This window comes from Leuciscus leuciscus (genome assembly GCF_965113295.1).
Source record: "Leuciscus leuciscus genome assembly, chromosome: 1".
NCBI classification, from domain to species: Eukaryota; Metazoa; Chordata; class Actinopteri; order Cypriniformes; family Leuciscidae; genus Leuciscus; species Leuciscus leuciscus.
The window spans coordinates 7,320,532-7,392,620 of NC_138725.1; the positions used below are offsets into that span (position 1 = coordinate 7,320,532).

Genomic DNA, 72,089 nt, shown 5'->3' on the forward strand with positions numbered 1-72,089 from the left:
CACAGACAGGGAATATTTAATATTTACAAGTAATTTCTACAAATAATTATTTATTGTTCAACCCGGTTGTCTCAAAAACCTGGTAAGAGCGATTGAAAGTGTGCCAGAAAAAAAAAAAATGTATTTATTAATTTTATAAGGTTTAACGATATGTGTTTAACTTATACACTGCAAAAACTCCAGTGTAAAACTCTCCTGGGATTTTATTTGGCTCCGCACTCAAGAGTGTTAAGAGTGTTAAATGAACACTAAAGCAGTGTTAAAGTTAAAGAGATAATTAAGTGATTAATTGAGTGAAGATTGAGCATTATTGAACACACCTGATGTTAACAAGCAGAATCACTGAAGGAGAAAAAGCACAAATTATAGTGTTTGATTTAATTGGCCTCTTGACCCTTGAACTATTCACATTAGATTTAGTTTGGCTGCTGTAACTGAGTTATGACTGCCAGATGACCAAAGAGAAAATATGATCTGATGGTGTTGGTTGTGTTTCAACATAATAATTGTTTGACCTGAATCACTGAACTCATTTCTAATCTCTGAGTTAGGTTTACTTTATCGATTACAGCAGCACTGTGATTCTACAGCACAAGATCTAGCATTTTCAATATAATCCAAAGGACCTCTTAAGATGTTCTGATTAAAAAATAATAATAATTTAGACACACAGACATCAAGAATCATCCTGTGAATCTCAATTATGGTGAAAATTATAAAGCATGTTGCAGTGCATTCTGGGTGCCACCAATCAAAATTCATCCCCCATCATGCATTTCTGCATGAATAAATTATTATCTTAATCAGTTGAACTGTTTATTCGAAAATGCTGTTTGTCACCGTTGCTGAGATTTACACTTAAGAAATCCTATTGAAAATGCTGGATTTTATGCTATAGAATCACAGTGCTGCTGAAAACAATAAAGAAAACCTAACTTAGAGATTAGACTGTAAATGAGTTCAGTGAACATAAACGACACCACCTGGTCATCTTTTCTCTTTGCTCGTCTGGCAGTTATAACTCCGTTACAGCAGCCAAACTAAATCTAATATTAAAAGTCAAGGGTCAAGAGCCCAACTAAAGAAAACACCGATCACCATACGGGTGACTTAACATTGTGCTTTTTCTCCTTCAGTGATTCTGCTTGTTAACATCAGGTGTCTACGATAATGCTCAATCATCACTCAATCACTTAATTATCTCATTAACTTTGACACTGCTTCAGTGTTCATTTAATCAATGTTAATGTGTCAATGTGAACTGCTTTGAACCAACATCACTTCTGTATGAAGATAAATCAGTAGCAAAACTCGAGAGCACGTAAATGTGAATTTGAGAACTTGTACAATAAATATTTGTACTTGTACATGAACATTTACACTCACAGCTCCAATGTGAAAACCTGTAAAATAAAAATCTGAAGTTGAATGTTGAAATTTGCACTCGCAAACAATAGTCACAAACCTGTATTCTGAATTTGAAGCTGCAGACAAGTAGACACAAATGTGTAAAATGCCATTCACAGAAATACAACGACAGACACAAACTTGTAATATATATTTTGCGTTTAATCTTACGTTCACATTCGCAGTACTTCCTCAATTAGGCACTTACAACTTCTCAAATCTGTCACTGAAATTTCAAATTTCGCGCCTTGACTTTTGCTACTCTTTTCGCGATATATCAGATGCAAAACTAACTTGAGCACTTGAAACTCAGAGGCGGTGAGGGAGAAAGGGGGGCGGGAGGAGGGGGGGTCAAAGGAGTCGTTTTATTGGTTGGCAGCTAGCCAATGAAATGGGACTTCGATGATGTCACGAAACTCGTGTGCACTGAAACGCTAACATGGCTTAATGCATTAGACTGATATTAAAAGAAATAAACGATATTATCAAACTCAGTAAACACAATGCTTATAATACATACTACAGAAAAGCAGATGAGCACAGAATATGACGAAAGAAAGCAAATGTGTGTTCAGTGCAAATAAACTTGTTTTTTATTTATTTTATAACTGTTGGTCCACTAAGCCTTAAGCGTTTTCTTGGTTTTCATACTACAGAAAAGCAGATGAGCACAGAATATGAACACAACGCGTTTAATTGAGACAGTGGTATTAAAAGATCAAACTCAGGAAACACCATACAAATAAAGCAAAGCAATTGAGCTCTGAATATGGATGCAACGAGTTTAATTGTACGTTTTCCTCCCACAGAAAACCAAGAAAACGCTTAATAAGGCTTAATGGACCAACAGTTATAAAAAAAAAAAAAAAAATAAATAAAAAAAAACACATAATTCGTTAAATTGTTAATAAAACACAGGCAGCAATTTTATTTTGCACTGAACACACATTTGCTTTCTTTCGTCATATTCTGTGCTCATCTGCTTTTCTGTAGTATGCATTATAAGCATTGTGTTTACTGAGTTTGATAATATCGTTTATTTCTTTTAATATCAGTCTAATGCATTAAGCCATGTTAACGTTTCAGTGCACACGAGTTTCGTGACATCATCGAAGTCCCATTTCATTGGCTAGCTGCCAACCAATAAAACGACTCCTTTGACCCCCCCTCCTCCCGCCCCCCTTTCTCCCTCACCGCCTCTGAGTTTCAAGTGCACAAGTTAGTTTTGCATCTGATATATCGCGAAAAGAGTAGCAAAAGTCAAGGCGCGAAATTTGAAATTGCAGTGACAGATTTGAGAAGTTGTAAGTGCCTAATTGAGGTAGTACCGCGAATGTGACCGTAAGATTAAACGCAAAATATATATTACAAGTTTGTGTCTGTCGTTGTATTTCTGTGAATGGCATTTTACACATTTGTGTCTACTTGTCTGCAGCTTCAGATTCAGAATACAGGTTTGTGACTATTGTATGCGAGTGCAAATTTCAACATTCAACTTCAGATTTTTATTTTACAGGTTTTCACATTGGAGCTGTGAGTGTAAATGTTCATGTACAAGTACAAATATTTATTGTACAAGTTCTCAAATTCACATTTACGTGCTCTCGAGTTTTGCTACTGATTTACCTTCATTCTTCTGCACCTGCGATTAATGTTGACATTTCTTTTTAATTTCATCCAAAAATCAATGGTAATGGCATTGAATCAATGTTACAATGTGATGTTGGTTCAACATTATGCTTGCACTCTCAGACAATTAAACACAACTATAATAGCCTGAAATCATTTTCCATAAACATCAACATCTAAACCTCTGTTTATTCTCAACAAGAACTTCTGCTGAGATCTTGAGAGATTAAAAGTCTGTTTTTATTTGCAGCTGATTTCAGGCTGTGTGTTGTGTTTTTCTGAGAGTGCAAGCATGATGTTGAACCAACATTAACATTGATTCAATGTCATTACCATTGATTTTGTTATGATTTTTTATTTTTATTTTTTAATTCAACATTAATTGCGGGTGCAAAAGTGATGTTGATTCAGTGCGGTTAACATTGCCACATTAACATTGATTTAACATTGTTTAATCAAACACACCTGAACCAGCTTATCAATGTCTTCAGGATTACTAGAAAGCCTCAGGCAGGAGAGTGTATCAGGGTTAGATCTAAACTCTGCAGGACAGTGGCCCTCGAGGACCGAGTCTGGAGACCCCTGCTCAAGAGTGTGGTCTCCAATACACTCCCAGGAGAGTTAATTTTAACAGCTAATGATACTTTCACTAACAATAACATTAATTACACAGATAAATTATGATTATTGGTGGGTCTTCACTGCAAAACAACAACAACAACAATCCACAGCAATTTCAGTCATTTTGGGCCATAAAAATCATACATTGACAATAGACTTGACATTATATTTACAGTCAGACTCCATATTTTCTGTCTCCTTCAGAGATGTCCGCTGGTCCAGATGATCCAGTGATCCGGGTTCTTCTGATGGACAGGAAGGGTTCTGGGAAAAGCTCATCAGGAAACACTATACTGAGAGAAAAGAGGTTTAACATCCACAAACAGAAAAAGCAGCATGAAGCTGAAGTGTGTGAGGAAGAAACTCAGATCGGAGAGAAGCAGGTGTGTGTGATTGATTCTCCAGATCTGCTGGATCCAGATCTGAATGAAGAGAAGCTGGAGAAGATGAAGGATCAGCTGGTCTCTCGATGTTCATCAGGACTCAGTGCAGTTCTGCTCACCGTTCCTCTAGAGGAACCTGTGGAAAACGAGGAGGAGATCCTGGATTATATCAAAGGTTTATTAGATCCTGAAGTTCTGAAATACATCATGATTCTGTTCACACATGGAGATGTTCTGGATGAGCTGGATCAGACCATTGAGGAATATCTACAAGATCATGAGGATCTCCAGCGACTGGTGACTGAATGTGGAGGAAACTTTCACTGTTTCAATAACAAGAGAGAAACTGATGGTCAGAAACAGGAACTACTGCAGAAGGTTGAAGGAATGATGACGGAGAACGGTGGGAAATATATCATGGAAGAGATGAAGAGGAGAAGCAAGGAGATTGACATAAATTGTAAGTTGTTCCATTGGTGTGAATTATTTCAATAACTCATGATGAGTTGGGCCACACAGGGCTGTATACGTGAACTGTGTTTTTGCACATAGCACTGGTTCTGCAGAGGCTGTAGTTTTGTAGCACAGGCCACAAAAGTCTAAAGTTTTATTATAAAGTATTACATTATTATGAAAAAAATCTGAGACTGTATGTATACAGTCTAAAAAATTTTCATAATAATGTAATACTTTATAATAAAACTTTAGTTAAATTACACTGATTCTGGCTTTAATATAGAAACACATAATGCTGAGTCTGAGAATGTGAACAGCTCCAAGTAGAACCTCACGTGTTGTCATCTTGTAATTACAGTAATACTTACAAGTGACGTGAACACAGCATATGTTCTATACTAGACAGACCTATAATACCTAATGCTTTCAGAGCAGCACATGCTTAATAAAAACAATAATAGTCTGAATTTGCTGTATTTTGAAATGTAATGAGTAACAAAATTGGTTTTAGATATTCAGTAACAGTGATTTTAGGCCGGGAGTCAGGTCCACTCCTCGGGATGGTTTTTGCTACCTTTTTTTCGCTATTATTTGCTATTATCTTAAACCTTGGGCCATCACAAGTTGATAACGACCACCCCCATTCTATCTAGAGGATTACAGCTGGTATTACCAAAGTTCTCCACTGTACCTCAAATCGGAGAAAACAGAACTTTCAAGCATTACCATTCCATATGGGTTTCTCTTTCTTTTCTTTTGGTTTGTTTTGACTTGAGCAAACAAAAGCTGTTCTCACAGCTGGTAAGGTGCGCTTGAGAGTGCTAAAAGGCCGTTTTCACAGCTGGTAAGAGGAGAGAGAGCACACAAAACTGTTGCACATTCCTGTCTGTGTTCGCAGTCCCCTGCGTGCTTCAGCACTAACGAGAGCAGTCCCTAAAAGAGCTTACACAGATAGAACTTGTCTTTATAAAGATGACATTCTATCTGTGTGTTTCTGTGAATGCGGTCGTTACCTGGGATCGCGGGATGGCACCTCTTCGGCGACGCGGTCGAGATCTTCGCCCAGCAGAAGCTGGCTGAAAAGCAGACTGAGGCCATCAAGCACATCCTGCCGCGGCGGTCAGCTGCGGCCTCCACCCCATTGCCCGTGGCCCCTCAGCTCAATTCACTTCATATAGTATAGCAGTACATAAGTAAAGTCTCAACTCTTGTTTAAAGGCAGGGTAGGCAGGATTTTTCTACAAAATGTATTGGTACAAAAAGACAGTTTAAACAAATTTGGGAAAAAGTTTTTAGAAAAATCCTGCCTTTAAGACATTGTTCATATGCAAAAAAATATGCTTAATCTGATATGGAATGGTAATGCTTGAAAGTTCTGTTTTCTCCGATTTGAGGTACAGTGGACAACCTTGGTTGTACCAGCTGTAATTCTCTAGATAGAAAGGTCATCTTGGACTTAAATTGAAGCTTATAAACTTGGGAAGTTTTTCATGTACATTTGAGGCAGTGATATGTATAATAAAATGCTTGAAAATGATCATTTTTGAGGACAATTTGTCAGGCGGACAGACATTTTTAGTCTTTTGGGGTATGTTGAGGGTGATATTTGACAGCAAAAAGGCAGCAATCCCCAGAATCTTTTTCTGCTAGTTTCCCCTATGTGTCAGGATACACCACACTGTAAAAATTAAAGGTGCCTCGAGGAACCTTTTGGGGTTCTTCACTTTGCCACACCGGCGGAACCGTCTGTAGATCCTCTAGGCACCCTTTAAAAAGGGCCAGTTCTCTGAGGAACCACACAGGTTTCCTGAGGAACTCTTATATGAAGCACTGTGTGGAACCACTTTGGGTGCCTCCAGGAACCAAATTTCAATTTTTATTTATTTATTTGGATTAAATTAATTTCACGTTGCTACTACGGTTACCATTAACTTCTATTATAATAAACAAACTGAACCAAATACAAAATAAGAATTGTTTATTACATATTTTAGATCCATTTTAATACATACACTTCAATGCACTTGGGGAAAAAAAGCTAGTAATAGATTAATATCAATGAATACACACAAAAAAAATTGTATAATACATAAGTAACATGAATAATCAGCCATGTGTATACAATAGGCCACACAAGAAAAGACATCTCAACAAAATGCATAGAAAACACATGTTCCATGTAATAAATCAATGTAAAAAAATTAAATTGACTAATTAAAAATGTCCATGTTCACTTAATTTTAAAACGTGTTTCCGTTCGCTTAAGTCTGACGCCACTGTTTCCAAGTCCAAAAGCTCTCTCAGATGCCAAAAACAAACAACAAACAGTGCTAATATGCACTCATTGTTTTGTAATATTCCTGAAAATTATGATCCTAACCTTTATCTCTATTCCAAAATCTCAGATGGTTTAGTTATTCAGCTATTTTGAATTATAAAATGTTGAGGTCTGGGATGCCGTGAGACTGGAGACTGTTATGTACACTATGGCTTTTGAAAAGCTTAAATGTGTGACTTGAATCAACAGTTCCCATAAATGGTTGTTGTGTATTCTCAATATCTAGAAACAAGATAAAGGAAGTAGAAGTAGAGGCTTCGACCCAGAAACAGTATTCCTTATGTCACAACAATCAGAAAACATTTTCCATTTGAACAGAGTTAAGGTGCAGTAAAATTATCTGTTGTTCTGTGAATGTTCACTGGTGAATTCAGTCATTTCAATAAGAATCCACACGATCAGCAATTTTGTGTGGTGCTTCATACATTACATCGCTACACTGCTGACAACGGTCAATGGACCTTTTTGCCTGTGTCATTTCACGAAATTCACAAATGTGACGCACCTTCACTCACTGCAACATAAAATGCAATCAATTATAAAATCTTCACAAGGGACATGTGAGGTACTTAACGAGTTAGAAAAGTGAAAAAGTGCATCAGCTTCATTTTCTGTTTGTTTTTCCTCTTTTCTGGTGGATGGTCCAGGCACTTCAGTGATTTTCAGGTCTACAGGAGGATTTTTATTCTTGTTCAAACTTGTATTTCAGCTTACCGAGATCCCTGCAAAGTACAAAAGTTACTGTTAGTAAGGTTATTAAAGTGATAGTTGTGAAATTTTTATAATTTTCTCAGCCTTGTGACATTCCAAACCTGTTTGACTTTCTCTCTGTGGAACCCAAAAGCAGATCTCAGGCATTATGCAACCCCAGTCACCGTTCGCTTTCACTGCATGAAACACAAGCAGAAAAAAATTGTGTAAATCATTCATGAAACCATTCTTATGTACACTTGTCTAGTTCAATTCAATGCAACAATTTATGTAAAAATGGTTAAGCTCCAAAAATGTCCCAGAAAAGATCCTAAAAATAATCAATGAATTCACAACTCATGTGTTATGGTTTGTGTTGTAAGTCTTATGAAGCCATTTAATAGCTTTTTTCTTTTTTTGTCGAAAAAGACCAAACTTGAAGTTATAATTCAGGGTTCAAATGTCTTATATTCAAATGCATATGATTAAGGTATAGCCTATAAAAAATGCATAGCATTATTAGCTCCAAACCTGTGATATTACATGAATGTAACATGAATGAGATTTGAGAGCATGAGGGAAGAAGATTTTCAGAGAATAACTGATTAAAAAACACAAGTACACAGTCAAACAATACAATTGCACACAGAGAAAGTTCATAGTAATAAAGTACTTGCATGTGGTGCAGGTACTTACTATAATTTAATGTTGCCACTGAAACATTGTACTGGTTGTTCTGGGGAAACAAAATAACAAAGCTGATTATTCACAACAAAATATTTATTGACCACTAAATGGATTCAAAATGGTATTTGAGAGAATGAGGGCACCTGTAGTAAGTAAAGTTAGGCTAAACAAAAACAGACCAAACTATATTAACCTGCTTTTGTTATTCATAACAAACGCCAATGACGACAGCAGGAATCAGCTAAATTAGTTAGGCTGTATATCAGCAATTTGAAGACACAGTTGTACAGAATATGTTGAATTGAATGACTAACTTTAAATCAATCTAAGACAATAAGTCAATAATTTCCATTTGTTCATTAGATCAACGTAGTTAGCATCGCGGCTAAAACCTTCATACCAGATACTGTACAATAAACGAGTGGTAAACACTGTAAAAACGTAGTAATGTATAATCAATTTAGTTTATATATGTGTGTGTTTGAATATATAGTAAGTATTTATATTTCTTTGGCGAGTTTACAAACCTTGTAACGGACAGCCGAACAAACGGCGGAAGATGCGGCAGGCTTTGATGAGGAGAGCCGTTACTTTCAAACTCGATGACGTCGATCAGCTGAGCTTTGTTGCGCGCGAGCAGCGCGAGCAACACTGAAGTGACGACAGCAGAGGAATAGCAGCAGTTTCGTGACTGAATAAAACCTTTATCCTCCTGGTTCTTCTTCTTCAAATAATAATTTATGAAGAAGTAAAAAAATATTATTTTATTACTATTATTTATTCAATAATAATTAATGATTTTTTATTATTAATATTATTATTATTTAGTGTTGTTGTTTAAGGTTTAAATTAATCAATAAAATAGGCCTATACTAAATAAATGTAAGCTACCCTGGTGAAAAAGACGTAGGCTGCTGTTAAATGTATTTAAATGCATCAAAGTAGGTTATATTTGTATTGAAGGCCTACTAAAAACACACTCAAGTACATTTTTAATAGTAGCCTACGTATTTTTCACCTGGGTATACTGAATCAAACTTAAGTAATAATAGGATAATAATAATATCATTCTGGCCTCACTGAACCATTGGGTTCCTCCAGATGCTGGCTTTAACATAAGAGATCTTCCAGGAACCACTTAAATGTTAAAAGATCTTCCAATAACCCTTTTATCACATTCAAGTTCCTCTATTTTCCCCCAAAGCACTTCGAGGTCTCATAGTAATGAAAAGGTGACTCCAGAACCTCTGAACTAAATACAAAGTGCTTAAAGGATCCCATAAGTTCCAGCAAGAACCTCAAATATTGTCAATGCTCCTCCAGTAACCCTACTATAGGAGAAAGAGCTTTGAGGCACTTAAATTACATTTTTAAGTTCCTTGAGTATCCGACAGGATATTTGAGGCTCCTTTAGTTTTTACAGTGCATGCACAATGTTAGGGTTATATGGCCATTTATGTAGCTGCAGTACCTTAATCTTCACAATTACATCATTCCGCCAAAAGCTTTTCCCAAAAAGGGTGTTTCTTGGCCCCTGAGACCACCAGTTGGGGGTGGTCGTTATAAACCTGTGATGGCCCAAGGTATAAGATAATAGGAAATAATAGTGTAAAAAAGGTAGCAAAAACATCCTGAGGAGTGGACCTGGCTCCCGGCCTATTTGGCCCTGACATAAAATGAGTTTGACACCCCTGGGTTAAGCCAACCTATTCATTAAATGTAAGGAAACAATATTTGTTGGGCTCTTATTAGTTAAAGGGGTTATGGATAATAAAAATGTTTTGGGAGGGTTCCACATGTAAAGTGGAAGTTGTTAGCCAATCACAGCAGTGGGCGTTTACACTGAAGCCTCACAGCAGCCAATCACAGCAGTGGGCGATAACAGTCTCACACAGACACGCCCCTTAAAACAGAGCACTCAAATCAGAGGCTAAACTCATGGTATGAAAAATGCCATTTATTTCAATATTATGACAATTTTTGATGTAAAAATCGTACTAGCATTATAAGTGACCCCCAGGGACAATTATAAAACAACTTAAAATGCAGTTCATAACCCGTTTAAGAACATCTGCTACTGCCTGATATGTAAATATCACTGATCTTAAAAGAGAAGAGCTGATAGAGAAGGTTGTATTTAATTAAATTGCACATTGATGTGATTGTTGTGTTGTAGTTTCAGGAGAAGGTTCAGACCGGATCAGACTGGTTCTGCTGGGGAAAACTGGATCTGGGAAAAGTGCCACTGGAAACACCATCATCGGCAGAAACGTGTTTTACTCCTCCGTCAGCTCGGACTCTCAGACGAAACAGTGTCAGGCAGAAACTAGAGAGAGGTTTGGTTAAGACATCTCAGTGATCGACACTCCAGGGCCCAGTTTTTCAAAAGTAATCCAGTGGGATTTTGGATCACGGATTGGATCAAATCTTGGAAATGGGTTTTTCAAAAGCAAAAGAGGGATTCTGAACTAAGATCAGATCATGTAATCCGATCTTAAATTTGATCTGGATCAAACCTGCCCTTTGGGTTTTTCAGAACTTTGAACTCGGATTAGGATCTATTTGATCCAAAAAAACAGGATTATCCTGATCCCATCAGAAGGGTGGATTCAATTGTGATTTTTCGAACCAAATAAAACCAGAGAGGTTTTTTTTTTTTAAGTGAATGATCACAAAATCAATGTTTACTGATGATATATACATTTCTTCATATTTGAAGCATATATGAAGCATGTCACAGCTAATGAGATATGGTAAAACAACAAAATCTACAATTTAACATTATAACAAAATAAGGAAAGTAAAATGTTTCTGTTTATTACAGTGTTTCTTAAAATTAAAATTAAAATAAACAATGGTTATTTGTGGCCACCGGTATTTTGCCAACTGCTGTTCTTTGCTAAGCCAGTAGGCTACACTGTTGGTTCCATTTAAGGCTCTAGTAAACAGGATTTGGTGATCCTGAAAAGTTCCTATCCGGATCAGATTGATCCAATCCGATGTTGCTTTGAAAACCTGGCTCAAAAGTAAGCTGGATTACGTGATCACGGATCGCAAAAAAAAGGATTACTAAATCCGGATCAATTTTATCCGGATTAAACCTTTTGAAAAACCGGGCCCTGGACTTTATGATACAGTACTCAATAATGAAGAGGTTAAAACTGAAATAGTGAAATGCATAACGTACGCTTCTCCTGGACCACATGCTTTTATTATCGTGATTAAAGTGGATCGATTCACTGAGGAGGAGAAAAACACAATACAGCAGCTCAAAGAAGTGTTTGGAGAACAGATGGAAAAATACGCTTTAATCCTCTTTACTCACAAAGATCAGTTAGAGGAGGAAAAGAAAACCATTGAGCAGTTTCTACAGAACGGTAATCGAGATCTTAAAGAACTTGAGAGTTGTGGAAACCGGTTCTTCTGTATAGATAATAGGGGTGGAACGGTACACAGAAGTCACGGTTCGGTTCATACCTCGGTTCAGACATCACGGTTCGGTACGAGTTCGGTACAATGGAGGGAAAAGCAAAACAAAAATGCAGAAGGCAATTTTTTTGTATTGTGCATGTCTCAGGCTGTAGACATGGCTTTTTTTTTTTCTCCCAGGTGACTTCCCGGGCTCCGTAGGTTCCTCTAACAGAATGGCAGAAAATATACTGGAGTTTAGTAGAGGAGTCACGACATGAAGCTGAGCCAGTAAAAGGCTCAGTTTTACTGTCTTTTTTCAGTAAAAGACATTACTGATTCATTCCTAAGAAATGTTCTTGATGTAGTTGGTATTGCCAGAGCATATCATATGATAACAGTGACCCGTGAAGAGAAAGAGAGTGCCATTAAGGAGGCTGAGACAAAGAGTATAGAAGTACCAAGAGGCGAAACTCCGTTGCAGTTTTGACAACAATCGCTAGATGGCGCTGCTGTCGCCATTTTGGACTGAACCAACGGCTTTACCTTTTTAGTCCAGGCAAAGTAACTCATTTTGGAGGCAAAAATAGAACTAATTGTAAAATAATTTTTTGCAGCTTAGATAATTTCTATGAGGTGTCCAGACCAACATACTAAAAGTCCTAAGAAATCCTAGTCGAGGAAATATGTTAAATTCTCATCAATCCGAGATGTGTGCCAATAAGGCCAGGCAACAATACATCCCAATGGGGCTATTTTTTTCCTTTACTCCTATCAAAATGAAACTTTACACAATGAAAGTACCCATGAAAAGTAAAAAATAATTTTGTATTACAAGTTTCTTTGAAAATTATTTTTAATATGTAAATGAGCTATACACTTATCGAATATGCCCAAATACACCCACATAGGCTTAATTTTTTCCTTTACTCCTACCACAATAAAACTTTACACAATGAAAGTCTACAAGAAAAGTAAAACATTTTGTATTACAAGTTTCTTTGAAAATGAATTTGAATATGCAAATGAGCAATATACTAATCGAATATGCCCAAAATACACCCTAATGGACATATTTTTTCCTTTACTCCTATCACAATCAAACCTCACACAGTGAAAGTACACATGAAAAGTAACATTTTTGTTTTACAAGTTTCTTTGAAAAATCTATTCTAAATATGCAAATGAGCTCAACACTAGGCCTAATTGACTTATGGCCAAGAAACCATAAAGTCACAAGTAGAAAAAAACAGGGGCCAAATAACTAACACATTCATGTCCATTCAGTAAGTTAACCTATGCATAAACACGATCAATTTGAAGTCACTTGCCATACTTACCTGGGTCACTTTGCCTCCAGTTGCTTTCTAAATTCTTTTTATCTTTCCCACAGATAACATCAGAAGAAAGTCAGAATAGCCATCTTAGTCATTAGTAACATGGTGAGATTAAATTTTGGGCTGGTATAGATTTACAAATGATTGGTATTGTTGGTAAGATTACGAGATTACAGGCAGAAGTCATTCTTAACTAAACGATTCATTCACACACAGAAGACAGATGAAAAACCAGATAGACACACTTTCCAGACATTCCAGCTCTTTACAATAATTTTGCCAGACACCAAAACTGCTTCTCTTTTTGTAGTTAGCAAGAATTTCAGACCAGGCGGGCCACACATCAGACTTCCACCGTTTGTAAAGTAGCTTCGCAGTGTTATGAGAAGCTAGCAACAGCAATATCTAGGTTAGTTAAAGAAAAACAAAAAAAACTAAAATAAAATAAAAAACACCAGAAAGACACCTCCCCTGTTGTTGCTATCTTGTCGTGGTGGGGAGGCTTGTGTGCCTCCGTGACCCTGAAGACTATACCACCGGGGGTTATACCCTATTTTTTACAGTCTATGGTTATACCCCTGGCAGGTACTACCAAGCCAGGCAGTTTTCAGGTTAGAGGCCGGTCTAAAAGCAGCATTGCCATCACCCATTGGCAGTAGGATGATTGGATGAAGATTGGGCCGATGTATTTGTCATACATATGAATAGTGTTTCTGCCTATACAAATTAGGACATATTCAATAAGTGTAGCCCTCATGTGCATATTCAAATTCATTTCAAAAGAAACTTGTAATACAAAAAAAGTTACTTTTCATGTATACTTTTACTATGTAAAGTTTTATTGTGGTAAGAGTAAAGGAAAAAATTAAGCCTATTTGGGTGCATTTTGGGCATATTCGATAAGTGTGTAGCTCATTTGCATATTAAAATAAATTTTCAAAGAAACTTGTAATACAAATTTTTTTACTTTTCATGGGTACTTTCATTGTGTAAAGTTTCATTTTGATAGGAGTAAAGGGAAAAATAGCCCCATTGGGGTGTATTGTTGCCTGGCCTTATTGGCACACATCTCGGATTGATGAGAATTTAACATATTTCCTCAACTAGGATTTCTTAGGACTTTTAGTATGTTGTTCTGGACATCACATAGAAATGATCTAAGCTTAAAAAAATTATTTTACAATTAGTCTGTCGTAAAACGCTACTTTGCCTGGACCAGTGGTTCCCAAACCTGTCCTGAAGGCCCCCCAACACTGCACGTTTTCTTTGTCTCCTTAATCAAACACACCTGATTCAACTCATCAGCTCAATTAACCCATGTGATAATGAGCTGATGAGTTGAATCAGGTGTGTTTGAGTAGGGAGACAAAGAAAACGTGCAGTGTTGGGGGGCCTTCAGGACAGGTTTGGGAACCACTGGCCTGGACTATTAGCACAACTACCGTATACAGCATTAAAGCAACACTATGTAGCTTTTCAACCTTCATAATATATTTCCAAGACCCTTGTGATGGTACATCGACTTATAATAGGTTGAATGACACGTCTGCCATAGCCTGACGGGGTCTATATTATGGCAAGCCTTTTAACTTTTATTCATTTCCAGGATATGAATTGTTGATATCAAAAATGTAATTGTTGATATCTGTAATTGTATTTTCACTAGTGAAATCTCACCATAGGCTGCCATTCAAAATCAATTGTTGATATCAAGAATTGATTTCTTACTAGTTGAAATGTCTATTCTTGATATCAACAATTGAATTGCTACTAGTAAAAAAAATTCATTTTTGATATCTAAAAATGTATTTCTGTTATCAATATAATTTCAGATATCTAAAATGGCTTTCTTACTAGTAACAATCACATTCATGATATCAGAAATTAACATTGTTACTAGTAGCAATTCAATTGTTGATATCAAGAATAGACATTTCAACTAGTAAGAAATCAATTCTTGATATCAACAATTGATTTTGAATGGCAGCCTATGGTGACATTTCACTAGTGAAAATACAATTACAGATATCAAGAATTATAGTTTTTACTAGTTGAAATTCAATTGTTGATATCAAGAATTATAATTTTAACGAGTGAAAATTTAATTGTGGATATCAATAATTCGCATTGTTAGTGGAAATGTAATTTCTGATATCAAAAATAGCCATTGTTACTAGTAGAAATCTAATTAATGATATCAATAAATATAATTTTAACTAGTGAAAATTGAATTGTTGATATCAAGGATTCATATCCTGGAAATGAATAAAAGTTAAAACGGCTTGCCATACTGTATCGCTTTTACTGGCACTACGTAACTTCGGGGTTCGGGTAGTAACCAGAGCACAAAAAGAACTACAAAATTCGACTGCTTTACGGCATACGTCACTTCCCCCACCACTTCCTCAAATTCGGCCGTGAGAGGCCAACCAGAGTTTGTTTTCCAGCTTTCGTGCGTATGTTTTTGTCATGGCCAAAGCAGCAACGGACAAAAAAAAAAAGTCAGAAGTAAGCCTATAGTCTAAACGGCGTGTACAAGTTTGGTAGGAGCTACATTCTTGCAAGTAAATAATACATGATTAGACGGACAAAATCATCTTTTAGGCTAACTAGCCTAATGACTGGAGGCTGATAGTCATGTTTGTTTATTTATTTTTCTGGTGAAAGTGTCTTGCCTCAGGCTATAATGCAAATCGATTTTTCAACTTTGCAGATTCATGGTAGCTTGATATTATAACATTGAAGATATATGGCTATTACCGACCACACAAACATTGAATTGAATTAGCATTCTGTAAAACAGTAGGCTACTATAATGACGCTGGCTTGTAAACGTGAGCTACGCGATCTTTTGGCATTTGAAAAAAATAAAACCCATGAAATTATATTCATACGACATGCTGAAATATATGCCACTGTAGCTGGGATGAAGACATTTCACACGCAACGCAGGCAGTCTGCCCAAGACATGAGAGGAGTTCTGCAGAGTTCGGAGGTAACGGGTTGTCAACAAATGCACGTGTGTCCCCTGGTGTAACCATGACAGATTTTACGACAGTAGTAAAAGACAATACTGTTTCCCAACTGTAGGGGGAGCCCAAGAGCAAAATGTACATGGTGTCGCTTTAACATTATGTCTGGAAATAATTGGAAACAAAGAAAACAGTGTTCTGCCATCAACTGCAACAACTACCAGTGTACAACCAATCAACTAGCATTTCATAGATTCCCCAAAGATCCAGAGAGGTAAAGTAGAAAAGCCTCACCCTTTCTGCCGTGTGTCTACACGGTTTGGAGCTGCGCGCTCTTGCTCTTGTAGCGAGGCAGTAACACGTGTATTCAGAGCGACAAAGAAAGTAGCAATACAGAAGATGTGTGTGAATCAATCAACTCTATTCCTTACTATTGATTTTTTTTTCTTGTTTATTTATTGAAACCATCTGTGAAATAGTTAAAAGTTAATTTTTTTTTTTAATGGCAAATACATGTACAGTATAAGGAACCTATAGGTCATGTGAGAGTACTGCAAAAGACTGGTTAAAATAAATGTTATAGTTTTGTCTATTAAGGTCACAAAACTCTGGGCTTCTGGTAGTACCCCTAGAATATATGAGTCCGCTAAAGGAGGGAGAGCGTTTTCACATTTGGCTCCTTAACTCTGGAATAGTCTTCCTGATAATGTCCAGGGCTCAGCTTTCCCAGTTTAAATCTGGATTAAAGATGCTTTTCTTTAGCCTCGCATTCATATACTGCATCTCCTACCCTTATACTGTTATATCAGATCAAATGCACATGGTTATCCTTGCTTAATGTTGTGAACAGCAGCTACACGTTTAAACTGATACCTGTTAGCTAGGGTGACCATATTCCAGGACATGTCCGGCCGGGATTTCGAGATCGCCCAAAATATCCGGGATACGGCTTTTGCTTTCTTGTCGCCATTCTTTTTGTTTACATGCACACCTTTTGATTCAGTAGGACTGAATTAATTCCGATTGGTGAATCTAAATGTAGTGTTTACATGAACGCTAAACAAGTGATCGGTTGATGTGCGTTCTAGCATTGCTAAGAAAATTCCTGTGTTTTCGTCTCGATCGGGATCCGTGTGAAGCAGAATGCATGACCTGCAAAGCTGGCACGTACGTGTCAGAGTCAAATAATGTAATAATGTAAACATAATGAATGGTGACTGTAGAAAGCAAAAGCCGAATCCCGGGCATTTTGGGCGATCTCGAAATCCTGGCCAGATATGTCCTGGTTAAACAGGACGTATGGTCACCCTATGTTAGCTAACTGCATGATTTGTGTCATCTTGAACTGTATATTTCTGTAATATGGACATTAGCTGGACACAGTCACCTCTGATAACAGAATCAGGTTCATAAAGTGTCAGAAACAGATCAGATGCTGGTGTTAATGGAGGAGGAGGAGGACAGTTATTCATCTATCCATCGTTCCCTATAGACAGCTTGGGGCAGAAGATCTGAGAAACATGCTGTTTTACACTTGAAATAAAGGGAGCTAAAGCAACAGTGTTCTTGATTTATTTGTTGTTTTGATTCATTATGATCTGCATTAAATATTATTACATTCAAGCCACTATATTTTGCATAAATTTGCTTGAACACTTTCTGTCAGGTTTAGGTTATTTCCCAGCATGCACTGCATAGTGCCGGTTTAGGACAGTAAATACTGAAATTAAGTGTTATATATGTATTTCTGTGAACAGGGAGAGATGTTGAGTTGTGTTTTTACATGTTTGAGTGTTTCTGTAGTTTCTGTGGCTGAATCAAAACTTGAGAGTAAGAATAAGTGAACACAAGTGTCCATGTACGAGCTCCTCTCTTCAAACCAAACTAGAGAATAAACAACATTCGAAACATGAACAGCAGCTTCATTTACATTTATTCAATCAAATCTCAAGCACTTCATCACAGAGCCAGAGATATTCCTACATAAAGACAGATTTGTTAGAAAGCTATAGGAAACCAGCTAAAGCAGAGGTGAAATGCACTGTAGCGCTACACAATATTAAAATACCTCGTTTTTAAGTCACAGTTCACAGTGGGAAAAAGAAACAAAACATAACTTTTTTATTTTTTATTTTATTAAACAGTGGTTTACTGAACAAACGATGGATCTGTCTCTAAATAAAGCGTGTCAGTACTTCTGCAAATGACTAATACAAAACATAACATTTTGTTTAATTAATTTGTGCAGCATTAATTAAAGGTGCAGCATTTGCAAGCTGATCTCCCCATTCAGTCCTGATCTCCATTCCAGACGCTTTCTAGAATTATACAGGGCAATAAACTGAGTTTAAACTGCACATTTAAAGCATTTATAATGCAGTCTTCTAATGATATATGACTATCTACTCCAACTCATTGTTGAAATATAAACATTTAAACGGTCATAGTCAAATGTAGTCAAAAATAGTCAAACATTCATTATAAAACGGATAGTTCCAGTTCTTGATTCTGATTGGTTGAGCCGCGTTCGAAGCCGTTGTAAATGACTCCTCAAAATGTGATTGACGATGACCTGAGCTCTTGTGAACTAGTGTCAGATATAAAGACTGAAGTACGACGTTATAAGATCAGTCTGGACTCACCTGAAGATCCTTTTACGCAGTATAAAACAGATGATGAAGATGAAGATGAAGATGAAGAGAGGAAACAGCCACCACAACTGATCTATACAAGTGATCAAATATCAGATCAGCTGATCTATAATGATAAATCAATATTAGAGTTGATGTTTAAAGCTCTTGATGTTTTACCTGAGATCTGGAGAGACGGAGTCACTTCATTCACATCTTTAAAACACACAACGATCACAAATATCAGACAATATGACAGAAAACATTCACACTGGACTGAGTCTGAATCAGATCTGAATCAGTGTTTTATTAGTGAATTAGACACACGTTTATCAGCTGAAACTCACCTGAGTTTGGAGTCGCTGCAGTTTCATTCCTCACTGAAAAACACATTCACAATCATCAAGATTCACTTACAGAAGATTCAGTTCAACACAGAGTTTAGTCTGATTCAGGAAACACTGATCTTAGGGATTTACAGATATGAACATTTTGGCCGATACCGATAACCAATAGTTCTTTATATTTGAAAGCCGATAACTGATATATTGTCACATGCCTGTCCTGTCTTGTGCTGCACATGGGTGTTTTGTTATTTTGGGCCATGTGCTCGTGTCTATTGTCTAGCCCCTCCCATCTTGTTATCTGATTATTGGTTAATTTGTCCCACCTGTCTGTCTCGTTACCCTCCTTTGTTTGTCCCCCTATTTAGCCTCCTTGTGTTTGTAGTCTTGTGCTGGTTCGTTGTCCGTGTTGCTTGTTTCCTGGAGTTCCTGAGTTTTTGTGTTTGTGCCGTACCTGCATGTCACTAATAAACTAACTCTGCATTTGTATCCTCGACTCTCGTTTACCATTCCGTGACATATATTGCCCGATAAATCAAAATCTAAATTTTTGAGAGCCTGATTATAAACAAAAGCTCACCATTAAAAGCCAAGCACACAATTATATATCGGCAGATACTGATAACATTAAAAAGGGACACATATCGACCAATAACATTAATAAAGAACATATATTGGCCGATACCGTATATATCGCACATCCCTGATTGATGTGTTTAACTGAAGTGTCTCTCTCACCTCTGAACATGGTCTGAAGAATGTGATGAGACTGTGATGAAAGAAAGAAGCATTAGAGAATCATGTTAATGAAAGATTAAATATGTAAACAGAGGAATGATGTGTTGAGAGTTGATTTACTCCTGAAGCGTCACAGCGGATCTCATGAAGGACATTCACACAGCGAGACGTGACGAGACGATCAGATGAGACTGAAATAGCAGGATCCATCAGTCTGTGTGGATCTGATGGATCAGCTAACAGACGCCCGTCCTGAACACACACAAGAGGATCAGATCATGAGTGTGTGTGTGTGTGTCATAGTCACCTCTGAGAGCCAGCTCTGCTCACAGTCAGTGTGTGTGTGTGTGTGTGTGTGTGTGTGTGTGTGTGTGTGTGTGTGTGTGTGTGTGTGTGTGTGTGATAGTCACCTCTGAATGCCAGCTCTGCTCACAGACTCCATTGAGTGTGTGATTCAGTAAACCAGAGGGAAGTTTGTACACAACCCTCTCCATCTCTCCACAGGACACACTGATGTTATTCATGTTTCAAAGGAAGCTGTTATATAAATCACAGATCAAATTATTGCATATTATATTGCATGATAAGTGTTTTTATTACAGCAAACATGTAAAACAAATGTATTGCAATGTACAGTATGTCATGTATTACACCTCTGTAGATGCTATCTTCAGTCTAAAAAATGTATTCAATCAAGTAACCAATACCTGGAGCTTGTAGGTTGTTAGAGATTGAATTCAAATCAAATATTAACATTACTGCCCTAACTATTTCTGAATAGGATGTCTACTTCATAAATATTTGGAATAGTATGAAAATATAAGGTTCAGATCAACATATAGAAATCGAAGAGTCATCGGTGGAGTCTGGATGTCATCTAGTGGAAAAGTTTGGTACTGCGCACAATAAAATCTTTCCTAAATCTGGCCCAGAATTTTCTTGAAGTTGAAAATGGTTTGTAAATATATATAAAAAACAACAATATGTGTTTTATATATTTAAAATGTTCATAAACTTAAACTTAATAACTTTTTAAACTTTACTTTTACAACTTTACTAATCTGAGAAGTGTACCCTTTTAGTTTGCAGTGCATTAAGTAATGTTAACAAATACAACTTTTGATTTTAATAATTATTAGTGAACGTTGAAATTAACATTAACAAAGATCAATAAATGCTGTAGAAGTGCAGATCATTATTAGTTCATGTGAACTAATGTAGTTAAACAATGTATGAAACCTTATTGTAAATTGTTACCGAAATTACAACTGGAAAACTTGCGAGATGTGTCTCGAGGAAGGGATTAGGGGACTGTCCGACGAGCGAAGGGATTAGGGGACTGTCCGAGGAACGAATGGATTAGGGGACTGTCCGAGGAACGAAGGGATTAGGGGACTGTCCGACGAACGAAGGGATTAGGGGACTGTCCGACGAGCGAATGGATTAGGGGACTGTCCGACGAACGAAGGGATTAGGGGACTGTCCGACGAACGAAGGGATTAGGGGACTGTCCGACGAACGAAGGGATTAGGGGACTGTCCGAGGAACGAATGGATTAGGGGACTGTCCGACGAACGAAGGGATTAGGGGACTGTCCGAGGAACGAATGGATTAGGGGACTGTCCGAGGAACGAAGGGATTAGAGAACTGTCAGACGAGCGAAGGGATTAGGGGACTGTCCGATTAACGAAGGGATTAGGGAACAAGCACGTTCTTTTCACCTGTTTGGACACTTCACACACGTTTGCACTGCCCGTTTGGTTTACCTGTTTACACGTTCATGACGTGCATTTATCCTACTCAATACACACGTTTTCGACGTCCATTTTTGTCATGATAAACGTGCGTCAAAAACGTGCACTTTCGGTGACCGCAAAGCGCACGTCGAGAACTTGCGTTTTAAATATCACGTTAAGAACGTGCGCTTTTACACCAAATCTGTCGAAACGCACGCTTTTGGCGTGTCAGTGTGCAATCAGACGCCTGACCAGCCGTTTATGAATACTTTGGCTTGCCATAACCACCACCCAGTTTGTGCGTCTAAATTAGGCTAGTTGCTTACAAAAGGAGTGTAATAGCAGACATAAGCCACTTTAATAAAAATAAAGGTCCATGTGTTACACAAAATGTTCACGAAACTAAATAAAAATGCTTATTGATATTAGATCATATGCAAGATAGTTAATTTAGTTGAATAGGCTACGCATAATCCATTTATTTTTTTCTAATATCACAAGTAATATTTTTTATAAATAGCAGGTTTACTGCTTTACATGATTGTTTTGTACTGTGGTTTTGGTGAAGTGTACTAAAATAAAGATTTACGTGTGTAACTTAAGTCTTTTCACCGCTGAATCCTGACGGTGTAGAGGACACTAACTCGAGTCGGCCCCTGTCGTTTCAGAGAATATTGCAATGGCGAGCGCGTCCCAAATGGAACCCTAAGCACTCACGGGCCCTGTCCCAAATGGCGCACTTCATGTGGACTTTCGGTCTCGTGGACTTAAATTGCGCGTGCTCGCCGAGTCTACGAGTCCGTTGGCCGTCCCATTCAGCATTTTAACGCTCTGAAGTGTGCTCAGCAGCGCCCCCTTTGTACCCTTGAAGCGGTCTTCCGCGAAGCCCGCATAGATGCAGGCTCCACGCACTTTAACTACCCAGGAATCCTTGCGAAAGTCCAATCAGACAACAGATGGGAGGAGATTTCGCTCATGAGCAATTGATGACATGGCTGAGAGGAAAATATTACGGTTTTTATTACCTAAATGTACATTTTACCAGTTGTTATCTACAGTTTATACAAACATTATGGTCATCGACCAGTGGTTGATGTCTCAAACATAATAATAGTGTGTTGAATAATACGATCACATTATGATTCATTAAATAAATAGAACCGAATGTCAGGGCTTTACTGAGTCATATGTAAACATAGTATGAATATTGAAACCTGTAAATTCATCTGAAACTCATGCACATTTTCATTGTGTTAAAATTGTAATCTTAGTTCAAATGGAACATTATAATGTACAACTGTATACATAATTTAAATAAGCATGATGTAGGCTATCTATAGTCTAATGCCGAGGTGGCATGCACAATATCAAAATATAGAACTGTAAAATTAGGCTGTGTAGTTGACATGGAGATGAGACGTTGGAGCGCAAAAATGTGATTTCTCCTGTTATTTCCGGCGTGATGATCAAGTCTGTCCCAAAAATACCTCTCAATGCGCCCTCGTGGACTCGCAGCAAGGGCCCTATAGGTCTGCACTATATTACGTCACCAAAGTGTGGACTCTGAGGAAGTCCACAAGTCCGGAGTGTGCCATTTGGGACAGGGCTACGGTCTTCCTCTGAGTACGCACTTTCGTGACGTAATGCTGCTTTGACTGTCGGGAAGAAGTCTGCTGCGGAGTGCATCACCGCGGGCTCGGCAAAAGTGCGCATTAAGTGCGCAAATCGACCACATGGGGGCGCTCGCGAGCACCCTTCTGAGACCTAAAAATGAGAAATGGGACACACTGTGGTCTCACGGACTTAACGGACACGCGCACGCAGCAGCCATTGTAAGTCCACAAGACCGAAAGTGCACATGAAGTGTGCCATTTGGGACAGGGCCTAATAACCTGTCAAACAGCGTCAGATTACTGGACTTTATCTTCTGCCTCTGATTGTGCTAATACACAATCAGTTGCGTCTGTGTGTTATGCTGACCCTTGTTTTTATTGTTCACCCAAAAAATGAAAATTCTGTCATTTACTCACTCTAATGTTGTGAAGAAATTACTGAGAAATGAGAAATGAAGATATTTTGAAGAATGTCGGTAACCAAACAGTTTGCAGTCTCTATTGACTTCCATAGTAGGAAAAATACTAGGCTATATAAGTCAATGGTGACCAGCAGTTTACAAAGTAGATCAATCACGTGCACTCGCAACCAGTGGCGTCATGCCCATTCAAAGTGAGGGGGCACGTGCCCCCTCAGATTTTTCCTCCCTGATAATTTTTTTGTCACAACTTTATTCCTATTATGCTCCATAATATACCTGTCAGGAATCACAGAGGATGCAGACAAGGTGGTAAGGTTATGGGTTTTATTGCAGGTTAGCGGAGATGCAGACAGATGGTGAGTAATAGTAACACAGAACAACAGTGAATGCTTAGCTGAATTTGTAAAGTCTTTCTCTTTCTTTCTCTTGGCAGATGCAGGATGGGCTGAAGGCAGAACAGGATGCTGGAAGGATGGACCGGAGAAGAATTCAGCAGGCAAGTGTTCAGGTAAGTGATCGGGAGTCTGTGGGTCATGTAATGATGAAACCAGACACTGAGTGAAAGGAGACTGTGGGTTTTGTAGGGAGTGCTGGTGATGGGACACAGGTGACGGTGCTCAGTAATCAGGGGAGAGTGAACGGGTGACTTTATGACTGGGCGGAGAGAGAGAACGAGTGGGCGGAGGTGAAGGAGAGCGTGGTGGTGAAGATGGAATCCCAACAGTACCCCCCCCTCCCAAGGCGGTTCCTGATGCCTGAGAGGAGCGCTGCCGGCGGCGAGGTCGACCCCGACCTCTGGGTGCTGGACGATCAGGATGGTCTTCGTGGAACTGGGATAACAGGGCAGGATCCAGGATGTCGTCACGAAGAACCCAAGCGAGAGCCAAGCGACGACGGCGAACGTTCAGCTTTTCAAGACATCGATGAGAGCTTGCGCTTGGATACACATAGAAGACGTCAGGATATGTACTTTAGTACGATTTAATGCTTCAATCTTAGGAGTGAGTTGGATAGAACTTACCGCCGGCCGCGGTGGACGAACTGGACAGGAACTGAGGAAGTGTTTATCCAATCCACAGTAGAGACAGATATGATGCAGAATCCTGCGCTGGCGTTCAGAGGACGAAAGATGAGTGGAGTCGATTTCCATAGGAACTGGTGCTGGAGGAGTATTGGAACTGACCGTGGGCGGAGAACTTACAGTGGGTGCAGATAGATCACAAGCTGAAAGGCGTTGAGAGATGCGGATGGATTTCTGGATAAGGTTTTCTAAACCCATGCTGTCCTCATACACCACCAGCAGATGGCGGATGTTAGGGTTCAGGCCATGGCGATAAGCGGTGATCAGAGCGTTTTCGTTCCAGCCACTGGATGCGGCAAGGGTTCTGAACTGTAAAGCGAATGAACTCACCGAAGAATTTCCTTGACGGAGATTATACAGTTGATCATGAACTGATAGTCTGAATGTCAGTCTGTCCAAAGACCTCCTTGAAATGCCGCATGAATTCAGTAATGGATTTTACCACCGCGGATTCAGAGTTCCATAATGACTGAGCCCACTGAAGTGCTTGGCCTGAGAGGAGAGAAATCATGAAGGCGACTCGGGCTGCATCGTTGTGAAACTGGTGTTCATTCATGGTGAAATATAGTGAAGTTTGCAGAAGAAACCCACTGCAGTTCTCCACCTCAACGGAATAGGTCGCTGGCCGGGCCATGGGACTCGCTGAGGCAGTGAACGAAGTAGTGGGTTAATGTGGAAGTGGACGTGTTGACATAGATGAAATGGATGGGACGGAATCGGCCGGAAAGTCTGTGTAGAGATCTTCTGAAGACTCCGCTTTCTGCATGTTGGGTCTGGTCTTCTGTCAGGAATCACAGAGGATGCAGACAAGGTGGTAAGGTTATGGGTTTTATTGCAGGTTAGCGGAGATGCAGACAGATGGTGAGTAATAGTAACACAGAACAACAGTGAATGCTTAGCTGAATTTGTAAAGTCTTTCTCTTTCGTTCTCTTGGCAGATGCAGGATGGGCTGAAGGCAGAACAGGATGCTGGAAGGACGGACCGGAGAGGAATTCAGCAGGTAAGTGATCGGGAGTCTGTGGGTCATGTAATGACGAGACCAGACACTGAGTGAAGGGAGACTGTGGGTTTTGTAGGGAGTGCTGGTGATGGGACACAGGTGACGGTGCTCAGTGATCAGGGGAGAGTGAACGGGTGACTTGATGACTGGGCGGAGAGAGAACGAGTGGGCGGAGGTGAAGGAGAGCGTGGTGGTGAAGATGGAATCCTGACAATACCAGAGCCTATAACGACTCAAATGTATTCTTCTGGATGTGTAATAAATCGGTCAGCATCAGCCCTTTTTCCTAATATGGTGTCTGTGTATCAAATCTAGAGCGCTACGTGCGTAGTTGTTATACAGATCGCTATGACCGTGATGTAGGCTTAGAGTGCACAAAAGTGTAGCGGTCAGCCTCTCTCTCATGTGCTCATATATATATATAGCCTATATGACCACTAACACATGTTAAAATGAGCAGAACACTGAATTCTTTTTGGTACCTGTCAAATATTAACCACTTTCAAATAAACGGGGTAGTGTTAACCTTATTCAGCACTGAAATCTGTCAAACTTCTTTCAAAGTCCTTCATCACATATTAATATTAAAATAACTTAATTTCAGAGCACCACAAAGTCAGACCTCAGCACCTTTATGCACCTTTAATGTAAGATTGTTCTTAGGTCACATACCAATTTAAAATCATAACATAAAAACTGGTCAATGGTAGTGTTTTTAAAATCATGTGTAGTAGGCCTAAGTGTACAGTAAGTGTGTGTGTAAACATGCTTTAATGAAGTAGACTTCAAAAGCTTTTGAATTTGAGCACAGTTCTTTCATCAACCTGTCTTTTACATAAACTTACAAAATGGATACTTTAACTTAGTCCTCAGATAGAGGAGGGTTGCTGCTAGCTCCGTTAAGGTATTTCTGTCCCTCCCAAACTGCATTGAAATGGTATGTTTAGCAGCCAGAATGTAAAAATGTTCAGGGGGAGAAACCCCCTGACCCCTCCTAACATGATCCATATCACCCGTCAGAAAACAATTGCAACGTCTCAGATTGTGCCCCCCCCCCAGAATTTTGGCTTGCATGACGCCCCTGCTCGCAACAGAACGAACGCAAAATCCGGAAGCGTTTATTGCTCTGCGTGCGTGCTTCAGTATAGAAATGTTTGTATAAAAGTATAATTTTAGTAAACGTAGGACTACTTTCTTGCCAGATTTTCGTAATGCAAAAAAAGAAAAGAAAATATATTTCGCCAGTATAGCCTATATTGAGCTGACTTTATCAGTGATCAGACCGATGATGGATATTACGATTAAAACTGTTTAGATATTTCAGACTTTTTCGTTTCACGTTCCTACCCCAAAGCAACAAAATAAAATAAAATTCTTTATCAAAATTTATAAGGAAAGACAAGTACTTTGTTTAGGCTTGGCTTTTTAATAACAAATGATCGTTGCGACGAAAGCAAATCAATCAAAACTAACTTTAGATGGAAAATAACTTAACTCTGCTATAAAGCCAAAACAATCTCTGTTACCTTAAATTATACACTTATCTCTGTAAAGCTGCTTTGAAACAATCTACGTTGTTAAAAGCGCTATATAAATGAAGATGACTTGACTTGACTACGGCTTTGCGCTTTGAAAAGTGCAAGGCATCCAAGTATTTTAAGGACCCGCGGGAAACGAGCAAAATGCATTGCATTTTTGATTGAATGCATTCATTTTTATAATAAAAAAAAACAGCATTTGAGTTAAATCTCGAGCATTAGAAACAACTATATCCCTGATTTACTTCAGAGTCGCGTAAGTTAGGCTGCATGTTCAAGAGTCGCACATGTTGTTCATCGTAAACGTGTTACACTTCACCATCCCTTCTTCTTTTGCAAGAAGGCCTACCTAATCTTTTTTTGGCAATATGGCTTATGAACCTGCCAAAATCGGTTCACGGTCAAACTGCATTTAAACATGTAATATATTAAAGACATTTCTTACCTTAAGCAGCTCGTTTGCAGAATGAATGAAAGAAACTCTATCCTGTTTCATCGATGAAGGAAGAGGAGGGATGAGCCTTGAGTGACAGCTGTGTGTCTCTTACAAGTGTTGAAGAAGGTTTACAGTATGTGTGTTGCTGTTAAGCGGGAATATGTAGCAAATCAAACTTTATTAATGAAACAGGAGATCAGTATTCCTCTAATTTAAGTTTTATTATTTTATTTTACATTTTCATAGCTCACGGTCACGTGACTCGTGCGGATACCCGCGGTGTTATTTTAGCAGGTCATTCATATTTTGAATTAGCTTTATTATAGTTTCCGTTAATTACTGTATGGGACGTCCCCTAAAAAACTGGCCATTCGTTTTTTACAAATGAGGATTAGGTGTATAAAGTATTCATATGAGGTAGACTGTGCATAGCATGTGACATGCAAGAATAGACCAAGTGACTCGTAGCCTAATACATACATAATAAAAGTAACAAATGCATTTAAGAGTAGGCTACCCGTCACTGTATTGTATAGGCTAATAGCGTTGCAGTCACACTAAATTCAGTTATGCACGAGTTTAAAGGCCAGTAATCAGATGGTTAAATGACTCATTACTTACACACACACACACACACACACACACACACACACACACACACACACACACACACACACACACACACACACACACACACACACACACACACACACACACACACACACACACACACACACACACACACACACACACACACACACACACACACACACACACACACACACACACACACACACACACACACACACACACACACACACACACACACACACACACACACACACACACACACACACACACACACACACACACACACAGATGTACAGCAAGTCTGCGGATAAATATCTATACGGGGAAATGCACGGGCCATTTCTTACAATGCATCGTTTCATTTCATCATCACAATCAAATGTCATTTCATGACACATTTTAATGACATTTATTTAGCAGCTAAAAGAATAGAACATTTAGTAATTCGCACATTTACTGCAAATATAGCCTAATAGATTGATCATGATAGTAGTTTCATTCTGAATAAAAATAAACAACTGATTCTGTGAATTTGTATTCAGAAATGAGAAGTCGTGACATATATGACATATGATGAGCAAAAACACTTATTTAACACACACATTAACACACTTCACGCAGGCTCTTGTGGACAAACTGTAATCCCAGTGATCTAAACATTTAATAAAATGACATTTACAACAAACTTGTATTATTAAAAATGTAAATACATGCCTTGTTTAAAACAAAGTGAAAATAACAGTGTCTGGTGTACGGGGATATTTACTGGTCAAGTCAATCTTCTTAAAAAAAAAAAACATCAAGGTTATATAGACATTAAATTGTTTCTCACATGCATACTTCATTGTAATAATGTTAAATGTTATGGGGAGAAGGCGGGAACCGGCGAACAGTCAAAGACTTTAATACAATAAATGAAAAACACACAGAACGCAAACTGCTGTCACACACACATACCAGAACACACACACACTGTCCTCTCTCCATCTGTCCTGATCCTCCGGGAGAGACACCGCTGATCTCGATCATCAGCAGTCACACACTCGAGCCCTAGAAGATAATCATTATAATATATTTAAAGGACATTAACATGTTTTCAGGCATTTTGGAAATATTTAGGCCATCATACACAAGAAATACCCAGATTAAATAAGTTTACTGCTGCCTTCACCACTGGAGTTCATCATTAATATCATTATGCTAATAAACTAACGATACGCTTTTAAAGGCTCACAAAATAGTTATTTGGGCTATACTTGCATTTACATTATTTTAAAATTATAAATATATTGTACATTATATTCGTGTTTGTACTTTGGCGCACATTTCATTCTTAAGAAAATAAACAATGTAGCCTATGTCTACACTTTCAAGGTAATATCTTTATTAGAAAATAATTGCCATATGATCCTGCACTAAAAAAATGAACCGGATTTATTGAAGTCTAAAATAGGCTATTTAATATCACTGAATCAACCTATGCATTAATATATAGGCTATAACAGGTAAAATATAAATTGTGTAGCAGTTAAATCGACATGTTTATCCAGTCTGCTATTTAATCATGCCCTGGATGTGCATCCCACAAATCTCCATCAACTGCAAGATGCTATCCTATCAATATGGGCCAACATTTCTAAAGAATGCTTTCAGCACCTTGTTGAATCAATGCCACGTAGAATTAAGGCAGTTCTGAAGGCGAAAGGGGGTCAAACACAGTATTAGTATGGTGTTCCTAATAATCCTTTAGGTGAGTGTATATATAATTATATAATACAATTATTAATTAATACCCATTCCATCAGTTAAAGAGTAAGAAAGGCTGTGAGCTTCAGCAGCGGGGTTTCTCTGAATAACGCAGATATTCGTGTATGTGTACAGCTGATGATGAGAGATCTGTAAACCGGGTCTGTGTGTAAACGGTGTGAAAGTGTGTGTTTCAGTGTTGAAATGACTGTGACCTCATATAAAAGTGAAACTCTCTTGTTCCATAACCTCACGTTACACAATCCCCTGATATAGTACAGTATGTCACAGACAATTAGATCAATGTATTACACAAAACTCAGACTAACTTACTGGCATTAGCATTTACAGTAATCAGATAATAATGCGCAATGAACACAAACTGTAGCACTTTATGACGTTTTATGTTACAAAGTTTGGGAGGAGCACGTTCAGGTAATCAGCACAAGAGGAAGCCGGTATGAATATAGCCTTCCCTCACCTCTGTCCCATGACCATTTCACAGCATTTGGCCCCGTCCTTTGCTCTCCTGTCCGAGATAGAGGAATAGACCTTATTCACAGCAGCGCCACCTTTAATTTTTCAATGGGAATGAAAGCGAGGCTGTGAGGGACAGACATGCATCTCCTTAATGGGCTGTGCCAACACTCACGACCAATTCGTACAAATTCATACGAATGATAAAAAGATGGCTAATTCGTACGAATTCGTACGACCTCACTCGTACGAATTTGTACGATTTGTCTAAACCCACGTGATGGGTAGGTTTAGGGGCGGGGTCAGGGGTAGGTCATTCGTATGAATTCATACAAATTGGGCAATTCTTAAAATATGTACGATTTTGCAAAAAGTGAGTGAGGTCGTATGAATTCGTACGAATTAGCCACCTCGTAGAATTTGTATGTTTTCCAGTGAGATAGTATAGTATAGTATATATTTATTGTCCCGTTAGGGAAATTCTTTTTCACATTTCCAGAAACGCTTTTCATTGTACATACTCACGGCACATATAGACATACATATTTTCATACACAGTAGACATTTGACACATACATATATGGGAAAAAACATACATTATTTCACTGCAAAACAATTTATCTATCTGTGTGGCTTTGTCTTATTGAGTGTTTGGATGGCTGAAGGGATTAGGCTTCTGCTGAAGCGGGTTTTATTGCATCTTATGCTTCTGAACCTCCTGCCAGAGGGTAGGAGTAAGAAGTAGCGGTTGAGTGGGTGAGTAATGTCCAGGGATATTGCATGAGCGATACGTGTGATGGCTTTGGTGTTTAGTTCTTGTAGATTTGGAGTGGGCAAACCTATTATTTTGGTGGCAGTATTGGTTATCTGTGTAAGTTTGTTACGGTTTTTTACAGTAAGCATGTTGAAAAAACAGGTGGAACAGTATAGTAGGATGGGTTGAACAATGCTAATATACAGTAGTAGGAGTAGATGGGGGGCAACATGAAGTCCTTTTAGTTTACGCACCGCTGACAGTCTTTGGGTTCCTTTTTTCTGTATGTCTGTTGTGTGGTGTTCAAAGGTGAGGTTATTGTCAATTGTGAGTCCAAGATATTTGAAGTGATCTACTGTCCCTACTGTTTCGTTGTTAATGATAATGGGGTGGTGGGATTGTGCCAATCCAAAAGCCATTTCTTTTGTTTTGCTGATGTTGAGTTTGAGATAGTTATTTCCACACCACTGCGTGAAGTGGGAGACTGTGTTAAGATTTTCTTGGGTTGAATGTGTGTCTGTGAGGAGTCCAAGGATTGCAGTGTCATCGGCATACTTGAGGAATATGGTGTTGGGTGAGGGGCTGGTACAGTCGTTTGTGTAGAGGGTGTAAAGAAAGGGGCTTAAAACACAGCCCTGCGGGGCTCCTGTGTTGGAAGTCAGTATAGTTGTGGTGGTTGTGCTTACCCGTACAGCCTGTTGTCTGTTGGTGAGGAAGTTGTGGAGAAGATGGATCAGGCGGGAGGGGACATTGAGGTGGAGCAGTTTCTGGATCAGTAGATGTCTCTGAATGGTGTTGAATGTAGAGCTGAAATCTGCAAACAGAATCCTGACAGGTTGGCTGTTGATCGGGTTGGCTGTGTTGTTATTTATGGAAGCTTGTTTCCGCCACAGAATAAAACATTTTAAACGATAATTGCGACTTTTTATCTCACAATTGCGAGTTTACATCTCGCAAGTCTGACATTATTTCTCAGAATGGCGAGATATAAAGTCAGAATTCTAAGGGAAAAAAAGAACTAAAAAACTATAATTTTTTTTACCTCAGAATAGTTTATATCTCACAATTCTGACTTTATAACACGCAATTGCGACTTTATATCACGCAATTTTGACTTTATAACCTGCAATTGCGACTTTAGTAATTCTGAGAAAGAAAAAAGTCAGAATTGTGAGATTTAAAAGTCGCAATTACCTTTTTTATTTTTCACTCTGTGGCGGAAACAATACGTTTCCATAGTTATTTGATGCGTTTTTGGGTTGTTCTGCTCATGAAACACTTGAACAAAAATCTTTCCAAGAAATTTCAGTTGACAAAAAGCTCCCCACAATAAAAGCTGAGGAAAATTGTAAGTAATTTAAGAGCTTTACACAGCTTTTTACAGCGGATGCCTTTGGAAACACGGCAAGTCTATCCCTCACAGCCTCGCTTTCATACCCGTCATGGCGCTGCTCTGAATAAGGTCTATTCCCTCCTGATGACGATTCTTTAGTCACAGCTGAGCCTCCGTTCGAGGAGTAATCCATCATCATCATCATCATGCACTGAAACCGCAGTTGAAAAACTCACAGTAAGTTATTCTTGAGAGTATATATTTTAGGGTCTCTGTATTCTAGCCGTTATTTTAGACAGTGTTCGAATTGTGACAAAGCTCTTGGGGGGATCCACTCTGCCAGACTCTCGTGAAAGTGCTTATCTAGCACGAAATGTATTTCTCGAGTCGTACCATTTATTCGCCAAAAATAGTTTTTGCGTGCATATGATACGCACATTATGGTGTGTACGTACTCCACACCCCTAATCCTACCCAAGGGTTTTGCAGTGCGTATCATTTACAGGCAAAAAATTAATAAATGTTTTTGCCTTTAATTGGGACGATCAATAAAATGTATCTGTTTATAAATTCAACAGTCTGTAAATTCCTTCAGAAAACAGCATGTGGCGCACTTGAGCGTCTTTTCAGACGCAAATCTATAATTTCTAATGGGAGCGGCAGCGCAATACTTTGATTATATATATATATATATATATATATATATATATATATATATATATATATATATATATATATATATATGTGTGTGTTTTTGCCTTATATATATAAACATATATATATATATATGTTTATATATATATATTACCTAATAAATTATGTTTCTATTATTTTAGTTAATGAAAAACCAGGGGACCCCCCGAGGTAATTTTTTTGGGCCTTATGGGGGGTCCCGGTCCCGGGCCCCCCCTCAACTCGAACACTGATTTTAGATAAATTCAGAATGATTTCCTTGGCGACGCGTCATCAGTCTCACACACACACACACACACACACACACACACACACACACACACACACACACACGCAGCCTCGCGTTTATTCCGCTTTCCCTTTTATTCAAAATATTCACAAACTTGCTAACTAGAATAATGAATTGTATTTGTATGATATATTTTGATTGTCAAATATGTGAAAGTGTTCTGTCGTTTAAACACATTTAATTATCATTGATATAACGCGCCACGAGATTGCGCCGTAATTCAGATGATCTGTCGGATTTACATCGCGTAAATTCATCCATTTTTCCCGAAATCCAAGTAAGCCCTTTGAACTGGAAGAAAAATAGTGTAAACTTTATTGTTTCATTCATACACAGTGTCTGATATGAATAAAACACTTCTTCTAAAACCTATAGCTGTGCCTTTTTTGTCAGTTAATATTCATCAGTATTATTGATCTCCTGCACTGACAGCACTGTCTGAAAACTGGACGAGGACATCACTGTTTTCTCCATGCGCTGTACAGATAAATGAACTAAATGGATCATAACTAATGCTTTTTTACAATGGAAATGAATCAATGCTGAACTTACATAAGCATTAATGCTAATAATGACAATATTCTCTTCTAGAGCTGCAGACAAAACTAACTTTGTTGCATTAATTTGCTGATATTTGCCGCTTTGAAACACTGTGATGGAAAAAGCGCTGTAGAAATAAAGGTGACTTTGTGTGTGTGTGTGTGTGTGTGTGTGTGTGTGTGTAGTGCTGTTTCAGAGCCTGCTGACTGTGGACTGAGGAGCTCAAGCCATTACCTCTGCACTGCTGCTCTTACACTCGACAGAAATTGATCATCTTGTTATAGGAGACCTCTCCAGCTCTCTCAGAACTGAGGAGTGGAGATCTAGTCTTGACACTAACCTTTATGAATCACACTTATTCTTAAGTTTAGGAATAAGAGTAAAATTATGTAATTCTTAGAATTTTGACAGACTTCAGACACAAATGTTCCTCTAAATGGCTTTGCATGCGGCCCCTGAGCAGTTTTAGTTTAGTTTAGTTTATAAATCTGACCCTGCATAAAAATAATGTTGTTATCCAAGACTGTAAAATAACTTTTTTTTTTTTGCTTAGCTATCTTTTTTTCTTCATAAAAAAACGTGTGTGTTATGATATCAAACCAGGATTTAAAGAGTTACAATTCTGAAAAAGAATGAATGTGTGCAAATGTTAAAAATAACTAACCACAAACTGGCAGTTGATGATTTCCCGCCACTTTGCCTTCTCAGATGTCATAAACACATCATGTAAGTGGTCGCGAACACAACATGCTCATCTCTCACCCTCATCTCCTGAAAGTAGATCATCACATCATAAAACACATTAATAAACATCTCGCCATCGTGTATTCTTCATCAGACTTCAGTTATCTTATTCTTCTCGATACTCAGAAAATATACTGTTTATTTTTAAACAAGGGTAGATTACATGAGTTCAGTGCTCAAACACATTAGCTTTCTCCCAAAAAAAAAAAAATATATATATATATATATATATATATATATATATATATATATATATATATATATATAGGCTATATATAATAAAAAAATAATAATAATAATATAGGCTATATAAAATGTAGAAGTTTTGAGAAAACGGGTTGCTGGAGCTTCAGTAAGTTTCAGTAGCATTATTAATTATTTTACTCACGGAATTAGATATTTTCTGGAGGCTCACACTCACTCCTACATCTCCATGATCGATCACTGAGATTATTTCTCATCAGATATCAGTCTGAGCACTCAGAGTTTAAAAAAGTAAAACGTGTAAAAAACAACATTTGTCATTAATCTGTGCGCACATTAATACACAAGTGTGTATCTACGAACTTTATTTCTCGTGTCATTTATAGGCTACGCCAAACATGTTTTTACGTGCATATGTCACGCGCTGTAAACCCGTTGCGCTGGAAATTCATCTTTCTAAACTCTAGTCCTGAGAAAATAGTTCATGTTCGCACTCGTGCTTTTGTAAATATGCAACTGTCGTGTGTGAGAGATTAATCTATAGATGTCGTGTGTGTAAAATTAATCTATAGATGTCGTGCGTGTGAGATTATTCTATAGATGTCGTGTGTGTGTGTGAGATTAATCTATAGATGTCGCGTGTGTGTGTGAGATTAATCTATAGATGTCGTGTGTGTGTGTGAGATTAATCTATAGATGTCGTGTGTGTGTGTGAGATTTATCTATAGATGTTCTGCATGAACACTTTTAGGGTGAAATCTACGGAGAGTTTAATACTCGAGCCTCCAGATCTTTCCTCTCAGGAATCTGGAATCTCATCTAACCCGTTCTGTCACACAAAAGTTTGTTGGGCTACTTTGTGCATGTATTTACATGATTTAAAAATGATAACAATATTGTACATTATATTTGTGTTTGTATTTCAATTGTACTTTGGCACACCTTTCATTCTGAAGAAAATAAACAATGTAGGCTACGTCAAGGTTAATATCTTTATTAGAAAATAATAATCCTGCACTAAAAACAAATGTGAACATAAATCAACTGGATTTATTGAAGTCTAAAATAGGCCTATTATTTAATATAACTGCATCAACCTAAATACATTTATATAAGCCATAATCAGTTAGAAATATAAATTGTGTAAATCGCAGGTTTATCGCTAGTTTGCCATTTAATCTACACACTAATTAACATGATTGCAATTTCGTCAGTATTAATGCATAAATGATCTTCGATATAAACATCTTGAGCGACGCGTTTCAGACGCGCGTTATTACAAAGCGCGTGCACGCTGCGAGGGCGAGCTCGAACTGCTTGGAGAGGGTTGACTCATAAGAAAAGACTTTCAGAATCTAAATGAAGCTCGATATGAGCATGTTCACATAACAGATTTAAGGCATGTTTTGACATGACAACTGAAGAAATTGTGATCATGTTAATTAGCCTAAGATTAATGATAAACCTGTCAACTTAACTGCTACACAATTGATATTTCTATAGTTAGCCTATATAAATGCATAACATTTTATATGAAAGTATTATCTTAGCACTACAGAGTTCTCTAACAGTAAAAAGCTCTTAACGGATCATGTTGACCAATCACAGAGCTGGAGTGGCTCAAGAGAATCCGTGTATATTCGTTAGGTCGCTCTTTATTTAATATTTAAAGTAGAAAAATTATAAAACAGCTTTAATATTAGATTTTCTAACATTCTAATATTAGAATAATAGTCCTCCGCGAAAAAATATAAGCGTGTTAAGAAGTTATATTTCATCAAAAATATACATAGGCTATTTACTTCAGCATTGCGTGATAGGCTACTATTTCAAAGTGATTTCAGTCATTTTGACAGATAATAAATTGTATTCACCTGTGAAAACAAACCTGGAAAGAGACGTGAGGATTTAAGGAGAAAAACGAGAGATTCTGTGCATTCCAGTGAATTATTAATGGAATAAATCGTAAAATAAATAGACCCTTCGCTAAGCCCCGCCCTCCTTAGTTACTGTTGCTACGCCTGTCAAGCTTTTGCGCCTGCACGTCTATTACAGTATCATATGCACCGGTTTCAGACATTCCCGTTATTTTTGGCGAACAGGTGAAATATCTGAGAGAGCCAGACAAAAGGGACATTCGAGGGATATATCCACGACATAATATGCAACCGATTAGAGAATAATAAAGTTGAAGCTAAAGCCAATAGGCTACTGTAGGTCCCAGCGCAAGCAGCAGCGCCTTCGGTTTTAGGTTTCGGGAAGGGAACAAAATCCACCACCCCGTCCAAACTTTTAGGATACCGGGTGTCAGATTTGCACAATTCATACGCACAACGCTTCTGCAGGTTTCCCTCGCTCGGAAGCTTGCCAGACCTCCCGCGCCTAGTTACGGTTGCTAAGCCACGATTGGCCTGTGGCGGTTTTCGGGCGTGGCTTAGCGAAGGGTCAACTCGGGAGAACAGACCACAGATGTGCAGTATGTCATCATTTTTCATACTATTACAGCGAAATGCAAAAGGAACAAAGAAAATAATCATGAGGAAAAGAAAGCGGCGACTGAAAAGAGCTCTTGCCATTGATATTCTTGTTATAACATGTTGAAGAATGTCCCTTTGTCTCATGTGAAAGTCTGAATGCTGTAATGCCAAGCAGAAAATAGGTCACAAGGATAAGAGAATGGAAAAGTACCCAAAAGTCTGTAAATGCAGGTGTTGGGATGCACTGGAAGAAAAACCTGTTTTTGAGATGTTCCACCATTAGAAGAAGGTCTAGAGGGAAATGTATCTAATGGTGGCAAGGCCACAAAGAGTGACGAGCCCATTGGACACCTAGCGATAAGAAAAAGTATAAGACATGAACACTGGCCATTGTAATCTCAGATGTCCAGATGTCCAGATGGCCAGCTGGCTTCTCACTTTGTTGCTTGTCAATAAAGTTAATTCTTCTGCCCTGGAACCTCGACTCTGAGAAACTTCTTTGTGACCTGAACCAAGGACTTCGAATTTGCTATGTAAGGGATAATGTGAGGCGGGTGTTATAGCGAATACCCGACAGGCTGAACTTAATAATAACTAATGTTATCAAGAAATAACAGACCGCAGTCTACATTAGAATTCAACCCAGCCATGTAATAAAACGTAATAACTGCTTTGAGACCTGAACCAAAAAGAACTTTGAATTTGCCACAACATGTCCCGTTAAAATACCAGACATTATTCTCATGTTATTCTTAAAAAAACATGAAAGAAATCTGACAGCTCACTGAGTCAAACTGACGGATCAGCTTTATGTGCAGCGCAACCTTATGATTTAAAATTACTCGTTTCAGTCTTTTTGAACGGAAGTTCTCCAAACCGGAAGTGCCACCCAATCAACACGCAGTAAACTCATCAGGAATAAGGTGGATAGGTGAAAACTTTGACTGTTTTCTACAGAGCTGATATATATATAAAACTTTGCAGGATTTACGATGCTGATGACCGTTAAAGCGCATTACAGTCTGAAAAAGGTCAGATGCTGCTTTTGTTTTCAGTCAAACTGCTTTAAGTCTCTAGTCAAATATACACCATCAGATATACAGAAGATTGGTGCAACCGTGCAAAAAGCCAGAACTTGTGAATTGACTTGCTAAAAGAGTGAGGTGCGGTGAGGTGTTATAATAAAACATAACATCCTGGGGTGCGTTTCCCGAAAGCATCGTTGGCCAACTATGGTCGCAAGTTCCGTCGTTACCAATAGAGTTCAAAGGACATTGCGATGAATTTGCGACCATAGTTGGCCAACGATATTGGTGAATATTCGAGTGTTTGTCTAGTCCATTAACTCATATTATTAATAGATCCATTAATGAGGGAATTTATCCTAAAGCATGGAAGACAGCTATAATAACACCGATTCACAAAACAGGTGATACATCTAAGGTCTGTAACTACAGACCAATTAGCATAGTACCCATAGTGTCAAAGGTAATCGAAAGACATGTAGTAGAACAACTTACTAGCCACCTCAACAACAGCCCTTTCAGATTGCATCCTATGCAGTTTGGTTTTAGATCCAACCATTCAACGGAAACTGCAAACTGCTTTTTCCTGGAGAATGTGAGATCTAAATTAGATAAAGGAGGAGTTGTTGGGGCCATATTCTTAGATCTAAAGAAAGCTTTCGACACTGTGGATCATGAGCCGCGTTTCCACCGCAGGAACTTTCCCCAGGAACTAGGAACTTTGGGCTGGTACTCGATGTGTTTACACCGCAGGAACCAGGGTCTAAATGAAGTTCCGGGTAAATATTTCCCCCTCCGATAGTCCCTGCTCATGAGGTAGTACTTTTTCAAAGTTCAGGAACTTTAAGGGGTGGGACTTGTGCGCTGCACAAGCTGATTGGTTGTGTTCACGCCGCATTTTGGTTAGATGACTCCACGCAGCATTTATTTATTTTTAACCTCCCTTTTTAAAAAATCTATTGCGGTTCGTGTCGTGGCTTCATGCAGTAAGAGTTGTCTGTCTGCAAATATGGAATTTAATTTAAAAAACTGGTGGACTGGCGACGAGTTTCAGGCTTTATTAATGGTATTTGTGGAAGAGGAAACTTTCTGCGCGTTCGTCCCAGCCATCTCACGGTCAATGTCCGCAATAGCTGATAACATACAAATGTTATATCTAACGTTAGCATTACGCTTACTGAACACGCTTTATCAGTGCTCGTCTCTTTTCTGCCACAGCTTTTATTATTCATGTTTACACATTGTCATCTATTGCAAGGCACTCCAAACCATGTTACAAATTTACTATAACAGGATTGAAATAGCGCTTTGAGGTTAGTAACAAACAACTATTTACAAGACTGTCACTATTTATGATTGATAGACGGGGTTAAGGCTTTTTTTTAAGCGTATTTGCGAAAGAGGACATTTTTGCGCGTTCGTCCCAGGCATCTCACAATAACTGATAACATACAGCCGCGTTTCCACCGAAATTACCCGGAACAATTTGTACCAGGAACTTTTTTCCCAGGAACTTTTTTTGCCCCAGACCGGTTGCTTTCTGCGTTTACACCGCGGTCTAAAGTACCGGGAAGGTAAACTGCGCGCAACTGCTCCTCCCAGTCTGCGACGGACAGTAATCAGTTGCGCCACATTTATAATAAGAATGGAGGAGATTCAAATGAAAACTTTGAATCTCCTCTATACTTATTATAAATGTGGCGCAACTGATTACTGTCCGTCGCAGACTGGGAGGAGCAGTTGCGCGCAGTTTACCTTCCCGGTACTTTAGACCGCGGTGTAAACGCAGAAAGCAACCGGTCTGGGGCAAAAAAAGTTCCTGGGAAAAAAGTTCCTGGGACAAATTGTTCCGGGTAATTTCGGTGGAAACGCGGCTATAGTGTCCTACTCAAAAAGCTTTCATGGTTCAATGTCGCCCCCAAAGTTATTGAGTGGATGCAATCCTATCTGGAAGATCGAGAACAAAGAGTCCGGATAAATGATGAGGTGTCATCGGCCATCAGTTGTAATATTGGTGTACCTCAGGGATCAATTTTAGGGCCCCTGTTGTTTAGCATATACATAAATGATCTTCCCACTGTATGCAATGAGTCTGACATTCAAATATGCAGATGATACTGTCATTTATGTACATGCACCGACCAAACAGCAAGCAGCTATTAAGCTTACAGCAGTGATGGCCGATGTCATGCAATGGCTTAATAATTCCTGTCTTCATTTAAATATAAAGAAAACCTCATGTATGTTTTTTACGAAGAGGTCAACAGATAATTTCACACCCAATATTTGTATTGCAGGGGAACAGTTGTCAACGGTATCTGATTTTAAATATCTAGGTATATTAATTGATTCTAATTTAACGTTTAAAAAACAAATTAAAAAAGTTGTTAAGACAGTAAAATTCAATTTGTCAAATTTCCGTCATATCAGAAATTGTTTAACTACAAAGGCAGCAACAATATATTTTAATTCCATGATCATGCCACATCTGTTATACTGTTTGACTAGCTGGGAACAAAGCTATTCGTCAAATATCAGTCATAATACAGGTTAGACAATAATAATAAAGTGCTAAGATTATCACAAATAAACAAAAGATTTTGATGCATGTCATTCATATTAATTCGTATATTCCACCCCATACCCGCTACAATCACTTTAAGCATGCAGACGCATTTAAGACAATTTGATTTAAAACAATATACAATAAGATTCGTTAACAACGTGTTCTTCTAAAATGAGGGCGAGCCACAAATCCGTGAGTAGGCTACAGTTTACAAACCCGTGGGAACGAATTGCGAAAACGTGGGAACGGATTGTGAATTTGTGGGTACAGATTGCAAAAACTGAAGGCACGGTTTACAAATCTGAGAGCGCGGATTAGAAACTCGTGGGTACGGTTTATTAATCCGTGGGCACGATTTGTTAAACCGAGGGAACAGTTTGAGAATTCGTGAGTACGGTTTATAAACTGAGCGGACGGATTTCAAAACCGTCGCCACGGATTGTTTTTTTTTTTTTTCTCCCAGGTGACTTCCCGGGCTCCGTAGAAGTGTATGACAGAAATGTGTGAATTTGATGTGCTTTTTTATACTCAGAAGGACCACTTAGAATGTAAAGTACAACATTATACAGTTATTTATTTTATTAGGAAATACAATAGGCTATACATAAAAGTGACTTTAAATTATATGTAAATGTTTTGGAACAAACAAAAGCATTCGCAATAAAAAATAAATAAATAAATAAAAACACTTAAAACATGCTATGCTTTGAAAGCACTGGACTTGATGCAATTTTTCTATTTTCATTTTTTACTTTTTATTTCTTTATTTCCTGGCAGCTAATGTTAATGTCATAATGTGAATAATTATATAATAATTAATAGCAAATTATATTTGCGACGGAAGTGAATCAATCAAAACTAACTTTATCTGGACAATAACTTTATTCTAGAGCTGCTGTAAGTTTTAACACACTTGTTTTAAATACTTCCACACATTCCAGCATGACGAAACTTATAGTTATTTTACCATATCAACCCTATATAGAGAAATAAATGCGGCAAAATTCTGAATTTATTGAAAGATATCACTGAACATTTATTTAACCATAGCTAAACTAAATTACGACATATATAATACATCATATACAATTATTATTATTTTAATCTTATATCTGTTAAAGGTTGAGGTAACTTTCTTTAATGCTGAATAGGGTTGGGTACCAAACTCCTTACTTTTAATGGCACCGACTGAATTACGTCGGTACCGATTAACATTAAACCAATCGGTGCCTGAGAAAGATCTGTGCGCGAGAGTAAGATTATTAACATACGAATCTCTGCGTGTCTCTGTGGGAATGAGTGGTGCAAAATTCGCGGTTTCATTTTTTTTTCATTTAACATGTGTTAAAATCTACAAACATATGTTAAAATCTACACAACAAAACAAAACCACATAATTGTACTAGACAGGTGTGTACGGAAGCCCTGAACCGCAAAAAAAAACAAAAAAAAAAAAAACAAAATCTACCATTTCTAGAATACAGGCGAAACATTTCGAGGTGAAAATCGACACATTTCGAGAATACAGTCTGCCGTCGAGGACTTCCGTGTGTGTGCTTGCTGTTGTTCCACATCGCCGCACAGCATCATGACGGTGCGCGCGTTTCACTGTTATCTGGGCTTTCATAAAGGAAACTCTACAGGTGCCAATCTACCAACATGGCATTAGGCTATCATTATAGGACGTTATAAAATACACCGCTTTCATACTGTAAGCCTACACTCAAAGCGCTTCACACTCATATAATCAGGGAATGTCTCCTCCTCCTCCAGTGCCAGTGGTTTTTCTATCTGAGGAAATCACCTGACCGGCCAAATGATTGGATACAGAATGATGCACTTAAAATGTGTCCAGAACGCATTTACGGTGAAGAGGTTACTGTTAATATGACCCAGATTGTGTTGCCTATATGCCAACACGAAAACACTGCCTCTTGGACCGGATTGTGAACCTACTCCGGCGGAGTGTGTGTGCTCGGCTATAGGCAACGCATGTTGGTAGATTAGTGTAGAATTTCCTTTTGTTGAAAGCTCAGATAAAAGTAAAAAGCTACTATTTTGTGTAGATCCATGTCCGAGGCAGGTCGACTTCACAAGCGCATTACATACACACGCACCGTGCCCGCGGAAACATGCGCCAGTGGACGCGCACCGTTATGAATGCGCACATACGGAAGACTGTATTCTCGTAATGTTTCGACTTTAATCTCGAAATTTTTACAGAATTGTTTTTTACGTTGCGGTTCAGGGCTTCCGTAGTAGTGAAATTGATGAGGTAAAAATAAATACTGAACCCCAAGTAGGGTGACCACCATTAATCAAACCAAATGTGGGACGATTACTAAAACATAACCTGAAACTGTTATATACCGGTAATGTAGCCTATATCTAACTTAAAATAACATTTGTATTCTGCCTTTCAGCTGATGAAAATACTTTGTTCTTTAGTCTCTTCATTACACCATTACATCACAATAACATGTCTTTATTTTATATGTAATTTAAATTCAACATCACTGAGCCCAAAGGCAGCAGGCATCATGTAGATAACTATTATAGAGTCCAACAAAATAAATAATGAACAAATAAAATATAAAACAACATGAAATAAGATCATCGACAGTCAGTCTTATATATTAATAAAATATATGAAACTTCATATTTTTAGAAGGGCTGTGAATTAAAACAACCACAACAGGAACAAGTCGATCAATTCTGTTAAATAAAATAATAAAAATGTTAATTTACCGAATTATCCACTTGTTTTCTGACAGTGAACACACGGAACGAATCACCGCTCCACATTTTGATTGACAGCCGTCACAACCTACTAGTGACCGTGTTTACTCCTTTCCTTTCAACCATTGGATGGATTTAAAAACCGGCTGTTGTGTTTGTATAAATACAGGTGAACAACTGCCGCAAAAATAATAAATAAAACGCTTTCTTAAAAAAGCCAAAATAACGCATGCACGTTTTCTTAATGTTCATTAAGGACAAGAAAACTCACCATTTGTCGAATTTGAATGCCAGTTTAGAGCTGTTTGCTGTATGATTTAGTTTAATTCAGATCTTTAGGTCGTTTGCCTGAATAATTTAGTTAACAACAATTTTCCAAGCGGTAACTGCGAACACACTGAGTTTTACAACAACAAAACAACTTACAATCATCAAGAGAGTCCCTGCTGTCATTCCTTCTCGAGTCACTCGTGAACGCGCGCCTGTCATTTCAAACGAAAGGAAGGAGAAGAGGAAGTCATATGAGGACGTACGCGAGAGCCAATGAATGAGCAGCGACATCAGCCAACATCAGCCAATCAGCTGCTGGTGCGGCAATCTTTTAAATGAACGAGTGCAAATGCGGAAGTCCGAGGAAAGGAAGTCGCTGATCTTGCGAAACTCACTGTAAGTTGATATTCATGTTGGCCTGTAACACCACTGAGCAAGACAGAGTTTAAAGGGGAATCACAGAACTGATTAATACAGTATATGAAAGAAACAAAGAGAAGTGTCCAAAAAAGGTGAGCACTATATAGGCCATAAAATAATAACTCTCAGAATAGCATGTTTAAATGATTATTGATCTAGATCTGCAGTAATTAAAAGCTACATTTGAACATTTATTAGGCTTTTAAAAATATAACAACTTATAGGCTAATTTAAAGGTATAGCGGAGGATCTTTCCGAATTTTAGATAAGACCCGCCCTCTCCACTTTTTGAAAAGTTTGATTGATTCACCAGAATGATTGACAATTAGGAGGACCAATAGTATAGGCATTCCACCCGGAAGTAAAAAAAATCCTCCGCTATACCTTTAAGTGAACTAAACCCATTATAATGTCACATTTACCAATAAGTATATTTAAAAAAAAAATAACCCAATAAAATGACCCAACAGACTGCATTTGGGTTAAAAAATAGATGGCCTATTAAAATAAGGTCTAGGCAAAATGCAGCGGCATTCACAAAAAGTTTAAGAGAGGAATGAAACGTTTCTCTAAATGAACTCTCTTTGTAGAGAAATCAGTAAAAATATGATTGCTGGTTTTGGGAATGAGAGTCCGAGGATCAGGACTGTGTTTCTGCCTCGTCTAATATCATATTCTAAACAATCAAATGCTTTCTAATAGTCAAAAGAGGGGCTAAAATATGTAGGCTATCATTATGTCTGCATCAATATGCTAATATAGTACTGATTATTTATATCTTCTTGAAGGAACAGACAGACACACAGTGAGTACAGTATAGGGAAAACAACTTGTTCTTCGTTTTATCACTTTGTCAGCATCAGCCAATCAACACGTGACCTGGAGCGCCCTCCAGTGGTGACAGACTGAATTAACCCCAAAACATCCCAGTTTCTCCCCTCTTAATCACATCTTCTTATATACATTACAAACTTATAGAAACACAGGGAATTCATCTTAAAGTATGGCAATAACGGGATCACTTTCTAATGTAACTGAACACTATTAGTTGGTGTCACTCCAGATCAATGTAAACTCAGTTATGAGGTATACAACACAAATCATGACATTTGTCATTTTGTTTCTTTCTTTTTGAACTACCCAAACCTTAAAGGGTAACTAAACCCCTGGTCAGAACCTGACTCCACCCACTGGCAATATTTGAAAAATGCTGGAAAAGTAGGCAGAGCCCAGTGGAGAGGGGGCGTGCATCTGTGACGTATCTCTCTGCAGGCAAGGGCGTGGTTAGTTGGTACCCTCTGACGTCAGAGGGTACCACAACTTCCAATAGGAAAATTCAACTGCAGTAGCCACTGTTCAACCTGAAGAGGGCAGCACTCAGAGGTTTTACACCATATTTTGTCAAATTAAAACACTTTAAACACAAATGTCAAAAAAACTACTTGAATCAATGAACAGCACTAATAAAGCCCCATTCTTACATATCATTAACTAAAAAAAGTTGGTTTAGGGTTTAGTTACCCTTTAAACGTTTTATAAGTGTAGCCTGTTGTGTGGTCTGTGGACCCGGACAGGAAAACTCCTAACGCTTTGGGAAGGTGTATAAAAGCAACAGAACTTAAATTCCATCCAGTTTATTAGCAACACTGTGCACGAGCGTGAACCCCGTGAATCCCGCGATATCCATCTCTGATCTCACAGGTGTCAGATCCACTGCGAGAAGAGAGAACTGTCCATCTTGCCTGTGCTTTTTTCACTCCTCCTCTCACTGCAGCCGCATACTCTCGCATACATTTCAGGCGAGGCAAGGCGCATCTCAAACAAGCCTATTTATTTTCAGTTTCGATATCACGTCATGCTGCAGCTCGAGAAATGGGCGTGGTTTAAGGCTATATATATGACGCAGAAGGAGAAGCTACACAACCAGTTATTAATGCTTATCTCATTTCTCTCTAATTTTCCTAATTGAGATTCAGACAAACTTGAACATCAGCTCGACTCCTGGTGAGTTTGCATTTCCTGCAACGGGTTTCATGCAGATGTTTTGAATTATTGATAATATAAGTAATGATAAACATTTATTGAGATTATTTCATCTGTATTGTTGTTTTAGTAAGTATTTTCCTGCGCTGTGATCTTTCTGCAGTCTGATACAGTAATGGCGACGGGGTCTGAAACTCATCCTGGTAAGAGAATATCCCACAGGATTTATTCAAGCAAAATAGCGGAGCTCCTAATGAGATATGGGGATATTTTGGGGATATTTAATTTAATTTTATCAATCAATACATTTTTGTATTATTTTAATTTAATACTGAAGCTGCTTTGACACAATCTGTATTGTGAAAAGCACTATACAAATATACTTGACTTGACTTGACATGGTGATTATGATGATGGAGAAATTATGACATCGGCGGGAATGCCTTTTCGTTCGAGCGCAAAACCTTTGAAATATAATACAGAACAAATTCGACAAAATCCCCGCATTGCAGCTTGTTATTAGTCTTTTTCCCGGAGGGGAAACCAATATTAGTTACTAAAATCCATCGTTCATATGCTGGTTCTGCTGAATATTCCAGGGTAAAATGAGCAGTCATGTTTATAGGAAAGACAAGTTCCGATATAAAACCCATAGGATTGACGGTGAGAATATATAAAAATATAATACATTAAATATAAATAATAATAATAATAATAATAATAAAAAAATTAATTTAAAAAAAAAAAAAAAAAAAAACGCGATTAATCTTTTGACAGCCCTAATATATATATATCGCGATTAATCGCATCCAAAATAAAAGTTTGTGTTTACATAATATATGTGTGTGTACTGTGTATAATTATTTTGAATATATCAATACACACACATGCTTGTATATATTTTAGAAAAATGTGTAATTTATATATAAAAAAATATATATTTATATAATATAAATTATATATAAATATATACAGTATATGTATGCAAATATTTCTTAAATATATACATGCATGTGTGTGTATTGATATATACAAAATAATTATACACAGTACACACACATATATTATGTAAACACAAACTTTTATCATGCGATTAATCGCGATTAATCTTTTGACAGCCCTAATATATATATATATATATATATATATATATATATATATATATATATATATATATATATATATTTTAAAGGTTTAATGATAAGTGTTAAACTTATAGGGCTTGTGCTTACGTGCTTGTCTCTCTCCCTGCGCTCAAGCCGAGATGGTCCTCACTGCAGAACGCGAAATCCAGATCCAACTCCTCCCACCTTACATATACCTAAACCTACCCATCTCCACCCCGATCCCTAAACCCACCCCTTAACCTACCCATCTCTACCCCTTAGATCTGGATCCAACACCGCCCCCTGGATCGCGTGTACTGCAGTGAGGTCCAACTACGCCTCCTGGATCTCGTGTACTGCAGTGAGGTCCAACTACACCTCCTGGATTGCGTGTACTGCAGTGAGGTCCAACCCCGCCCCCTGGATCTCCTGTACTGCAGTGAGGTCCAACCCCGCCCCCTGGATCGCGTGTAGTGCAGTGAGGTCCAACCCATCCCATACTATATGCTCACCTCATATGAAACCCTTTCACTGCAGTGTTTTGGAGAGATACAGTATTTTGTCACTACTTATGGGCCAAAAGAGAAATAAGAAAATGAATTAAGACAGTTATATACCGTTATCAACACGCTGAAATAGATTCAGCTCTGCATCGTCTCAGATGGTTTTACTTTCACTTTCTGTATTGAATAATTGACTGGGGTTTGAGACTTCTTCACCAGCATAACTCTAGAGCTAAGTTTGCACATTGCTTGTGTGATATACACTGGCTCGCCTTCATGGTTTAAAATGTAATTATTTCCAATATTGTGCGCAAGTGTTTGCCGTACATCTACTCATCAGAAATATATATATATATGTATTATTTTTTTTAAACAAAACAACAACAAAAGAAGAGGAAAATAACTATGTACATGTAGGGAGTAGTCTTTCTGGCATTCTAAATATTAGCTAGAAAATAAATCAGGTCTTTGAGATGTTGCATATTTGGTCCATTTTTCCAGCACAAAGCAAATTGTTCCAGTTTATGATTTAAAAATGCTGTTATCTTCTCCAATTTGTAACTGTCCATTGTAATTTCCATCCATGCGTTTAGGGTAGGGCTCTCGTGTGACAACCATTTTTGGTTAAGCTCTTTTTTACAGCCACCAGCAATATTTTTTTATTAAATATTTATCTCTCTTTAACCATTCTTGAGGTATATATCCAAAATATAAGGTTTTACTAAAAACATCTTGTAAAGCATTATGTATTCCTCTCCAATAATCCTTAATAACAGAGCTGTAAAAAATGAATCATGAGTCTTGTAATTTTCATAAAAAAAATGAGGTGATCATTAAAAATAGTATGTATATTTTATTAAGAAAATTGTGGTTCAGTGTTTTGTTTATTTATTTATTTAATTTTATTTAATAGGGACATGTGTGAACAATAAACCTGTACCACACTACAACATTTATAGCCAAGGCTAATTTGCAATGTCCGTCCCTAGAAAAAATTTTTGAAAATATTGAGAACATTTCACTAATAACACCAAGAGATGCACTTTCCTATTTTTTTTAAGGAAACATACACAATTTTAAGGCTTGAATTGAGGAACTGATAAACCTCATAAAATTAAGGAAAAGGGGCTACGTATTTATTTTAAGAGAATTAGCTCATTTATGCGGTTTTATTTAGAGACACCATTGTTTGTTCCCAGCATGCTTTGCACATGGCTGGAAATGGAGAGTAAATCTTGAAATGAAGTGTTATTTCATGTGTTTTTGAGTAAAGGGAAGCATCTGTTAATGTTTAATGTTCAGGTATGTTTGACATTTGAAAGAGTTTCTATTATGTTAAAGTTTTGATCGTTAGCATTGTGCAGAAGAGTATGGCTTATGGTTAGGCTGTGAATAACTGCATTTTTTAAATATTCTGAAGCATATTGTTTCATACATGTAGTAATAACTCTGCTAATGCTAAGTTTGATTCTGTGCTGTCCTAGCAGCATACAGTCTTTCTTTATAAAACAATATATCTTAAAGTTAAATATAAACAGGTCATATCTATTCACTTGACTTAAAGGTAGGGTAGGTAATCCTTTTTCTAAAAAAAAAAACATTCCAAATTTGTTTAAACTGTCTTTATATACCAATACATAATTAAAATGTAAGTACTCTGAAAAAGAAAATATAAAAATCGAGTGACTGTAGACCTTTTAATCTGCAATAAACACAGCTCATTATTTCCATTCACTCCCACCCCCTCCCTTCTGAGCTCCTTCCAAAGCCACGCCCCCAAAACACATGAACGCGCGACGCCAAACGCTCAGCTGGAACAAGACGCATTTATTACCTGAGACGAGTGGAGAGGAAGGAGCGCAGTACATACAGTGACATCATGTCAGAATCACATGTAATAAAATACCTAACTTTATCACTATGAATATAAACAAATAAGATTTCTTTTAGTACTCACTATCAAGCTAGCATATCGATAATGGTAAAGTTTCATTCGGTAACGAGCTATATTTATAAGGCAAAACTAAAAACAGGTTGCATTGATACACGTTTTTCCATTACCATCAGTTACACTGTGATGAAGATGAATTTCGTGTAAGATTCATAACATATACGGTGTTTTGCATGTAAGAGTTTCCATGATGAAAACATTGTTGACTCTAATGAAGACTAACGTACACTCCGAGTCCGGAGACAAGTACCGCATCGTCGGTTCGAGGACAGGTCCGGGGTTGAGGGCGAAGCAGAGGAGGTCGTTCAAGAGTGCGGGCAGGGTCCGAGGAAGTAGTTTTTGCCTTGTTTGCCTTCGCTGACTGCATATGCAGGTGCTTTGAGCTGAATATTTCCGGGAACGGTGACATGTGATGAGTGCACGCCGGGCAGCGCGCGCAGTGGGGCTCGGGGCGGGCACGAGACATGAAGGCATCTGATTGGTTCTTTACATTCGCACCGAATGGCAGTGATTGGTCAGAGTTTTTACTGTCCTGCAGCTGCTACAGAGGTCTGATTTTTTTCATTCCTTTTTCTGAACACATAATGTATTGACTACTATCAGGATGGAAGGACCATTTCACCCAGTATAAAAAAAAGTGTTTCTGAACAGGATTACCTACCCTACCTTTAACACTAGAGGTGGGCGATACTGCAAATTTCGGTATCGATCCGATACCAAGTAAATACAGGGCCAGTATCGCCGATATCGATACCGATACCAATACTTTTTCATTTTAAAAGCATGCACTTGAACTTGTATGCACTTTCCTGTGCTAGAGCAGTGTGTCATGATTTATGAGGTGAATGCATCATTAATATGCTAAATCTGAACGTTTTCATGACTACTAAATATTTTGTGATTTGTGCTCTCAACTCGCCTGTAATTATTATTAGTCAGTGACTTTTACAAAACTACCCTAATTATAGTAAAAGTGCTATTGTACACTAGCCTACTGTTCAAAAGTTTGGGGTCTGTAAGATTTTTAATTCTCTTCTGCATTTATTTGATAAAAAATACAGTAAAAACTGTAATATTACAATTTAACATAGGCTATCTGTTTCAGAATCAGAATCAGAATCAAAGAGCTTTATTGCCAAGTGTGCTTGCACCCACAAGGAATTTTTCTTGGTACTGAAGCTTCCAGTGCACATATACAAATACAAATACAACAAGAAACATAGTAATACAAGTTCTAAGAATAAAATATATTTAAAAAAATAAAAATAGTATAAAAGTAAAAAAGTAGGGTCACAGTTGGGTTTAGTCCAAATAAACATTTACAGATTATGAACATATTTACAGTATTTTGAGTAGTATGAATAATATAAATATAAATATAAATATAAATATCACCTGAGTTAGAGAATATTACACTAGACAGTGGGAGTCTAGTGCATGTTACAGATTATGAACATATTTACAGTATTTTGAGTAGTATGAATAATATAAATATAAATATCACCTGAGTTAGAGAATATTGCACTAGACAGTGGGAGTATTGCACTTACAGGCATATGCATTGGGGGGCATGTTAAGTGTTCAGAAGGGAAATGGCCTGTGGAAAGAAACTGTTCCTGTGCCTGGATGTTCTTGTGGCCAGTGATCTGTGTCGCCGTCCTGACGGTAACAGTTCAAACAGGGGGTGTCCAGGGTGAGTGGAGTCTGTGATGATTTTACCTGCTCTCTTCCTCACTCTGGAAGAGTACAGGTCCTGGAGGGTTGGCAGGGGGGCACCAATAATCCTCTCTGCTGTCCGGACTGTCCGTTGTAGTCTCCTGATGTCCGATTTGGTAGCTGAACCAAACCAGACAGTGATGGAAGTGCTTAAAACAGACTCAATGACGGCTGAGTAGAACTGGATCAGCAGCTCCTGTGGCAGATTGAACTTCTTCAGCTGGCGAAGGAAGTACAGTCTCTGCTGGGCCTTTTTCACAATGGAGTCAATGTGATTTGCCCACTTCAGGTCCTGAGAGATGGTAGAGCCCAGGAACCTGAATGACTCCACTGCTTCCACAGTGCTGTTCATGATGGTGAGAGGGGGGAGTGCTGGGGATTTTCTCCTGAAGTCCACAATCATCTCCACTTATGATAACATGACACGTGAATACTACAGCGCCAGTACCTGGTTGACCTCTCAAGTGGCAGTATCGCATCCGCGGACACCTGTCAAATAAGAAGACGACGCAGCGCTCGTCCGCGAAACACTCTGTCCACACCCGAAAAAAGTAAGCTCACCAGTAATAAGAACAGAGTTCTTCGGCTTCAAAGAAAACGGCACCTTAAAGGTGGTCGCACACAGCGCAGCGCCACGTCTTTAAAATTCGAACACATTCTGTTTGATTGTACACACACCGGCGTCCGCGGCGTCCGCGGCGCCCAGCAACGGCTCAGGACCTTGTTCAAAATCCTGCCGCGACACAGAGCGCCATTTACATAGTTTTATATTAAATTGACATTATATTTGTCTCAAATCATCCTAAATGATTCCACCCTGTGCTGCAATATACATTTAATTTTACATTTATTTACAGAAATCAGCTGCTTGAATGAAAATTGCTGATGTTATCGGATTTTCAGGTGATATTCTCAATTCATTCAGTTAACGGACGCTCTGAGGTAACGTGTTCAGATGACAGACTCAGCAGCTATTGTATTTAATTGTACAGTATAATCATAACATGGTACAGACATTATCTCAATTCCATGTCCTTAAACATAATGATATTGCTGGCCATAAACTGAGAAAGTGCGCGTCCGGTGTGCAATACCTCGAGTTGTCCTAGACGCGACGCAGCTATTATTTTACTAGTCATGGAATGGGAAACGTGACATTAACTGTTAACAGGGGGTTTCTGTGTTCATATATTTAATAAAGGGTGATTATTAAAATTAAGAACCCCGTTTTCTTTACTCATCTTATTTTTGTATATGTATTTGCACTTGATTTTTTTTTGTTCAAATCTGCTATCTGCATGACTTTATTTGGCAATAGGTTTAAGAGCTTTTCAGTTCTTCAGGAATCCTTCAGACAGTGTTTGGCTTCAGTTTGAAACCAGATAAACTTCACATGCTTGTCTTCCTTCACAAAAATTTGCCATAGATTGAGTAGCCTACGCAAGAAGTAAAAATGCATGTGCCTTGTGTTTATCAGTATCCTTATGTTTGTTGGGTAAAAAAGAAAAACTATATAAACAAAGTAAAAATTTATTTGACTGATAACTAAATTCAACAGGCTGTCCCCATTGATAGGCTGCTCATAAGGTCCTTCCGATCAGCGCTGCGTCTTCTGAGGAAGTTACTTGACAATAATATTAGCTTCAGGATATCGGGTGACAGACCAGATGAGTCTCGGGGGACAATGTCACAGTAAATCTAGTCTGCGTTCCAGAGTACATCCAGAGTTTTATACTAAATTCATTTAAAAGCATAACCTTAAAAGTTTAAATATGATCTTTTAAAATGAAAGATTGTTTAAATTAAATCTTTAAAGTTTGAATACATACACATATTCTATTTATCTTTTAGCAGATTACTGTAATGATTTTGTTTAACGGTGACCTAAAGTATAATTGTTATTAAACAATGTCTGTTCAAAAACTTGAGATTGTTGAAAAACTGTACTCAGTCATCTTAAATCTCATTTATATGAAAAAATTCAATCAGCATTTTTTGTCCATGCGGGGTTCAATTTTTATGGTGGGTGGTTTCCATAGCCATAATGATTTTTGTACCATAACTGCATATTCTATCATGTACACCTACACCATGTACACGACCATCACAGAAAACTACATTTGTACATTTTCAAAAATTAAATAAATAAATAAATAAATAATTTAATATCATTTCTAAGCTGTTTTGCACGTGCGCACACACACGGTTCTAAAAAATGAACTAATCTCTATTTTAAATAAAATTATTATTAATAAAATATATAACCAATGAATAATAACATATGTTACTAAAATGTAAACAAAGTTTTAGCTAAATAAATACATAAATAAAAACACCTTACATTTCCAGAGAGGTGAAGTAGTTCTTTATGCAACAATAAAAAACAATCCAAAAAGCAAATAGTTTAGGTTGTCATAAACAAAACAGGCCCAGACCCTTCAGGGATAAACTACAGTGTGAACTGAAGCTTCAGACCCTAAACTCATTTAAAAGCATAACTTTAAAAGTTTAAATTAGATATTTTAAAATTAAAAGACTGTTTAAATCAAATCTTTAAAGTTTTATTAAAATCATATCTTCTATTTATCTTCTTAGAAGACTTATAAATGATTTTGCTTAAATTTAACCTAAGGTATTATTTTTACTAAACAGCGTCTGTTCAAAAACTTTAGATTGTTGAAAAACTGTACTTAGGCGTCTTAGATTTTATTTATACAAAAATATTTCAAACAGTATTTTTGTCCATACAACATGTTGTCAAAGTTTGTCACAATGTTTTGTTGTTGTGTTGTTTTTAAGAAATCCGAGGACTCTACATTGCTGACTAAGTTGTACCTCTGCAAGTTGTACCTAAGATGTCTGCTATAAGCTTCTTATTTATTAAATACGGGCAATTGATTGATAAAACATTGATCAAAATTAAGATACAATTTATACAAAACGAAAATCTTTTAAAAAGAGGTTTCTATAAAACAAAACTTATTGAAGACGTCAAAATCATGTTTTACCAAAAACAGCGCCGTTGCTAGGAGGGCGCCAGCGCCTCTGCCTCTCAGCGCCTCTGCCTCGCGAGTGGATGATAGCCCTGAAGACGCCTAGCAATGGTATACCTTTAGTGGTAGTACCTTTAGTTAAGTTATACCTTAAGAGTCTTCGTAGCGCGCTAAGAGACAATGTTATCGGAAAATGCAGCCCAGGTATAATGCGTATGATGCGTAACGGAGATTCCAAAGCGCTCTTCATTGGTCAGAACCATGAAGAGCGATCGCGGATAGGTCTGCCCTATGCACCGAAACTTTTAACAATGCAACAACATTTTTAAAGAGCATGAAGCTATTAAAATCTATATTATGTATATGCACAGATAATATAACAGTAGGCTATATTAGTCAATATTTTTTTATTAGGTTAAACAGTGATTGGATAACTTTTTTATTTTTATTTAACGTTTTTAATTTAAGGCCCACACACAATTGGTCTGGCCCATCCAAAACTGGAATCCTGGCGCCGTGCCTGGTTGGTTGTGTCAGTTTTGTGGCTATCAAATGTGTTAATAGCATCGCAAGAAGTACACATGACAAAGCCAGCACTTTGGTCATCATCTTTCATTATTTCGGCAAATGTCTCCCACACTTTGCTCTTTCTATTTGTGTATTTGCGGAGCTTCCACTCCCCAGTCTTCACATTTTCTCTTGCCGCCTCCATCTCTACCTGCAGACTGAGCTTGTGCGTCATCTTCGCGCCAGTTATTCAGCAAATAAAGTGTAGGCCTATGTATTTCATAGAAAATTATGTCTAGTACTATATAAATTACAACGGTTTAATTGGCATCTTTATTACCCGACCGACCGCGACCCGAATATCATTAAAAATATTTTTGGATGACTCGTAACTGCGGGTAACCGCGGGTAACCGCGGGTGACCGCAGGCACCCGCTCATTTTGGATCAACCCGCGCATCACTGTCTCCTACTTAGTATGTGTGTAAATAGTTGTGCTTAAATCTTTGGGTGTATATTTACACGGCAGCATATTTTGCCACACCGCAGTGATGCAAAGTTCCACACTCTTGTAAAGCCTATGGACTAACTTTAAAACATAATCTTTACACAGGAATCACACATGTCCTTACAATCCATGTAAGATTCAAAAGACCAAATCACTAAGAAAAGAGGGTTGAAAAGCGCTGTTTATAATAAATACACAAAAGTTCACAAGTGATGGTTTTATTACTCCACTAGATTTAGTCATCTTGTTCAGATAGCAGATGACACTGTTTCACATTTTGTATGTAAGACTGTATGTGTTTTAGGTGAAGACATTTCTTTGAGAGCCGTCAACATTCAGTGTTTATAGAAATAAATGACAATTAAGAATTTAAGTGATAGTCTTTCTGTTTGACTAAATTGATACTTCATTTAGTGCAACTTTCCCTCTATCTACGAATCACACAAAGTGCATGCTGTTTTACACTTAAACTATTGCACTGAGAGAGGCATATTCATCAAAGCTTGAAGCTGTTAAACAAAAGTTCCACACTTTGGTAAAACCTGCAGATAAAAATGCCCAAAAGTAAATTCTAGAGGTCAACTTGCAAAAAAGTAATTACAGCATGAGCCATTTAAAACAAATACAGAAAAGCCACTATAGTGATCAGTTTTAGCTTTTGAATGTCTGTAATTGACATTTTACATACTAGTCCATTACGCTGTTTACATATTGTTTTTGTACAGTTTGCAAAAAGTATATAGTCTCAGAGTGTGGTCAAACATGTTCATATAGAAATGTATGAAAAACATGAACAAATATTGCATAAAGAGAATTAAATGATGGTCCTTCTAGTATGAGAGTGTTTAAGACTAAAGAAATCATATTTATTTTAGAACATCTTTCTGCTATGTCTACGAAACATCGACATCAAAGATGAGTATTGCTGTTACCTATAAAACTATTACACTTCAAACTCTTCTAACTATTACACTTACAGATGTGCATTTCGCAGCACAGTCATAGATACAGTTATTTTGTGTATGTCGCTAAACAACAGTTAAGCTAATTAATTTGAGATGATACGTGGTATTTTTACGTAAAAGGAGGGTTGATTCATTTTTTTTTATTCCATCTGCTAAAATGTATATTTTATATTTTAACCCTTTATGCGGATATAGAATGCCGCACAAGGTTCTCTGACATATCTTATCGTGTAAAACATCTATGTAGATCTAGCTATGTTTTTAAAAATACCACGAAACAAAGACAAGGACGCATCTTTCTATAAGCGACCCTCAAAATGCATACAACAAAACACATGTATGTGTAAAATGATTTATCAGAAAATTACTTTTGTTTGAAGAAAAACTTAAATCAGCTGGTGCTTGATAACTATTGAAGTTATTAAACACCCCTGAATTCGGTAATGATGCGTTTAATGTGATATTGATATCACGTTTTAATTTGAATGCGCTAAAGGTCTATTCTGCCCTTTATCTCAAACGCCTTGCTTGAGTATGCAGTCAGATAACGCCTCCCAAAGACTACAGACACATGGATTGTTTCCAAGGTTTACTGCTGTCCAAGGAATAACGTAAAACTGTAAAAAAAAATACAAAATACAGAATCCTAAATGTACAGAGTCGATTACATGTTTGCATAAGCACAACAAAGGATTTTACATTGCATATAGTTAGCATCAACTATAACAGAAACAGATTGTGCATTCACGAAACAAAGAAAACTAAATTTACATCTGGGATATAAGATATGACAATTAAATACGCATAGGAATTATAATGTAGCAACATCTACATACCGAAAGTGCCTTCAAAACAACTTAAATAAAGGAGCAATAGTAGCCATGACCGCATGCTCTTCTTTGCTGCTGGGCTCACATTTGTGATGTCATCATATAAAGACTTTAACAATATTATATGCAATACCCAACTTTGAACAGAAGGGGTCACTTTACTACAACTTTTATATCAAATAAATGCAGAATGTTCATATAGAACAGCACACTCCCCGTCTGGTATTCAGGAAATACCAAACCTTCTTACTTGAGTGTAAACCTGAACGGTCTATTCCGAATCTTCATGGAGGAGGAGTACTATCTCATTAATAGGTCTCAGAAACAGTTTGGGTCCGTCTTTCCCAATGATTTTTACTTGTACTTTTCGAACTCGCCCATCTTGACTGGGGTAAGTTTCCGTTATGATGCCCAGGGGCCAATCGTTCCGTTTTGACTGAGAGTCCTTGAGCAGAACTATGCATCCTTTGGAAACGTTGGGCTGTTGGTGTTGCCATTTTCGTCGATGCTGTAGGGTTGAAAGGTACTGTTTACGCCATCTGTCCCAGAAAGTGTTTGCGAGGCTTTGCAGAGTACGCCACTGTTGTTTGTACAGATCAGGCTTTCCAAAGTCCCCAGGTGGAACTGAGCTAGTACCAGTCTTTTGGGTAAGTAATGTGGCAGGTGTTAGAATGAAAGGATCTGTTGGATCGGTAGACACAGGTATCAGTGGTCTGTTGTTTATAATGGCAGTAACTTCAGCCATGAAGGTGGAGAGTACCTCGTGCGTGAGTTTAGAGGATGCCATCTGAAGAAGCATGGAGTCCAAAATCCTACGAGCAATGCCAATCATCCTTTCCCATGCACCCCCCATGTGCGATGAATGCGGAGGGTTGAAAGTCCATATGCAGCCGTGATCTGACAGGAATTGTTTCACCGCCTTTTCATCAACATTGGAAGGAATTTGCAGGTCTTTACACGCTCCAATGAAATTGGTCCCTCTATCAGAGCGAATCCGTTTCACTGGACCCCGGATTGCCAGAAACCTCCTTAAAGCATTAATGAAACTGGAGGTATCTAGGGACTCGATCACTTCTATATGAATGGCTCTGACACTTAAACATGTGAATAGCACCGCCCATCTTTTGCTTTCTGCATAGCCGCCTCTTGTCCTACGAGCAGATACTGACCAGGGGCCAAACACATCTAGTCCCACATGTGTGAAGGGAGGCTCTATGCTGAGCCTGTCAGCGGGCAGATCTGCCATCTTTTGAGTCTCGCAGCCCCTCCTGAGTCTGCGGCATACAACACAGGAATGGATGAGACTGTTCACATGTCTTTTGCCTCCTATTATCCAGTAGCCGGCAGATCTTATCGCTCCCTCTGTGAAATGACGACCCTGATGATGTGTTTGCTCATGAAAGTGTCGTGTTAGAAGTAATGCTACATGGTTCCTACCAGGTATGAGGAGGGGTCTTTTTTCTTCAAAACCAAGATCTGCTTTGACCAGACGACCTCCGACCCTCAACAGTCCGCTTTGATCAATGAAGGGATCTAGTTTTCGGAGTGTGCTAGTTTTGTGAAGTGGTTTGTTCTGTTTGAGGCACTGCAACTCGTCAGCAAAGGTTTCCTGTTGTACTGCTCGTATGACAACAACTGTGCTCTGAAGTATTGTGTCAGCACTAAGAGGAAGTTTGCAACAGTGCCATCCTTTGCATGCCTGAGGGGTGTCATTTTGACCCTGCTTATAAGAGCGTGCGATATGAATCAGCTTTCCAACAGCTCGGATCAGACGGCTCCAGTCCGAAAAGCGTTCAAAGCGATTTGAGACAGTGGTATGCAACACTGTTACTTGTGGACGAACTTCTGAATCTCGATCAGGATCAACAAGTGCGAAGGGTTCTCTAGGGAAAGTCTCTGTTTTTGGATGATGCAAGAATGCTGGTCCACTGAACCAGATAGTGTCCTGCAATTTGGTTGGAGCAATTGGTCGTGTTGCGACATCAGCTGGATTATGCTCTGAGCTCACATAATGCCATTGTTCTGGGTTAGTGCTTGTTCGGATTCTCTGTACACGATTGCTTACATAGACATGAAATCTACGTTTCTCGTTGTAGATATAGCCAAGGACCACTCTACTATCTGTGTAGAAGGTGATCTCATCAAATTTGATAGCAATCTCTGCAATGATAGTTTCCATCATGTTCACTGCCAAGACAGCCGCACAGAGTTCCAGACGAGGTATAGTGTGCTCTGGTTGTGGCGCTAGCCTTGCTTTGCCTGTGATGAACCCCATATGACAGATACCATCTGAATCAACTGTTTTGAGGTAAGCAACTGCTGCTATTACTTTCTCAGAAGCATCTGAAAAAACACAGAGCTCCTTGAACTTGGCACCTGACAACGATGTGGGCCCATAGCTTCTTGGGACTTGTACATGTTGCAGTTCTTGCAGAGAATCTCTCCACTCCTCCCACACCTTTTGTTTGTTCACAGGTAAGCATGCGTCCCAGTCAGCAGCATTTTCAGTTAGCTCCCTCAGTAGTACTTTGCCCTGAACTGTGACGGGGGCCACAAATCCTAGTGGGTCATACAAACTGTTTATAACTGACAGCAGTCCACGCCTAGTGTAAGGCCTTCTATCCTTTTGGACGTGGAAGTTGAAGCAGTCTGTGTCCAGATTCCAAAGCAAGCCAAGACTGCGTTGCATAGGAAGTGAGCTAACACCTAAATCCAGTTCTTTCATTGAATTGGCGTAATCCTCAGATGGGAATGCTCCCATAACTTCCTTGCTGTTTGAAGCCAGTTTATGCAACTTCAAGTTAGATCCAGCCAGCATGTCTTGTGTCCTTTTTAACAGGTCGATTGCCATCTCTGCGGAAGGTAAGGACTTCAATCCGTCATCCATATAAAAGTCTTGCTCCACGAACTGTAGGGCGTCTTGACCGAATTCCTCTTGTCCTTCTTGAGCTGCACGACGAAGACAGTAAATGGCCACTGCCGGAGAGGGACTGTTCCCAAATACGTGTACCTTCATACGGTATTCCGTGACCTCGTTCTCTGGGTTATTTTCATGAAACCAGAGGAACCTGAGGTGGTTCCTGTCTGCAGATCGCACTTTAAAGCAGTGGAACATTTGCTGTATATCTACCATGAAGGCGACAGGCTCTTTGCGAAACCGCATGAGGACACCGAGGAGACTGTTGTTGAGGTCAGGACCCGTCAAGAGAACCTTGTTCAGTGATGCCCCTTTGCATTGAGCGCTCGAGTCAAAGACCACTCGGATCTGGGATGGCTTTTTTGGATGGTACACAGCAAAAGAAGGTAGATACCAACACTGTTCATTGGGACCAACTGAAGGAGCTATTTCTGCATGATCATTTTGGAATAGCCTCTCCATAAAGGCTACAAAGTCTTTTTTCATCTCAGGCTTCTTCCTGAAAGATCGTAGAAGTGAATTGAAGCGTTCCACAGCTTGTGGACGATTGTTTGGAAGATATTGCCTTGGCTGCTTAAATGGGAGTGGGGCAACCCATGAATTTTCCTCGTCTTTATAGACTTCTCTGTCCATGATCTGCAGAAAGAGTCTGTCCTCGATAGACTGAGCTGTTCTCTCGTCATCTTTTGTTCTCTGAAATACATCCCATTCTGCTAGTCTTTGAGTCCGCTCCTTGATAAGGGACTTGGTGAGTGACTCACTTTGGGATCTATCCTTTACAGTGTAGTTGTTAGGACATGGGTGAAAGTATGTAGACTGACCGTTTTCCATAATGTTGGTGTGGTAAGTTTGGATGAAAGTCGGTTTATGAACTTTCCCGAGGCACATGTCTCCAATGATTACCCACCCGAAGTCCAACTTTTGCGCAAAGGGAGCATTTGGTGGCCCATTTACTTGCTTATGGGCTTTGTGGACTCTGATCATATCTCTGCCTAACAGGAGAAGAATGGGAACATGATGATCGGGCTCTGGGATGTATTTTGCAAGATGTTTTAGGTGCCTGTGGTTACTAACTACTCCTGGAGTGGGGATTTCAGAGCGATTGTCTGGAATTTCGTTACACTCAAGTAGCACTGGTAAGGGTAAGACTAAGCTTCCATCAAAGGATTCCACTTGAAAGCCTCGTGCTAGCCTGCCTTCTGTTTCGACTGTGCCTGCGCATGTTTTGAGAGTGTAGGCTACGTTACACTCTGTAATGTCAAACAGATCGAAGAATTCTGATCTTGCGAGCGATCTGTTGCTTTGATCATCTAGTATCACATACGTTTTGACTGCCTTTTCTGGGTGGCCTTCAGGAAATACTTTTACGAGACATACCTTGGAGCATGAGCGTGGAAGTTGACCGTCTCCACACACCTCTGTACAAGCTGAGGAAACCTCAGATTCCACAGGTACGTCCTCACTCACTTTGCGATCCTCTGATGTCGGGAATTGTGGTTCTTTTGTCCATGGTGCTGGGCCTGGATGGAGCGCAGCCATGTGGGTAACGCTGCCACATTCTGAACACTTAACATCCTGATCACAGTTCTTTGCCATGTGGAATATGGAGCTGCAACATTTAAAGCATATGCCTTGTTGTTTGAGCAATGACTTTCTCTCTTCCATAGGTTTCATCCTGAATCCTCTACATCTGAACAGAGGGTGAGGCTTATTGTGTAGAAAGCACTGTTTTGCTGGATTTACCTTATTTTTTTGTTCGCTGGCAGCTGATGAATTCTCAGAGGAGACCTGTGTCTTGTGTGTGATGACAGCTCTGGGAAAAACAGATTTGTTTAACTGTTTGTTTGGTTTGCGAGTTTCTTCCTGTACAGCTGTGAGAAAGAAACTTGGATCGTTGCGCATTTTAGCTTGCTGACACACAAAGTCTACTAAAAACTTGAAGGGTGGAAAGGAAACTCTGCAGTCCTCTTTGTACTTAGATCCCACCGTGAGCCACTTCTCTTGTAAGCTGAATGGCAATTTCTGAATTATCGGATTTACTCCCCGTGGTGTGTCTAGATAGGAAAGACCCATTAGATTGCCATCCTGCTTAGCTGCTTGGATCTCCATGAGCAAATCTCCCAGCTCGCGCAGTCTGTGACTGTCTCTGTTTGCTATTTTTGGGAAGCTCTCCAGTTTAGCGAATAGAGCACTTTCTACCATTTCCGGCGAGCCATATGTTTCATAAAGTCTGTCCCAAATCAGCCTGAGCCCTTGTAGCGGATGGTTAATGTGCACAGCTCTGATCCGTTTTGCATGCTCAGCTGACTCACACCCCAGCCATTTCACTAGCAAGTCCATCTCCTCGCTAGGTGAGAGGTTAAGGTCTTTAGTGGCATTTATGAAGGATGCCCTCCATGCTCTGAAAGTCTCTGGATGATCGTTAAACTGTGTAAGGCCGGTTGACACTAATTCACGTCTTGCGATAAACTTGACGACATCAGACATTTGATTATTTGCATACAGATTACCTTGATACTGTCCAGCTTGTAAAGGTGTAGCTGACTGAGTCTGATAATAGTCAAGCGGCACCCTTCTGTCTCCGCTCCTTTCCTCACTGCCTGGAAATGGTGCAGATCGTGGGTGGTACCCATCTCGAGGTGACTTGAAGTGTGACTCATGCTGAGCCGGGCATGGCAACTGTACATCCTTGGACTGCGAAATGGTAGGGTACTGCACACACTCTGCATTGACAGGCTGAGATTTGGGTGGTATAGCATAAAAAACACGCTGACCGTCCTGCTGCATGTAGGATTCAGTAGTCTGTGGTTGTTGCACTTCTGAAACGGTTATGCCTCCGTTATCATAAAACGGCCCATCCAGCACTGGCATTTGTGAATCTACAGCACTATCCGCTTGTTCCGATAAGTAAGCCTGTGTGCGTTCTATTGTATCCTCTATAGGTAGGTCTATTACGCTCGAATTTCCCCTACTTTCTTGCTCTGCAGCTGTTTCTAAAGCCTCTGCCTTCGCTTGTATGGCTGCAGCTTTTTTTTGCAGCCTTAAAGTCTCTAGTGATGCCTCAAGCTGTGCTTGTTGTATTTTAAGTTCACTTTCTTTCTTAGCAAACGCTATTTCCGCTTTAGCCGCTTCAGCCTCTGCTCTAGCCATTGCGGCAGCTGTGGTTACGGCCGATGAGCCTCGTGAGCGCCGTGATGAACATGATGCATTAGATGCTTGCCTCCTTGATCCAGACTTGGAGCTTGATTTAGACATCGTAGGAGGAAGATCACCTTATGGGCTAGCTTGCTCCCCGCCGTGGAGTTAGAAACTAGAAGTTGGTCACTGAAGATTTTCGTTTTACTGTTCTGCCCTTTATCTCAAACGCCTTGCTTGAGTATGCAGTCAGATAACGCCTCCCAAAGACTACAGACACATGGATTGTTTCCAAGGTTTACTGCTGTCCAAGGAATAACGTAAAACTGTAAAAAAAAATACAAAATACAGAATCCTAAATGTACAGAGTCGATTACATGTTTGCATAAGCACAACAAAGGATTTTACATTGCATATAGTTAGCATCAACTATAACAGAAACAGATTGTGCATTCACGAAACAAAGAAAACTAAATTTACATCTGGGATATAAGATATGACAATTAAATACGCATAGGAATTATAATGTAGCAACATCTACATACCGAAAGTGCCTTCAAAACAACTTAAATAAAGGAGCAATAGTAGCCATGACCGCATGCTCTTCTTTGCTGCTGGGCTCACATTTGTGATGTCATCATATAAAGACTTTAACAATATTATATGCAATACCCAACTTTGAACAGAAGGGGTCACTTTACTACAACTTTTATATCAAATAAATGCAGAATGTTCATATAGAACAGCACAAGGTCTATGAACTTTAACCCTCTGGGGACCAAGCTGTTTTTGGGGCCCTTGAGATGTTCTGACATGCTCTGACATTTGTGCTTTTTTCAGTTATTTATAAACATGTTAATGGCAAAGGTGTAAATTCACTCTATATAGCACAAACAGGCCTACCATAATATGCGAGCAACATGTATGTAGATGTTTGTATTTTTAAGAGAATAATGTTTATGCGTGGTTATTTAAAAAAATAAAAATGAAAGTTGCTGAAATAAGACCACAAAACTCATACAAAATATGTGCCCACAAGACTTTTGACTAATGGATGTTTTCTCTTGGAGTTCTAGCTTCAAAATTATGTGAAAATAGTCTTGCTTTATCGTTCACAAAAAAAAAATACATTGATTTAAATGGTGTAAAACAGGTTTTGCTTGGAAAGCCAATATGCGAGGGGGAGGAGTAGTTTACACCTTAGATTACCCAGTCCCACCCACTCTGCATAATGACTCTGCATAATTAGCCATTCATTCAGGTGTGACACTGACTGAGCCACAATGCAAGGACAAAATAGCCTATATATTTAGAAGAAGACTTATATTGACCATTTAAGATTTTGCTTACATCTATCTTGTAAATATGTTTTGCTATTTTATTAAAAAGGTTACAATTACAACAATAATTACAATTTCAGCAATATTTCTGCAAAAAAAGTACTCTTTCTTTGTAAAAAAAAAAAAAAAAGATTATAGGCCTACATTTTATCATATGTATTCATTAGTTTGAATATAGCCAACATTGGAACATCTTAGTCTATGACTTTATTTTTGACAAAATAGTATTTTATATATATGAGCAGAAAAGCTTATTTGATGTGACAGTATATTCTACTGTAAAAACTGTACCCAAATCTAGTCAACAAAATGTTGTCTTTCATACTTCGCCTGACTGTAACGCAGTAACTGTAACTGTAAAAGCAGTTTATTCTTTCACACACAGACGCGCGATTCATATTTAGGCTAAACAGTCTTTACAAATATGTACCCTTCATTCATCTCACAGAAACGCTATTCATATTATAGAAACGCGATTCATCTTTTTGTTTACATAAGCCTACAACGTTATTCCATAACGTTATTCCACATTAACACTTGAGAAAGGATAACTTAGCCTACCTCACTCCTCAGCGGGATCTGCTCCTCATATCAGCACGGAAAATTTTCTCCATAAGGTAGGCTATATTATGCCTCTTTGTTTACAGCTGATGTGGGGGCGTTTCACAGACTGAAATGGTTCTCAGAATTTGCGTTTGAATAGCACGCGCTCTCCGGGGCGTGGTCAAATTACTTTTGAATGGCTCCTAATGAGCTCGACTGGAGTCGCTCTCTTTTTATACAGATTACAGAAGCTGATAATATTTGTTTTTTATATAAATTACTTCATTTAAAAGCTGCGATCTCAAGCTTTATGCCCGTGGGTCTGTTTGCCTGTTTGACTGAATTTTCGCGGAGTTATAGATAATTTTCGAACGCGTTTCAAATGGGAGTTTACTGACAGAGAGAAGGCAGAAATAGCATCATGTTAGTTTTTCTTTATTTGTCAAAAAGCAAAACACTTTATTTGTATTGTGAGTATACAGAAAAAAAATAGAAACTGAACAGGATCGATTGATGTATTACACGAAAATGAAAGATCAAAATTAACAGAGCATTTTGTGTTTATTTTTCATTGCTAAAAAAAAAAACGAGCAAAACGCGCGGGCGCGTTTTTGGTCCCCAGAGGGTTAACATCTTAATAGTTGGTAAAATTAACTTAAAGCATGCGTAAAATGAAATACATCCTAGCTACTTTCTAAATGCTTGTGTTACGACCCTGCGTTCTACTTGCTCGCCTGCTGGTGGCGGTGTTCTTCCAGGAGAGCGTGGGAGCTTGCACACCCCTGTTACCTGTTCACTACTTGATTACGGAGAGGATAAAACATTGGCCTCAATCACTCCTCTTCACTTCGTCCAGGGGATCGACAGCCTCTGGATAAGTCACTTGTTTTGCGAACCTTTATTTGTTTACAGCCCATACCAACCTTTTCTCCTCCCCATCTGGATTATGATTTTTCCCCTTTGATTTTGAACCCTAGACTTCGTTATATTACTTCAGTGTACTTGTATACTTTATGTACGGTCGAAACGAGCTGGCCGTAACACTTGTTACAGAACTTATGTTGAACAATTCACCCATGCATATGTTTTAAACGTGTAATGTTTAATTAGATTTTGTAACTGGATTGAGTGAAAATAATAAACTTCTCTCTGGTGGCATATGCATAACTTCTCCATGACGCTACTTCTGATTCAATGTGGCTTTAATTTACATAGTTATTTATGGCTTTCCTGATGACATGTCATCATAACACGACATGCTTAAAACACGACATGACACGACATGCCAACAGGAAAGACATGTCATGTCTTGTTTCTATGTCTGTCATGTGATTCCCTGTTTGTCATGTGATCCTGCCATGTCTTGTCATTGGTTAATTGTCTAGTCTGTGTATTTAAGCCCTCATGTTTGCCATGTGTCTTTGTCAAGTATTGTTTCCTGTAAGTCTGCTGTAGTGTAAGTTTCATTTTCATGCCACGTCATGTTTTGTTTTAGTTAATAAACTGCACTTGGGTTCTCATCCATCACTTGCTTCCAGTGGATCCTTATTACAGAATACTTGACCGTTTACCATGAACCCAGAAGTTGTTGCCCTCCTTTCTCTTCGCCAAGACAACCTCACCATTGAGGATTATGTTGCAGAGTTTTGTGAACTCTCTCACCTGGTGGACTTTAATGATGTGGCTCTCAAAGACATTTTTAGGGTAGGTTTGAATGAGCCTGTTTGCTCCCAGCTACCTGGGGGAAAAATTCATTGGTCTCTGGCACAATACATGGACTATGCCCTATTATTGAGCGGTTCCTCATTTACTGTGGGTTTTGAGGAGAAGCCCCACAAACCCACAGTATCTGCCAAGCCTGAGCCATTTCACGTCATGCCTGCCAAGCCTGAGCCACTTCACGTCATGCCTGCCAAGCCTGAGCCACTTCACGTCATGCCTGCCAAGCCTGAGCCACTTCACGTCATGCCTGCCAAGCCTGAGCCACTTCACGTCATGCCTGCCAAGCCTGAGCCACTTCACGTCATGCCTACCAAGCCTGAATCTCTTCACGTCATGTCTGCCAAGCCTGAATCTCTTCATGTCATGTCTGCCAAGCCTGAATCTCTTCATGTCATGTCTGCCAAGCCTGAATCTCTTCATGTCATGTCTGCCAAGCCTGAATCTCTTCACGTCATGTCTGCCATGTCTGGGTCTCTTCACGTCACGCCTGCCAAGTCCGAATCTGTTCACGCCACGTCGGCCACCGAGCCTGTGTCTCCTGACAAGATGGCCGCCGCCGAGCCTGTGTCTCCTGACAAGATGGCCGCCGCCGAGCCTGTGTCTCCTGACAAGATGGCCGCCACCGAGCCTGTGTCTCCTGACAAGATGGCCGCCGCCACGCCTGAACCTGAGCCCTCAGTTATGGCTACACTAACAATTATGGCCACAGCCATATGGTGTGTGTGGTCGGTGCACACATTTGAAGTTCACGTCACGCCTGCCGATCCAGAGACTGAGCTTCACGTCACGTCTGCCGATCCAGAGACTGAGCTTCACGTCATGTCTGCTGATCCAGAGACTGGGCTTCACGTCACGTCTGCCGATCCAGAGACTGAGCTTCACGTCACGTCTGCCGATCCAGAGACTGAGCTTCACGTCATGTCTGCCGATCCAGAGACTGAGCTTCACGTCACGTCTGCCGATCCAGAGACTGAGCTTCACGTCACGTCTGCCGAGCCAGAGCCTGTTCACGTCACGTCACGTCTGCCGAGCCAGAGCCTGTTCACGTCACGTCTGCCGAGCCAGAGCCTGTTCACGTCATTTCTGTTCTGGAGTCCACCTTGGCCACCTGAACTGTCTGGTCCACCCTGGCTTCCTGCACTGCCGGATCCGCCCTGGCTTCCTGCACTGCCGGATCCGCCCTGGCTTCCTGTACTGCCGGATCCGCCCTGGCTTCCTGTACTGCCGGATCCGCCCTGGCTTCCTGTACTGCCGGATCCGCCCTGGCTTCCTGTACTGCCGGATCCGCCCACGCCTTGCCACGGCCCAGGTCCGCCCACGCCTTGCCACGGCCCAGGTCCGCCCACGCCATGCCACGGCCCAGGTCCGCCCACGCCATGCCACGGCCCAGGTCCGCCCACGCCATGCCACGGCCCAGGTCTGCCCACGCCATGCCACGACCCAGGCCCGTCCACGCCATGCCACGTCCCATGTCCTGTCCCCCTGCACGGGCCTGGCCCACCATCCCTCCCCCATGACCTCCTCCACTCCACCACCCTCCTGGTCTTATCTTGTGTTTTGGTTTTGTTGGGCGTCGGGAGACGCCCTTAGAGGGGGGGATTCTGTCACGTTTTGGGTTTGTTCTTGTCATGTTTCTGTGTCATGTCTTGTTTCCATGTCTGTCATGTGATTCCCTGTTTGTCATGTGATCCTGCCATGTCTTGTCATTGGTTAATTGTCTGATCATTGTTCACAGGTGTCCCTTGTTTTGTCATTAGTCTGTGTATTTAAGCCCTCATGTTTGCCATGTGTCTTTGTCAAGTATTGTTTCCTGTAAGTCTGCTGTAGTGTAAGTTTCATCTTCATGCCACGTCATGTTTTGTTTCATGTTTTGTTTTAGTTAATAAACTTCACTTGGGTTCTCATCTATCACTTGCTTCCAGTGGATCCTTATTACAAATGTATAAATGTATAATTGTGTGAAATGTATTATGAAAATTGGATTGCAATTTCGACAAGCAAATACCAAGAAATGATTGCAGCAGTTTGTCTTTGAAAAATCTGCGATGGGACTGAGCTCGAACAGCTTCAACATCAGCAACTTTTTATTGTATGAAATCGCTGTCAATCAAAAGGAGATGCAGCCTTTGAACAGACCCTCCAATCATCACGCAGAAGCCGGAGTCCAGACCAGCCTACTCCCCGTTCACCCCCAGAGAAGCTGAGCTTCCATGGGCGGAACATAATCGCAGCATTTATCCAATGACCGTCTAGTTTCGAAGCGCTGAAAAAAACTGTTCAAAGCAGCCCCATTTAAGTCAATGGAAGCTGGGCGTCAACAGGGAAATGCACTGTGACGCTACGGGAATGTATGAGAAGGAAATCGATTCAGCCGACCTGCTATATGTAACTGATTCTGAACAAACTCGTCTTTGAAATGAACGTTTTCTAACACATTTTTAGGCCTCGCGTTTGATCACGGACGGGAATCACGGCACCATTGTAACCCCCTCTAATTCTTTCTTTTGACCCTTCCAGAAAAGACCACACAAAGACGTATGCTGAGCTCAATCATCGCAGGTTTACTGAGAACATATGAAATGACACCAAACAGACGTGAATTACAGCTCATCCGGTCACATAACGTTCTCCACAACAGCTTGCATAAAACGCTTTTCACCAGTTTAACAAGCAATAAACCAGTTTTTCAATAATTAAGAGCTCAGTCTTTTTTCTGAACATAGAAAACGTAATATCATACAAACATTGCATCATACCTGAGAACATATGAAATGACACCAAACAGACGTGAATTACAGCTCATCCGGTCACATAACTACGGAAGCGTATTGCATTAACTTGAGTTTTTCTGAATTAACGAGTTAATTATCTCAGAATTACAAGATAATTTTTCATAAATAAAAAGTTTTTGCTCTGTTTTTCTGAATTAATGACTTAATTATCTCAGAATTACGAGATCATTTTTCATGAATAAAAAGTTTTTGCTCGGTTTTTCTGAATTAATGACTTAATTATCTCATAATTATGAGATAATTAAGTAATTAATTCAGAAAAACAGAGCAAATATTTTGTATGAAAAATTATCTCATAATTTTGAGATAATTAACTCGTTAATTCAGAAAAACAGAGTAGATTATTTTTCCTCAAGTGAATGCAATATGCTTCCGTACATAACTGTCAAAAATAAATATAAGAGTAAAAATAAACAACAACAAGAAAATACAGATATAGAAACACAATGAATACCATGCACTCTTAATGTGCTCGACAATGAGTTTCGGTATAAAGTTAATTATCCATCAATTCTATGTCTCTCATGACTCAAATTTGAAATAAAACACTTTTAAAATAATTATTTTGACCTTAAAGACAAACAAAATTATCTCTGACAACATTCAATTTCTGTTTGACCGGAGAGAGATTTTCCACCTACCATTCTCCTCAACAGCTTACATAAAACTGAGAAGATGGCCGACTTTATTGATAGTTTACACTAATCACCTGTAGGTGTCCCCATATCCATTTCTTTTAGATGCACTTAAAGTTGCAGTCGGCAAGTCTGGCAGATTGGGTCAACTTAGCCAAAATTTTGAATGTTTACAACTCTCATGCCCCTCCCCCACTACCAGCGAGCACCCTCCCATCGAGGTTGTGCTCGTGCGTGTATGTGTACCTGATCTTCTGTGAACGTGTCCGTACACTTGAAAATAATTATACTATATAACAGTTTATAGAATTATATTATACTAAAATATACTTTAAGTGAAAGTTAAGTGCACTTTCTAAAGTGTACTTATTTGAAAAAAAGTGTAAACATTTTTGATATATTTTAAATTGTATGCTCAAAATTGTCATTGTACCATACACTGAAAGCATATTTTAAAAGTACACATTTTAATATTAACACTGTAATATTAAGTTTGAGTGTATTTTAAGTTAGATTTGAGTCTTATTATGAATTGAAGTTATTTCCTAAGTTCACTACTTTCCTACTTGACGCTAGTACTTCAGGACATTCTTTTAGAAAGTGTTCAATAGTATTACTATGAAAATGTACTTAGGAAATTTTGTGATGTGTGTAAATACACAGATAGCAATTATTGCAGCTGTTCTGTAATGTTTAATCAGTTTTGCAGACAAATATGATAAATCTTACACACAAAATGTTCTCGCACGGGCAGAAGGGCGTGCCACGCTATAGCGACATCCCCTGGTTAAAGCCATGCAAATGCATCACAGCAAACATGGCACGCTCTGCAGTGAATTACATTAATGATAAATAATCAGTGTATGAGATGGGCTTCCATACTAGATAGTCTTTTATTCATTTGTAATATTCATTTGTATTTTTGTGTATGAACAAGCAGCAACACAGAAGGGTGATCCATGGATTTCAAATAGATGGAGGAATGATAAGACAGCACATCCAAATCTGTTTAAGAACACTTCATCTGGAAATCTGTGTAGGGGTCCATTCATACAGAACGCGCTTTTTCATTGCTTTTCTAGGCATACGCGCACTACGGACGTTGCGCTCGCTCTTCTGTAAGCGTCTCGCGCATGACACGGCATTCTAAAAACGCGGCGCTCAATTGAAAAGAAGTTCAGCTTTTAAAAACACGTCTCAAGACCTTGCGTTTTCCCCCATTCCACTGCCCACTTATGTGTAAATGTCCCCAAAGTCATAAACATCTTAAAGGTGATTTCTGTAGGCCTATTGATATCTTCCAGATGAACCTGCACATCAAATATCCGCAATATCTGCAAAATGCGTGTTATATTAACACACATACCCATATATTTTATGAAGATGTCACACTTAAACTTGACGAATAAATGTAATATTCCAACTTTAATCTGATAGTTTTGTAAATTCATGTAACAATTTCCATCGGTGTGCACAAGCAGGCGTCATTATTACAATAATGTTAAGTCATTATTACGAGATGTTAAGTCATTATTTCGAGAAAGTTTCTCATTATTACGAGATGTTAAGTCATTATTACAAGAAAGTTTCTCATTATTACGAGATGTTT

General features: G+C 38.8%; 3 protein-coding genes and 1 long non-coding RNA gene across 6 annotated transcripts; 1 reads left to right on the forward strand and 3 right to left on the reverse strand.

The window, feature by feature from the left end:
• The first annotated feature begins 3,861 nt into the window (after positions 1 to 3,861).
• Positions 3,862 to 11,001, forward strand: LOC309492555 (uncharacterized protein). Its single transcript, XM_082161560.1, has 2 exons — positions 3,862 to 4,500; positions 10,388 to 11,001. Exons 1-2 carry the CDS (start codon positions 3,864 to 3,866, stop codon positions 10,555 to 10,557), a joined length of 807 nt encoding a protein of 268 aa, XP_082017686.1. The 5' UTR covers positions 3,862 to 3,863; the 3' UTR covers positions 10,558 to 11,001.
• Positions 11,002 to 17,898: 6,897 nt separating this feature from the next.
• Positions 17,899 to 27,545, reverse strand: LOC309492676 (uncharacterized protein). Of its 2 annotated transcripts, XM_082161678.1 has the most exons (8): positions 27,477 to 27,545; positions 20,051 to 20,177; positions 19,761 to 19,892; positions 19,641 to 19,671; positions 18,906 to 18,938; positions 18,739 to 18,774; positions 18,571 to 18,652; positions 17,899 to 18,246 (listed from the first exon to the last, which is right to left on the reverse strand). In XM_082161678.1, the coding sequence occupies exons 2-8, from the start codon at positions 20,162 to 20,164 to the stop codon at positions 18,183 to 18,185; spliced, it is 492 nt and encodes a 163-aa protein (XP_082017804.1). In that variant the 5' UTR covers positions 20,165 to 20,177; positions 27,477 to 27,545; the 3' UTR covers positions 17,899 to 18,182. The 2 variants fall into 2 exon arrangements, with proteins under 2 accessions (XP_082017804.1, XP_082017805.1); XM_082161679.1 differs by lacking the exons at positions 20,051 to 20,177; positions 27,477 to 27,545 and adding an exon at positions 19,948 to 20,010.
• A 117-nt stretch (positions 27,546 to 27,662) lies between these two features.
• On the reverse strand, positions 27,663 to 32,570 carry LOC309496513. 2 transcript variants are annotated; one of them, XR_014205143.1, is made up of 5 exons: positions 32,473 to 32,570; positions 31,722 to 31,849; positions 30,286 to 30,376; positions 28,307 to 29,108; positions 27,663 to 28,076 (listed from the first exon to the last, which is right to left on the reverse strand). It is a non-coding gene; the product is annotated as an uncharacterized lncRNA (long non-coding RNA). The 2 variants fall into 2 exon arrangements; XR_014205144.1 differs by having other exon boundaries at positions 30,286 to 30,407.
• A 26,134-nt stretch (positions 32,571 to 58,704) lies between these two features.
• LOC309476329 (uncharacterized protein) lies at positions 58,705 to 64,192 on the reverse strand (the record flags this gene model as incomplete). Its single annotated transcript, XM_082139625.1, has 3 exons — positions 63,994 to 64,192; positions 58,754 to 63,774; positions 58,705 to 58,722 (listed from the first exon to the last, which is right to left on the reverse strand). The coding sequence occupies exons 2-3, from the start codon at positions 63,566 to 63,568 to the stop codon at positions 58,705 to 58,707; spliced, it is 4,833 nt and encodes a 1,610-aa protein (XP_081995751.1). The 5' UTR covers positions 63,569 to 63,774; positions 63,994 to 64,192.
• Positions 64,193 to 72,089: the final 7,897 nt, after the last annotated feature.

Bases quoted from the DNA above. Each gene is read 5' to 3' on its own strand.
- LOC309492676 (XM_082161678.1), bottom strand. From the start codon at position 20,164: ATGAATAACATCAGTGTGTCCTGTGGAGAGATGGAGAGGGTTGTGTAC. The intron at 18,939-19,640 runs GTGAGAGAGACA...TGTGTTTTTCAG, and splicing joins TCTTCAGACCATGTTCAGAG to TGAGGAATGAAACTGCAGCG. The intron at 18,653-18,738 runs GTAAAACATCAA...TCACTTGTATAG, and splicing joins TCCGTCTCTCCAGATCTCAG to ATCAGTTGTGGTGGCTGTTT.
- LOC309492555 (XM_082161560.1), top strand. From the start codon at position 3,864: ATGTCCGCTGGTCCAGATGATCCAGTGATCCGGGTTCTTCTGATGGAC. The intron at 4,501-10,387 runs GTAAGTTGTTCC...GTTGTGTTGTAG, and splicing joins CAAGGAGATTGACATAAATT to TTTCAGGAGAAGGTTCAGAC.